This window comes from Staurois parvus, unplaced genomic scaffold (assembly GCF_062004578.1).
Source record: "Staurois parvus isolate SC_StPar_1 unplaced genomic scaffold, SC_StPar_1.0 ptg003324l, whole genome shotgun sequence".
NCBI lineage: Eukaryota > Metazoa > Chordata > Amphibia > Anura > Ranidae > Staurois > Staurois parvus.
Window position 1 is genome coordinate 1 of NW_028321120.1, and position 51,542 is coordinate 51,542.

The following is a 51,542-nucleotide window of genomic DNA, read 5'->3' on the forward strand; positions in this document are numbered from 1 at the left end:
CGGGAGGAACAGCGCCCCATTGGTGTCAGCGGGAGGAACAGCGCCCCATTGGTGTCAGCGGGAGGAACAGCGCCCCATTGGTGTCAGCGGGAGGAACAGCGCCCCATTGGTGTCAGCGGGAGGAACAGCGCCCCATTGTTGTTAGTGGTAGGAGCAGCGCCCATCATTGGTGTCAGTTGGATAAATAGTGCCCCATCGTTGGTGTCAGTGGGGAGGAATAGTGCCCCATAGTTGGTGTCAGTGGGGAGGAATAGTGCCCCATAGTTGGTGTCAGTGGGGAGGAATAGTGCCCCATAGTTGGTGTCAGTGGGGAGGAATAGTGCCCCATAGTTGGTGTCAGTGGGGAGGAATAGTGCCCCATAGTTGGTGTCAGTGGGGAGGAATAGTGCCCCATAGTTGGTGTCAGTGGGGAGGAATAGTGCCCCATAGTTGGTGTCAGTGGGGAGGAATAGTGCCCCATAGTTGGTGTCAGTGGGGAGGAATAGTGCCCCATAGTTGGTGTCAGTGGGGAGGAATAGTGCCCCATAGTTGGTGTCAGTGGGGAGGAATAGTGCCCCATAGTTGGTGTCAGTGGGGAGGAATAGTGCCCCATAGTTGGTGTCAGTGGGGAGGAATAGTGCCCCATAGTTGGTGTCAGTGGGGAGGAATAGTGCCCCATAGTTGGTGTCAGTGGGGAGGAATAGTGCCCCATAGTTGGTGTCAGTGGGGAGGAATAGTGCCCCATAGTTGGTGTCAGTGGGGAGGAATAGTGCCCCATAGTTGGTGTCAGTGGGGAGGAATAGTGCCCCATAGTTGGTGTCAGTGGGGAGGAATAGTGCCCCATCGTTGGAGTTAGTGGAAGGAATATTGCCCCATCATTGATATCAGTGGGAGGAGTAGTGCCCCATCATTGGTGTCAGTTGGATAAATAGTGCCCCATCGTTGGTGTCAGTGGGAGGAATAGAGCCCCATTGTTGGTGTCAGTGGGAGGAATAGAGCCCCATTGTTGGTGTCAGTGGGAGGAATAGAGCCCCATTGTTGGTGTCAGTGGGAGGAATAGAGCCCCATTGTTGGTGTCAGTGGGAGGAATAGAGCCCCATTGTTGGTGTCAGTGGGAGGAATAGAGCCCCATTGTTGGTGTCAGTGGGAGGAATAGAGCCCCATTGTTGGTGTCAGTGGGAGGAATAGAGCCCCATTGTTGGTGTCAGTGGGAGGAATAGAGCCCCATTGTTGGTGTCAGTGGGAGGAATAGAGCCCCATTGTTGGTGTCAGTGGGAGGAATAGAGCCCCATTGTTGGTGTCAGTGGGAGGAATAGAGCCCCATTGTTGGTGTCAGTGGGAGGAATAGAGCCCCATTGTTGGTGTCAGTGGGAGGAATAGAGCCCCATTGTTGGTGTCAGTGGGAGGAATAGAGCCCCATTGTTGGTGTCAGTGGGAGGAATAGAGCCCCATTGTTGGTGTCAGTGGGAGGAATAGAGCCCCATTGTTGGTATCAGTGGGAGGAATAGAGCCCCATTGTTGGTGTCAGTGGGAGGAATAGAGCCCCATTGTTGGTGTCAGTGGGAGGAATAGTGCCTCAGTGTTGGTGTCAGTTGCAGGAATAGTGCTCCATCACTGGTTTCAGTGAGAGGAATTATGTCCCATCATTAACGTCAGTGAGAAGAATATTGCCCCAAGGGCCAGAAAAAAAAAGCAAATTCCTTGAAAAAAAAAACCTCCATTCACATCGCTCATCTATAGTGACAGTGGGGTAAATGGTGCCCCATCTTTGGAGTTAGTGGGAGGAATAGTGCCCCATCGTTGGTGTCAGCGGGGAGGAATAGTGCCCCATCGTTGGTGTCAGCGGGGAGGAATAGTGCCCCATCGTTGGTGTCAGCGGGGAGGAATAGTGCCCCATCGTTGGTGTCAGCGAGGAGGAATAGTGCCCCATCGTTGGTGTCAGTGAGGAGGAATAGTGCCCCATCGTTGGTGTCAGTGAGGAGGAATAGTGCCCCATCGTTGGTGTCAGTGAGGAGGAATAGTGCCCCATCGTTGGTGTCAGTGAGGAGGAATAGTGCCCCATCGTTGGTGTCAGTGAGGAGGAATAGTGCCCCATCGTTGGTGTCAGTGAGGAGGAATAGTGCCCCATCGTTGGTGTCAGTGAGGAGGAATAGTGCCCCATCGTTGGTGTCAGTGAGGAGGAATAGTGCCCCATCGTTGGTGTCAGTGAGGAGGAATAGTGCCCCATCGTTGGTGTCAGTGAGGAGGAATAGTGCCCCATCGTTGGTGTCAGAGGGGGAGAATAGTGCCCCATCGTTGGTATCAGTTGGAGGAATAGTGCCCCATCATTGGTATGAGTGGGAGGAACAGTGCCCCATTCTTGTCAGCGGGAGGAACAGTGCCCCATTGGTGTCAGCGGGAGGAACAGCGCCCCATTGGTGTCAGCGGGAGGAACAGCGCCCCATTGGTGTCAGCGGGAGGAACAGCGCCCCATTGGTGTCAGCGGGAGGAACAGCGCCCCATTGTTGTCAGCGGGAGGAACAGCGCCCCATTGTTGTCAGCGGGAGGAACAGCGCCCCATTGTTGTCAGCGGGAGGAACAGCGCCCCATTGTTGTCAGCGGGAGGAACAGCGCCCATCGTTGGTGTCAGCGGGGAGGAATAGTGCCCCATAGTTGGTGTCAGTGGGGAGGAATAGTGCCCCATAGTTGGTGTCAGTGGGGAGGAATAGTGCCCCATAGTTGGTGTCAGTGGGGAGGAATAGTGCCCCATAGTTGGTGTCAGTGGGGAGGAATAGTGCCCCATAGTTGGTGTCAGTGGGGAGGAATAGTGCCCCATAGTTGGTGTCAGTGGGGAGGAATAGTGCCCCATAGTTGGTGTCAGTGGGGAGGAATAGTGCCCCATAGTTGGTGTCAGTGGGGAGGAATAGTGCCCCATAGTTGGTGTCAGTGGGGAGGAATAGTGCCCCATAGTTGGTGTCAGTGGGGAGGAATAGTGCCCCATAGTTGGTGTCAGTGGGGAGGAATAGTGCCCCATAGTTGGTGTCAGTGGGGAGGAATAGTGCCCCATAGTTGGTGTCAGTGGGGAGGAATAGTGCCCCATAGTTGGTGTCAGTGGGGAGGAATAGTGCCCCATAGTTGGTGTCAGTGGGGAGGAATAGTGCCCCATAGTTGGTGTCAGTGGGGAGGAATAGTGCCCCATTGTTGGTGTCAGTGGGAGGAATAGAGCCCCATTGTTGGTGTCAGTGGGAGGAATAGAGCCCCATTGTTGGTGTCAGTGGGAGGAATAGAGCCCCATTGTTGGTGTCAGTGGGAGGAATAGAGCCCCATTGTTGGTGTCAGTGGGAGGAATAGAGCCCCATTGTTGGTGTCAGTGGGAGGAATAGAGCCCCATTGTTGGTGTCAGTGGGAGGAATAGAGCCCCATTGTTGGTGTCAGTGGGAGGAATAGAGCCCCATCGTTGGTGTCAGTGAGTGTCAAAAAAAAAACCTCCATTCACATCGCTCATCTATAGTGACAGTGGGGTAAATGGTGCCCCATCTTTGGAGTTAGTGGGAGGAATAGTGCCCAATCGTTGGTGTCAGTGAGGAGGAATAGTGCCCCATCGTTGGTGTCAGTGAGGAGGAATAGTGCCCCATCGTTGGTGTCAGTGAGGAGGAATAGTGCCCCATCGTTGGTGTCAGTGAGGAGGAATAGTGCCCCATCGTTGGTGTCAGTGAGGAGGAATAGTGCCCCATCGTTGGTGTCAGTGAGGAGGAATAGTGCCCCATCGTTGGTGTCAGTGAGGAGGAATAGTGCCCCATCGTTGGTGTCAGTGAGGAGGAATAGTGCCCCATCGTTGGTGTCAGTGAGGAGGAATAGTGCCCCATCGTTGGTGTCAGTGAGGAGGAATAGTGCCCCATCGTTGGTGTCAGTGAGGAGGAATAGTGCCCCATCGTTGGTGTCAGTGAGGAGGAATAGTGCCCCATCGTTGGTGTCAGTGAGGAGGAATAGTGCCCCATCGTTGGTGTCAGTGAGGAGGAATAGTGCCCCATCGTTGGTGTCAGTGAGGAGGAATAGTGCCCCATCGTTGGTGTCAGTGAGGAGGAATAGTGCCCCATCGTTGGTGTCAGTGAGGAGGAATAGTGCCCCATCGTTGGTGTCAGTGAGGAGGAATAGTGCCCCATCGTTGGTGTCAGTGAGGAGGAATAGTGCCCCATCGTTGGTGTCAGTGAGGAGGAATAGTGCCCCATCGTTGGTGTCAGTGAGGAGGAATAAGTGCCCCATCGTTGGTGTCAGAGGGGGAGAATAGTGCCCCATCGTTGGTATCAGTTGGAGGAATAGTGCCCCATCATTGGTATGAGTGGGAGGAATAGTGCCCCATTCTTGTCAGCGGGAGGAACAGTGCCCCATTCTTGTCAGCGGGAGGAACAGCGCCCCATTGGTGTCAGCGGGAGGAACAGCGCCCCATTGGTGTCAGCGGGAGGAACAGCGCCCCATTGGTGTCAGCGGGAGGAACAGCGCCCCATTGGTGTCAGCGGGAGGAACAGCGCCCCATTGGTGTCAGTGGGAGGAACAGCGCCCCATTGGTGTCAGCGGGAGGAACAGCGCCCCATTGGTGTCAGCGGGAGGAACAGCGCCCCATTGGTGTCAGCGGGAGGAACAGCGCCCCATTGTTGTCAGCGGGAGGAACAGCGCCCCATTGTTGTTAGCGGTAGGAGCAGCGCCCATCGTTGGTGTCAGTGGGGAGGAATAGTGCCCCATAGTTGGTGTCAGTGGGGAGGAATAGTGCCCCATAGTTGGTGTCAGCGGGGAGGAATAGTGCCCCATCGTTGGTGTCAGCGGGGAGGAATAGAGCCCCATCGTTGGTGTCAGCGGGGAGGAATAGAGCCCCATCGTTGGTGTCAGCGGGGAGGAATAGAGCCCCATCGTTGGTGTCAGCGGGGAGGAATAGAGCCCCATCGTTGGTGTCAGCGGGGAGGAATAGAGCCCCATCGTTGGTGTCAGCGGGGAGGAATAGAGCCCCATCGTTGGTGTCAGCGGGGAGGAATAGAGCCCCATCGTTGGTGTCAGCGGGGAGGAATAGAGCCCCATCGTTGGTGTCAGCGGGGAGGAATAGAGCCCCATCGTTGGTGTCAGCGGGGAGGAATAGAGCCCCATCGTTGGTGTCAGCGGGGAGGAATAGAGCCCCATCGTTGGTGTCAGCGGGGAGGAACTGTGCCCCATCGTTGGTGTCAGCGGGGAGGAACAGTGCCCCATCGTTGGTGCCAGCGGGGAGGAACTGTGCCCCATCGTTGGTGCCAGCGGGGAGGAACTGTGCCCCATCGTTGGTGCCAGCGGGGAGGAACTGTGCCCCATCGTTGGTGCCAGCGGGGAGGAACTGTGCCCCATCGTTGGTGCCAGCGGGGAGGAACTGTGCCCCATCGTTGGTGCCAGCGGGGAGGAACTGTGCCCCATCGTTGGTGCCAGCGGGGAGGAACTGTGCCCCATCGTTGGTGCCAGCGGGGAGGAACTGTGCCCCATCGTTGGTGCCAGCGGGGAGGAACAGTGCCCCATCGTTGGTGCCAGCGGGGAGGAACAGTGCCCCATCGTTGGTGCCAGCGGGGAGGAACAGTGCCCCATCGTTGGTGCCAGCGGGGAGGAACAGTGCCCCATCGTTGGTGCCAGCGGGGAGGAACAGTGCCCCATCGTTGGTGTCAGCGGGAGGAACAGTGCCCCATCGTTGGTGTCAGCGGGAGGAACAGTGCCCCATTGTTGTCAGCGGGAGGAAAATTGCCCCATCGTTGGTGTCAGTGGGGAGGATTAGTGCCCCATCGTTGGTGTCAGTGGGGAGGATTAGTGCCCCATCGTTGGTGTCAGTGGGGAGGATTAGTGCCCCATCGTTTCCCCATCGTTGGTGTCAGTGGGGAGGAATAGTTTCTCATCTTTGGTGTCAGTGGGGAGGAATATTGCCCCATCGTTGGTGTCAGTCGAAGGAATAGTGCCCCTTCGTTGGTGTCAGTGGGGAGGAATAGTGCCCCATCTTTGGTGTCAGTGGGGAGGAATAGTGCCCCATCGTTGGTGCCAGTGGGGAGGAATAGTGCCCCATCGTTGGTGCCAGTGGGGAGGAATAGTGCCCCATCGTTGGTGCCAGTGGGGAGGAATAGTGCCCCATCGTTGGTGCCAGTGGGGAGGAATAGTGCCCCATCGTTTCCCCATCGTTGGTGTCAGTCGAAGGAATAGTGCCCCTTCGTTGGTGTCAGCGGGGAGGAACAGTGCCCCTTCGTTGGTGCCAGCGGGGAGGAACAGTGCCCCATCGTTGGTGCCAGCGGGGAGGAACAGTGCCCCATCGTTGGTGCCAGCGGGGAGGAACAGTGCCCCATCGTTGGTGCCAGCGGGGAGTGTATCTGCCCCCCCATGTTACCACAACTTCCCCCATCCCCCCCCAGTGATACCACAACTGCCCCCATCCCCCCAGTGTATCTGTCCTCCACCCCAGTGTTTCTGCCCCCCCATGTTACCACAACTTCCCCCATCCCCCCCCCCAGTGTTACCACAACTGCCCCCATCCCCCCAGTGTATCTGTCCTCCACCCCAGTATTTCTGCCCCCCCAGTGTTACTACAACTTCCCCCATCCCCCCCTCCAGTGTTTCTGCCCCCCCCCCCCCATGCCTGCACAGAATACATCTCATTTCTCTCCATGTATTCATTCTATAGTACTCCAGCATTGTGCAGAAACCCCCCCAATAATCCCCCCAGCAGCTGTGCCAGACCCCCCCCCCATATCAGCCATTCATAAAGGAAATGAATACAGAGCTATAATCCCCCAAATATCACTTCCCCGCCCCTCCCCCACTCTTCATAAAGAGATCCGTGTCATACAATCACTGAGGAATACTGAAAACAAATCTAAATATTAAAAGAAATGAAATAAGTAAAGGAAAGTCATGTTTAGATTTGGATGGAGTGGAGATGATTGGAGCCCCTGTCAGTGTTTATTGCTGTCTGTGCCCCCATTGTTGGGGAGATCCCCCCTCTCTGTTTGTCCTGTTTACCATCATCATCCAAAGTAAATGGGAAAGACGATCCCACATTTTGGGTTGTCCCCAGAAAAGTGATAGAGGGGAAATCTTCCGATGGGGACACTAGTTCTGGTGATCTGGGGGGTCCAGTTTGCATGGATTTCCTCTCACTTCCTGTTATGGACACATGGACGGTGCTGACCAATCAGAAGCCGCCTTGCCCGGACTGTCATCGCTGCAAGGAGAGAATAGATAGTTGTGGGGATTTCAAATCTGCAGACCTGTGAAGCGGCTTTCTCTCCTCTCCTTGCAGCGATGACAGTACGGGCGAGATGGCACAGGGGGGTGGAAATGTTTGATAAACGACGTGTCCAGGGACTAAATCGGGGCCCCAATCTACTTGTCCCTCATGACAATCTACTTGTTTTAAAAGCAAAAGAGACTTTATGGCGACTTAAACGTGTCATATTTTTAACATTGCGCTGTTTATCTCCTCCCCCTCCCCCCCCCCTCTCTCCAGCACTGCACCCGGGGACTAGCAAGGAGGAGAGAGACCTTGCAGTGTACTGAGCACCGATTGGCTGCTCGTCAGGAATGGGTGGGTCAGGGCTTATACTTTATCCCTTTGGCTGCCAGAGACGTTTTTGCCATTTTTGCACACATTTAAAAAATCATTTTAAGCCTGAAGATGGCATAACACCCAAATATATATTTCCTGAAAGCAGAGACCCTAGAGAATAAAATAGTGGTAGTTCCAATTTTTTATGTCCCATATTATCGCAAAATTTCAGTAAAAAATACAAGTATGTTAATTTTAGGGCACAAAAAAAGCAATAAATGACCCTATTTTCTGTAAAATCTAAAAGCCGAGGTTGCAGCGAATAAATAGATATCCAACTTGTCATCCTTAAATTTGTGCGCACTTGTGAAATGGCGAGGAGCTTCAGTACCCTGTATTTTCTATAGGTGACACTTTTAAAGCTCCTTTATAGGTCACCAGTTTAGTATTACGGAGGAGGTCTGGTGCTAGAATTATCGCTCTCATTCTGGCGTGCGCGGCGATATGTAACGTATCGCAATCGACGGTTTGATGCGTAGGCGTCCCAGCGTGTGCTTTTACGTTTTGTACGTTTTTGTATGTGTGGGGGTGCCGGCCTTTTTGGGGGGATGGCATGTGCTTGGGTGTAACTTTCATTGTTTATAATTGTAAAAAAAAAGTTTTTTTTTAATCACGGGGACAACTTCCCCTATGTGATGATTTTTGGTGACAGGTTCTCTTCGAGACATCCAAGGTCTAAAAGACTCTGGATGTCTCCCCTCTGTTCCTATGGGGATTGCTCTACAATCTCTCAACGGGGACCCGGAAGTGACATCATAACGTCACTTCCGAGTCAGCACAAGAAGGGGAGGGGACTCGTCCGCTCTTCTCCCTCCCCTCTACCCAACGGGGAGAGCACACGACGGGGGTGCGGAGAGGCTGGCACTGTGCAACGCAGTCAACAGCAGCGCTGCCACCTATTGCCTCACCTGACAGGTGAGCCCTGCTGCTTGCCCGCAGCAGACCTAAAGGTAGAATGAAACTACCTGCCCAGCGCCCGGAACTACATGTCCCGGGCGTCAGGAGATAGGAATCCAACATCCCTGTGGCATCTGATTGGTCAGCACCGTCCATGTGACATCAATAGTCCTCTAGCCTGAACTGTCATTGCTGCAAGGTGAGGAGAGAAATCGGCAGGGATTTCAGATGTCGGCGTCTTTGTCTCCTCTCCTACCGCTGAGAATATGGAGTATCTGCCACCATGGTATACATCCCCACATGCCCACTCTCCGCTGCGGGAAAACTCCCTTCACCGCTCCTGTCCAGTGGGGAAACCGCATTTGTTTTGGACAGAAATTGCATTCCTGTTCACATTGCATGCTGGTCTTTGTGGTGCAATTTGTGTTCATACATTTTGTATTGACGCACATCGCACCACAAAGTATCGGCAATCGGTATCGGCGAGTACTTGACCGAAAGTATCGGTACTGGCCGATCAGAAAATGGTATCGGTGCATCCCTGCTTTCTAACCTGCATGCTGGCTTCAAGTTGGTGTTTCAAAGTATGGATTCTAGAGACAGCCAGGCAAATAGCATTTTCAGAGTGTTCCATAATGATCTCCATATTGTTTCATGCATTCGTTTCCTTCAAAGTCTACCTGTCATGAGAAGTATGGGTCTGCTTTTGTGGCCATTGTTGGTCTTCTGAAAATGCTATGTGCCTGGTAGTTTGGCTTCAATGCCTGGAACAAGCATGCTGTGAATGTCAGAAAACTGTTAGAATTCCTCATCTCTGTACTTGTGAAGGATGATCCAAAGTATCATGGCGGGTACTACAATTCTCAGAAGAAAGGGTCACCTCGATATGTTCCTCAGGGTTTCCTTTGAAGCTGAAGTCTTTCCATCCCCATCAACATGCTGATGAGTTTTAAAAGGAAACTTTCTGTTTTCACTATATAGCTTGTTTAGACATCACTGGGTCTCTGTGCTTCCCTATGCAATGGCTGGTGAGAGGTGCTAGTGGGATGCTGGCCTTCTGAAATGATCACAGCACCCTGCCTCAGTACTCCTCTCATAGGTCCTCAGTTCTGATACAAGCAGTGGGCTGACTCTTAGGACGATTTGTGCAAAAATCAAAATGCTTTGATGGTTGGATGTCCGTCTCTCAGCAGTGGCACTCTCGGCAGGCTTGGTTGGCACACAAATCACTCCAGGTAATGCACACATGTGATGCCGAATCTTCATGATTGAAAGTGAAATCCAATGAATGAAAAGGGTGGACCAGGGACAGGAAGGCCGGGGAGGAAAGAATAGATGCTTGACGTCCTCCAGCAAGGAAATAAGGTGGGCTCTGACTTGTGATGCACACTGTGAGAAGCTCAGTGTGCAGTGAAATCATGCCATGTCAGTAGAGCAGAGAAGTCTGTACAACTGTGTAAGACTGAAGGGAAGCTGAAGTTCAGATCTTCAAGATTTATGTGCTCAGCTTTGATCTAGCTAGTGTCCATTAAACTCCAGAAGATCAGAAAAGAAGTCTTATCAGGTTACCTCGTATTTGTACTTTCAGTGAACCGCTTTCCTGCCGCCCTATAGAAGATATACTGCTACAGGGCGGCAGGGGTGCGCAAAATCACCTGTATATATACGTCATTTTGCATTTCTGAGCCGTGCACGCCCCTACCCGTGCAGCTATTCGCAGCCTTAGCTGTCAGTCACCGGGTCCCGGTGATTGAGGAGCATTACTGACAGAGGGAGAGAACTGTATGTAAACAATACAGTGCTCTCCCCTGTCAGCTACTGCACAATGCTTTGCATGGCTTACACAGCACACAGTTAACCCTTTGATCGCCCCACATGCTAACCCCTTCCTGACCAGTGCCATTAGTACAGTGTCAGCGCTTTTTATTAGCACTGATCAGTGTATTGGTGTCACTGGGGATGTCAGTGACATCAAGTCAGTTCCCCCCAGTGTCAGAATGCCCGCCGCAGTCATGCTATAAGTTGCTGATCGCCGCCATTACTATTAAAAATAAATCTTGCCCATTGGAGGACAGGCAGGCTGTGCTCCCACCACAGCCAGAATCTGCTTGCTTGTACATCCCGTATGGGCAAGCAGATACTTACTGACAGGAAGGCTCAATGAACTACCATGGTGCTGTGGACTGGCGTGATAGTTGGTTGAAAACCACAAACTGACAACTGGAAAGGCTGCTGGGACTTGTAGTTTTCCCATTCACAGAATACTGTGAATGAGTGACGCTGCCGGAGCCCCGCATAGCAGTTTTTATTTTACATTTTGACAGCTAGCAGGGGGGAGAAGATCCCCCATTAGCAGATACAACGGTGATGGGGGGGGGGGGTGCAGGGGCTGGTGTGATTGTAACCCTGAATATGGGTGTAACGTTACAAAAGGTGACTGTATCCTTTAAAGGATGAGTTCACCTTTTAAAAAACAATAATTATTGCACTTTTTTTTTTTTTGCAGGTAAAATAAATGTGCATTTCTTATTTCTGTCTGCAGGAGCCCGTAGACCATTGTGCCAGCGCCATGCGGGTCTCCTGCAGATCTGTTAGTATATCTTCTTACACGTAAAGGGATGTACGAGCCAACAGATATACTGACAGGAAAAATGAATGAACTACCGCGGCACTTCACAGCACAGTAGTAGTTTATTGAGGACTAATGCTGACAGCCGCTAAGGCTCTTGGGACTTGTAGTCTCTCATCCACAGGTGACTGTGTGGGCGGAGCCCTACACGGCCACGGTTTTAAAAATTTGACAGCGAGAGGGGAGAAGATCCCCCACAGGGCCCAGTCTGATCATAACAACATATTACATTTTACACCCTGAGTTTGGGTTTAACGTTACGAAAGGTGAACTTGTCCTTTGACGGCTGCCGACATTTTTACAGGATCTTGCTAGCTGAAAGATCCTGCATAAAAAGGATCCATACTGCATCTATGCTCATATGGCCTGATCCATATAGGTTTGTGGGAGGTGAAATGTACGGGCAGCTTTATGGGCTCTCACATTTTTAAAAAATATTTCTCTGCCCTGAATGAGTCATTTAAAATGACGCCCCATGGACTAGAATGCAGCATTTATGTGCTCGTCTACTGCTTATATATAATTATTACATTGAATGATGCAAGTGCCTACACTTTGACTTGATATTTGACTCTTAAAATCCCTGTACAGCAGAGTTCAGATTTGACCAGAGAGAAGCCGCAGCACAAGAAGTGAATCAGTTCTGCTGCAATACTCGTGTAAGGGGCATGCGGTTAGGAGGAGAGAGCAGAGTGACGGGTGTGAGCTCATCAGTCTACTGCTTCTTTCACTATCCATTCAGACTGAGGGAGGAGCAAGAACTGTAAGTTACTGCAGCAGATTAAAATCAGGTCTACTGCCCTGCTAGACAGAGCTGTGCAGTGTGACAGAGCTTTGAAATTCTCAGAACTGGACAGACAGAAATAAAGAATCTTTTGGCAGGTAAAATGTCTCTGTTCTATGTATTCCAGATTGTTTTTCAGCAGTTCATCTTCAGGTTGTACTTTTCTGCCTGGAGCCACTCTGGTTGAACAAAAACAATGTAGAAATGAAAGGATCTAAGCACCTTTCGGAGCATGTCACCCATATTTGGGGTGTAACACTTACCATGCTCCTATTCCCCAACCTCCCGCCACCAGCGCTCCTCTCCATGACAGTGGGCTTCTTCCCTCACCCGCTGTCACAATTTAAAAACAGTGTGGCCCTTCAGGGCTCCACCCACATGTCCACGTCATTCATTCAGTTTCCTTGAATGAACGGACTACAAGTATTGTCAGCCATTGTGGCTGACAGGTTGTAGTTCTCAATGAGCTGCGAGGACACTGATGAGCACTCTTGTAGTTCATTGATTCTTCCTGCAGTGTAGGAACTTTCTGACATATGGGAGTACGGGCAGACAGCTTATTGTGGGTCTGCAGGATCCGGGCATTGCACCCACAATCTGCTGATCACAGGTGCAATACTTTACAGAATGTAATGTACAAAAATAGTAAATGCACATTTTTGTTGGCTGCAAAAAAAAAAAACGTGCATTTTTAATTTTTTTTTTACAAAAGGTGAGCTTATCCTTTAACCACTTGGTAACCGTGATATAGCCAAATGACGGCTACAGCGCGGTTACCTAATTCTGGGAGGGTGTCTTATGACGTCCTCCCAGAATGTGCCCCCCGCGCACCATCAGGGGCACGCACCCGGCGATCTCCGTGATCGCTGTGTCCTACGGAGACAGCTGATCACATGATGAGGTAAAAGGCCAATCACAGCAGCCTTTTCCCACATGATCAGCTGCGTCCAATGACACAACAGTTCACTGTGTAAATACAGTTGTCTGTTATCGGCAGCATTTTCCTCACACTGTCACAGCGTGCAGAAAGTACTGCCGATAACTGGCAGCTGTCACAGAGGAGATCGGCAATGATCATCAGGGCACTGATGATCAGTGCCCTTCAGTACCACCCAGCAGGGCCCCCATCAGTACCGTCCATCAATGCCACCCATTCAGCTTCGGCAGTCAGGGCTGGTTGTCCGTGTCGCCCATCAGCGCCGCCTATCAGTGCCCATCATTGCTGCATATGTTGCTCTTCTTTTGTTTATAGTGCCAAAAATAAAACACCCAACTGCGATTAAATACCACAAAAAAAAATCTCTGTGTGTGAAAAATATTATAAAAATGTCATATGTGTACAATGTTGCATGACTGTGCAATTGTCATTCAATGTGAGACAGCGCTGAAAATTGGCCGGGGCACAAAGGGGGTATAAGTGCCCGGTAGATAGGTGGTTAAACTTGCAGGTTTCTGAGTGTAGACTTCAATCCTCCTTTAAATTGTAATGTAAAATAAATGCACCCTAAAGACAACGGAAATATGAGAGCTGCTCATAAGAAGTCAAGTGTTCAGAATTACAAATCAAACTGATTGTATTCCTGTCCATGGTAGAATATGTGGGCAGTGCTGGGGTTGATGCTCTTCCAAATAACTGATATGTTTATTTTTGTTGTCAAAGTGCAAACTGAATGACTGTAAAGAGAAAGTTCTCTGGAGCAATTGTCGTCCCCAAGAATCTGTCCAAGGGAACGTCTGACTTGCTGGTGCTGTTCACGCTGGACCACAACTAGGATGTGTTCAAGGTAAGTTTGTTGATGTGTTTGGATCGTGGCGTACCGGTGTCCTGACTGCAAGTGTTTTGGGTTTGTTCTGTGACTCAGTAGCAAGTGCAGTAACCACCCCAACAAAATGTTATTGAATGACAGATTCTTGGATTAGAATCAACTTCCATTTTACTCTTGGCTGAAAATAATCAGTGGCTGTAGGGCCAGTTATCGGTGGGGGGTGGGGAAATACCAGTGTCAGTGTTAAACCGCTGCAAAAGGATTGTGGTGCATAATTCCAATGGGTTACATTTAGGAAGGCTTAATTGGGAGAATCCTGTCATTAAGTGTTCTTGCATGGCAACCACTTACTGTTATCTCACATATATATTCCTATTATTATTGCCAAATTTACCACCCTAACTCCTCCCGCAGTTTTTACACTACATAGACAGTAATATACCGAAACGTGCGGATTGTTCCCGATTGGTGTGCTATTACTTTGTGGAACGTTTCGCCGAATGGTTCACGAAATATCAGCGTTTTTGTGGTGAAATTGGTCCCATAGGAATGAATGGCGGAATGTTGAAAACTAGAGTGGGAGCTGACAAAAGCTAGAGTGTGAGCTGAAAAATCAGGACATGATTTGTAAACTGCCATCACTCCCTCATTTTCAAGCCCACCTACACAAATCTTATATCAAAACGTTCAGCTATCCCTGCTGCCACTAAAAATGTCCACGGCTAGGCCATAGTCCTGATAGTCTTCACAATATGACCATTTGTTTGCAACTCACGCCGCCCATTGACATTCATTGAAACTGCACTCTAGCCACCTCAAATTTGAAGGGCAATTTCTAAACTGCGACTGTGCCTTCATTTTTAATATTTCAGAGACATACTATGCAACAAAATGTAGGGCTGGGTCTTGTGATTCTCACAATATAAAGCTCTTCAGATTTATCATTTTTAAACTACAATCTTTTGAAGAGGCCAACCGCCAGTGAAGTGAGCAAGTTGGAGCAGTTTTTTAACCGCTCTTCTCTGGCCTTGCTGTAGAGTGAGTTGCCATAGGAACCCACTCCACCCAGTTACACCGCCCACTCCAGTTATAGACTACTGGTGGAGGCAAGAACACTTCACACAATTTCCCCAGAAATTGTAGCTTTTCTAGTTATAAGCTGGTGTTCTGTCATACAATGGACTAGATATATGATATTCCTACTGTTATATTTGTGTTTTATCCTAGACCTTCGGTTATATTATTACACTGAGGATCTCAGGGGTGGAGAGGCTATTTATTAGGAAAAAGTGGATCAGGTGTTTCCTGGTAGGAGGAGCCTATCTCTCATGTGAAGCTGTCCTGGAAGATTCCTGGAAATAGTTAACAGGTAAATAACTGTGTTTTTTTCTCTTTGTGAATGAGCCCTAATTTGGTCTAAGCTGCAGATGAGTATGATCTATTATAGGGCAAGTGCTGATGTAATTGTTAGGCTACTTTCACACCAGCATTCCAATCAGGTCCACTTGTCAGTTTTTCAGGCAGACCTGGTTGGAAGGTCCATGGAGCCCTATGGACAGGCAGATGTAATTGGGCTTGTGTCTCTTTACATCCACCTACCGCCATCCAGGTCCAGAAAGCAAAAAAACAGAAAAGAAATGCGTAATTTTTCATTTTTGTTGACTGGATGGGAGGTACAGGAGAGCCCATTTACACCTGGCCACCCATAGAGCTGACGGGTCTGCCTGTGTCCACAGAAACTGTAAGGGCACGGATGTGACCGGTCACACACTGAAACATTATTACTCCTGCAGGTCACAAAAATAGTAATGCTAAGGCTCCTTTCACACAGAGGAAAGTCCACTGCGATCTGTGAGCAGATACCCTGCTGATCGGAGCCAAACGGTTTGAAAGGTGCCTTATTAGGGGTGTTTATTTTTTTTTACCTGCTGGAGTTTTAATGTGTTTCGGTGCAGTAGTTGCCACAAATCTGCAGCTTTTCTCCTGTGCTTTAAGGAAATGTTCTTCATTTGTTGTCATTTTATGCGTGTTAGTACTTGTTTATTTCTGGTTCTGTAAGCTCAGAAATGATGATTTTTACTACTGTGAGGATGCCCCAAACCTGCCAGCAGTAAGCCTTCTATACAAAAGTGAAAACAATGGAGTCCAATGGCATTGATATTTGTATGCATGTTTTGAGTAAGAAACAAATGTGAAAGTACCTAAAGTAAAAAAAAAAACACAATTGTGTTGGAACACAATTCCTATCCACAAGCCCACTCTTTGTAGGATCCATTCACACCATCGACATTTTGCATCACACCGTTTACTTGTTTTACTTCAAAGGATAAGCTGCTCTTTGTAAAAAAAAAAGAAAAGAAAGGAAAGTTTTTGAAGGTAAAAATGTTTTTTTTTTATTTATTTTTTTTGTGCAACCTGGGTGCAATATTAGGCTCCTGCAGAATGTCAGTGTTGCTATCACCACGTACTGGGAGGAGCAGTGAACTACCTAGAGCACTCAACAGTGCCGTGGTTGAGGACTATAAGCCGTCAGCTGCAAAAGCTGTTGGTACTTGTAGTTTTCCCGTTCACAAAATTCTGTGAATGGATGACACGGCTGGGTGGACGGAGCGCCGCAAGGCCGTGTTTATTTAAAATGGTGGGTGTGGGGAGAAGATCAGCAGCATGCTGACACAATGAGGATTGGGGGGGGCCTTGTTGCTGCTGCAAAAGTAACTTGTTACATGTTACACCTTGAATACGGGTATAACACGTAACGTTACAAAAGGTGAACTTGTCCTTTAATAAAATTTCACAAAATAACATTTCATTCAGTGCATTGGTGTGAACCGGACTCACAGGAAATGGGCAAATAGGCTCCTGAGCACCTTCTAGTAAATGTGATTTTTCTTTTTTTGTTATGACTTCATATTCACAGCATCTGGAACACCTGGGCCGGACCAGAAAATGACAGATGTAGTGCCATGAAGTACGACCAGGGCACAGGCTGTTGGCAGGGTCCCAACCGGTCCACATTGGTGAGTGTCACTAGGGATGACCGATGGGAATAACATGTTGGATTGCGGGGCATTGCCTGCTGTGACCAAAGTGCAGGGTATGGCTTCATTACAGGATAACGAGACACCTAGAAGGTCACATACACCATATATCTTATGCCTACTCTGCACAGCTATGTAACAGCATTGCAGTCACTTTATAAATACAGCTACATAGCAGTTTTGTAGTCTCCATAAAAGTGCATCTGTACACATACAGCCACGTGGAAGGATTGTACTCGGAATCTTTGGGAACGTGTGAGGAGGCGTGTTTCCCCCTGTATGTTGCACCGTAGCAATCGTGATGAGGTGTTTGATCAGACTAAGACATGCAAATGCCGTCATTTTTCTCCCTTCTGCAGGTGAAATTGTTCTGTGGTAAAGAAACAGTCATCATGTCCACGTCGGAGCCAAGTCGTTGTGAATACCTCATGGAATTCTACACTCCGGCCTCCTGTCAGCAGCCCGCTGGGATTCCCCAACCAGAGGAACATGAGGAGCTGTGACCTCATCAGTCCTATAGGTGCCGTACTGTTCTGAGTGGGAGTGTGAGCGGGGAAAAAGTGTTTTAGGCTCAATACCCACAATAAAATGGTATATGTTGGTTGTAGTGCAGTGCATTGCGGTCTGCTGTACAATGTAAGGGTGTGCCATTCATAATCCATACACCCCAATGTGCTGCACATAGAGCAGGTATATTAGAAAAAACGCATTGGTGGAAGGTCCTTCTTTTCATGTCGGTAAACGTCCCTGCTGTTTTGGTCCTGCGGCACTTGTATTTTTCTTGGTCTTGAATTAGTTGGCAAATACAGTATCTCCCAGAAGTGAGTACACCCCTCACATTTTTGTAAATATTTTATTCTATCTTTTCATGTGACAACACTGCAGAAATGACACTTTGCTACAATGTGACGTAGTCAGTGTACAGCTTGTATAACATGTAAATGTACTGTCCACTCAAAATAACTCAACACACAGCCATTAATGTCTAAATCGCTGGCAACAAAAGTGAGTCCACCCCTAAGTGACAAGGTCCAATTAGCCATTTTCACTCCCCAGTGTCATGTGACTCATTAGTGTTACAAGGTCTCAGGTGTGAAAGGGGAGCAGGTGTGTTACATTTGGTGTTATCGCTCCCACTCTCTCATACTGGTCACTGGAAGTTCAACATGGCACCTCATGGCAAAGAACTCTGAGGATCTGAAAAAAAGAATTGTTGCTCCACATAAAGATGGCCTAGGCTATAAGAAGATTACAAACATAAATCACGTGATAGTGCCACTTCAAATCTCATAAATGTACAAACGCATAAATATATAAGTCCAATATGAATAATTCAGTGATGCAACATACACATGCAATGTGCAATTGGTGCTCAATCGTGTAAGTGCCAACACACTTTTCCACTCCAGCTGCGTGTGTATGTGTATGTTGCATCACTGAATTATTCATATTGGACTTATATATTTCTGCGTTTGTACATTTATGAGATTTGAAGTGGCACTATCACGTGATTTATGTTTGTTATCTTTATTCCAATATTATTTGCTGGCACTTGTGTGGGGCACTAAGATGATTTGGTCACTTTAAGATGTGTCATATTTTTCACATTTCATATGTTTTCATTTTTTAATTTTTTTTCCATGTTTTCAATATCATTATTTCACATGTAGGTGTGTTTGGCATTTTTAGCCCATGTAGCAATATTTATAGTGATTCAGTTTATTAGCGCTGCACTATTGTTTAATATTTATTCTGCACTGGTTGGGTATCAGTTTGAGTGTAAGCAGCTGATAGGTAGGGTTTGGGGTCCATTACAGCGCAGGAGGAATTTTTTATCAAACAATTGTCTAGGCTATAAGAAGATTGCCAAGACCCTGAACCTGAGCTGCAGCACGGTGGCCAAGACCATACAGCGGTTTAACAGGACAGATTCCACTCCGAACAGGCCTCGCCATGGTCAACCAAAGAGGTTGAGTGCACGTGCTCAGCGTCATATCAAGATGTTGTCTTTGAGAAATAGATGTATGAGTGCTGCCAGCATTGCTGCAGAGGTTGAATGGGAAGGGGGTCAGCCAGTCAGTGCTCAGACCATACGCCACACACTGCATCAAATTGGTCTGCATGGCTGTCGTCCCAGAAGAAAGCCTCTTCTAAAGATGATGCACAAGAAAGTCTGCAAACAGTTTGCTGAAGACAAGCAGACTAAGGACATGGATTATTGGAACCACGTCCTGTGGTCTGATGACAACAAGATCAACTGATTTGGTTCAGGTGGTGTCAAGCGTGTGTGGAGGCAACCAGGTGAGGAGTACAAAGACAAGTGTGTCTTGCCTACAGTCAAGCATGGTGGTGGGAATGTCATGGTCTGGGGCTGCATGAGTGCTGCCGGTACTGGGGAGCTACAGTTCATTGAGGGAACCATGAATGCCAACATGTACTGTGATATACTGAAGCAGAGCATGATCCCTTCCCTTTGGAGTCTGGGCCGCAGGGCAGTATTCCAACATACCGACCCCAAACACCGCTCCAAGACGACCACTGCCTTGCTAAAGAAGCTGAGGGTAAAGGTGATGGACTGGCCAAGCATGTCTCCAGACCTAAACCCTATTGAGCATCTGTGGGGCATCCTCAAACGGAAGGTGGAGGAACGCAAGATCTCTAACATCCACCAGCTTTGTGATGTCGTCATGGAGGAGTGGAAGAGGACTCCAGTGGCAACCTGTGACGCTCTGGTGAACTCCATACCCAAGAGGGTTAAGGCAGTGCTTGATAATAATGGTGTCCACACAAAGTATTGACACTTTGGGCCCAATTTGGACCTTGTCATTTAGGGGTGGACTCACTTTTGTTGCCAGCGGTTTAGACATTAATGGCAGTGTGTTGAGTTATTCTGAAGGGACAGCAGATTTACATGTTATACAAGCTGTACACTCACTACGTCACATTGTAGAAAAGTGTCATTTCTTCAGTGTTGTCACATGAAAAGATAGAATCAAATATTTACAGAAATGTGAGGGGTGTACTCACTTCTGTGAGATACTGTATATATCCTTAACTTCCCCCTCTGTGGAGAACAGGGTGGCAGCAGGACTGTTTTACAGCTGCTGCAAAGCTTAGTGCGCTGTGTTCAGAGAATTCAGTGATAGTATTGTACCCAGTGTAGGCGCAGACTCTCCCACAATTACACACTCCGTGGTCATTTTTGTGGTTTTAATACGAACGCTAATAATAAGAGCTTTAGTAAAATTAATGCAAGGCTAAGACTAATTTTTTCTAAACAAAAGAAAAAAAGTATATGTACTGTGGCTGGTCGGCAACCTGTTATGAAGTTCTTTAAGATATGCTCAGTGAGGCAAAACAATACCTTTTTGGGTGCAGAAAAGCAAATGTAAAGGAAGGGTTCTTTTTAACTCCTTTGCCCTGAGGTTTATGTTCTTACTGTGAGACTGTCACTTGTGGCATATAAATTAGAAGCATTTTGTGGGTACAAGGACTGTGCCATATGTGTACAGTGTACTGTATACTGGGACTAGGCTCAGGTTCTTTTCATCCTGCTTTAAGCCATTTCCACTGCTAGGCACAACCTGACCGTGACAACCAATTGCAATGGTGTGCTACATGCACTGCTGGACTTATTTTCTGTTCAATCCCAGCTTTCCTCAGCTGGATCTGAAGATTGAAAAACGCTGGCATAATACAGCCACATGGAGTTGTAGGGAGCTAAGAGAGGATTGGATAAAATGTGTGTAAACATTATGCCCCCGACTTTTTTTTTTTTTTTTTTTTACTGCACCCCCAGACCAGACAAACTAAATCCGGCCCTGCCAGGAAAGAATGTGATTATTATTATTATTATTATACAGGATTTATATAGTGCCAACAGTTTGCTCAGCACTTTACAATATAACGGGAGACAATACAGCAACAATACAGTTCAATACAAGAGGGATAGGAGGGCCTTATCCTTGGAGCTTACAATCTAGGAGGGAGGGGCTAGTGGTACAAAAGGTAGTAACTTTGGGGGATGAACTGGTTGGAAGAGTAGAAGATTCCAGTATTAGTTGAGGGAAGGATAGGCTTCCCTGAAGAGATAGGTTTGCAGAGTAGGCGATAGTCTGATAAATTGGGGTAGAGAGTTCCAGAGGATGGGGAAGCTCTGGAGAAGTCCTGGAGACGAGCATGGGAGGAGGAGACAAGGGAGCTAGAGAGTAGGAGGTCTTGTGAGGAGCAGGGAGTACGGTTTGGGTGATATTTAGAGACAAGATTGGTGATGTCATTTGAGGCAGAGTTATAAATGGCTTTATACATTATTGTTAATGTTTTGAATTTTATCCGTTGGGCAACGTTAAGCCAGTGGAGGGATTGGCAGAGAGGGGTGACAGATACAGAACGTTAGTAAGGTGGATGAGTCTGGCAGCAGCATTCATGATAGACTGAAGAGGGGATAGCCTGTGATGAGGTAGGCCAATGAGGAGGGAGTTACAATAGTCAAGGCCAGATATAACAAGGGAGTGGATAAGTTGCTTAGTGGTTTCTGAGGTTAGGAACGGGCGTATCTTGGGGATGTTGTGGAGGTGAAGTCTACAAGATTTGGACAGTGACTGGACTTGGGGCTGAAAGGACAGATGGGAGTCTAGGATTACACCTAGTACCCTGGCATGAGGGGAGGGAATGATGCTTGTGTTATTGATCTTGGTGGAGCACAGGGGAGGCATGCAGGGTCTTTTAGATCCTGGATGTCTCAAAATAGAGAATCTGTCACCCAAAATCATCACATAGGGGACTTTTTGTCCCCTATGTGATTTAACAAAAAAAAAAAAAATTTATTTCTTAAAAATGTAAGTTACACCCTAGCATATAATGCCCCTCACCCCCACATATGTACGCACACACAAATGTAAAAGCATGCGCTGGGGCGCCTACACATCAAAACGTCAAGTGCGATACACATGTTCTATATCGCCGTGCACACCAGAATGAGAGCGATAATTCTAGTACCAGTCCTCCTATGTAACGCTAAACTGATGACCTATAAGGAGCTTTAAAAGCGTCACCTATAGAAAATATAGGGAACTGAAGTTTGGGACCTTTTTCACGCGTGCATTCAAATTTAAGGTTTGACATGTTGGATATCTGTTTACTCGATGCAATCTCATCTTTTATATTTTACAAGAAAATCTGATAATTTATTGCGTTTTGTGCCCTGAAATTAAATTAAGTGGATTTTTTACTGAAATTTTAAGTTTCATAGATCTTTGTGATAATATCATGTGACATATAAAATTGGAACTGCTGCCATTTTATTTTCTAGGGTCTCTGCTTTCACAAAATATATAATGTTTAAGAGTTTTGTGTAATCAGGCCTTAAATGATTTTTTAAATGTGCACAAAAAACGCAAAAATGGCTCTGGCAGTGAAAGTGATAAAGGATAAGTCCAACACTCCCATTTTCTGAGGAGCAGCCAATCAGTGCTCATTACACTGCAAGGTCTCTTCCCTCCCTGCTAGTCCCCGGGTACGGTGCCGGAGACAGGCAGGGAGGGGAGGAGGAGATATAGAGTGCAATGTTAAAAATATTAAACGTTTAATTCGCCATAAAGTCCCTTTTTTTTTTTTTTTTTTTTTAAAAGCCCCAGACAGTCCATAAAGCACCTCAGATTTAAATAGTGTTTTGGTTAAAATATATTTATTTTTTAGTCAGGACAAGTAGACCTGGAGACCGATTTAGTCCCTGAACAAGTAGTTTTTTCAAAAATTTCCACACCCGTTTCTGCCCAGGTACGGGCAGACAGCTTATTGTGAGCCTGCTGGAACCTGGCATTGCACCCACAATCTGATGATCACAGGTGCAATACTTTACAGAATGCAATGTAAAATAATAATAAATGCACATTTTTGGTGCTTGCAAAAAACACGTGCATTTATTATTTTTTTTTTTTTACAATAGGTGAACTTATCCTTTAAACTTGCAGGTTTCTGAGTGTAGACTTCGATCCTTCTTTAAATTGTAATGTAAAATAAATGCACCCAAATACATCCTAAAGACAATGGAAATATGAAAACTGTTCATAAGAAGTCAAGTGTTTGGAATTTTAAATCAAACTGATTGTATTCCTGTCCATGGTAGAATATGAGGGCAGTGCCAAGGTTGATGCTCTTCCAGATAACTAATATGTTTATTTTTGTTGTCAAAGTGAAAACGGAATGACTGTAAAGAGAAAGTTCTCTGGAGCAATTGTCGTCCCCAAGAATCTGTCCAAGGGAACGTCTGACTTGCTGGTGCTTTTCACGCTGGACCACAACTAGGATGTGTTCAAGGTAAGTTTGTTGATATGTTTGGATCGTGGTGTACCGGTGTCCTGACTGCAAGTGTTGTGGATTTATTCTGTGACTCAATAGCTAGTGCAGTAACCACCCCAACAAAATGTTATTGAATGACAGATTCTCTGATTATTATTATTATTATACAGGATTTATATAGTGCCAACAGTTTGCGCAGCGCTATACAAAATGAAGGTTGACATTACAGTTACAATACAATTTGTAACTGTAATGACAACAGTGCAAATTGTACTGATAATCAGAGAGTGAATTAGGAGCATTGTGGCATCATTTTGTTAATAAGGGGCGTATTCTGGAGATGTTGCGGAGGTTGAGGCGGCATGATTTGGACAGGGATTGGATGTGGGCCTGACAGGATATTTCAGAATTTGCACTGTAATGACAACAGTGCAAATTGTACTGATAATCAGAGAGTGAATTAGGAGCATTGTGGCATCATTTTGTTAATAAGGGGCGTATTCTGGAGATGTTGCGGAGGTTGAGGCGGCATGATTTGGACAGGGATTGGATGTGGGCCTGACAGGATATTTCAGAATCCAGGGTTACCCCTAGCACTTTGGCATTCAGGGATGGGTTGATAGTGGTGCTATTGATCCTGACTGAGAAATGGTTTTGGATAGGTTGAGTTTTAGGAAGTGGTGTGACATCCAGTCTGATTTGTCTCTGATATGTCTGTTAGTAAATCGTTAATACGTGAGGGAATTGAGGTGGTGAGCTGAGGAGTAGAGAGGTAGATTTGTGTGTCATCAGCATAGACATGGTATTGGAAACCATGGGAAGCTATCAGCTGACCCAAGGAAGAAGTGTAGATCGAGATTAGGAGAGGTCCAAGGACAGAACCTTGGGGGACCCCGACAGTGAGAGGAGTAGGAGAGGAGAAAGTATAGTTGTAAGTGACACTGAAGGTGCGGTGAGATAGGTAAGATTTGAACCAACAGAGAGTACAGTCACCAAGACCAAGTAAATAGAGTTTTTTTGAGGAGGAGGGGGTGGCCAACTGTGTCAAAGGCAGCACAGAGGTCCTAGAGCAAGAGTACGGAATAGTGACCATTGGTTTTCGCGGTTAGTAAGTCGTTTGTGAGTTTTAGGAGAGCAGTTTCTGTGGAGTGTTGTGGGTGAAATCCAGACTGAAGGGGAACGAGAAGGTTATTCTCAATAAGGTGGCAGCTCAGCTGGTTGTAGACTAGACATTCAAGGAGTTTGGAGGCAAAAGGGAGTAAGCAGATGGGTCTTAGGTTGCTAAGATTGCTGGGGTTCAGTGAGGCCTTTTTAAGTATGGGGGCGACTAGCACATGTTTTAGAGAGTTGGGGAAGATGCCAGTAGAAAGGGAGAGACTGACGATACGAGTTAAAGAGTGAAGAATAGAGCCAGAGGATGACCGAAGTATTTGCAAGGGAACAGGGTCCAGGGGGCAGGTGGTTAGGTAGGCTTTAGAAACGTTTACCAACCTCCTCTATAGTAGCTGGGTTAACCAAGGGAAGTATAGATTGTGCAGGTAGACAAGGAGTGTAGGGTGAGGGAGATATCTGTACAGTAGAGATCTCGTCACTAATTGTATCAATCTTATTTTTGAAGTGATTAGCGATCTCCTGGGCAGTGAGTGAGTTAGCGGCTGGAGGTAAAGGATGAAGTAGAGTTAAATGGAGAAAAGAGTTGATGGGGATTGCGTGAGAGGGTGTTAATGAGAGTGATAAAATAGGTCTGTTTGGCAGTGTGGAGACAGGAATTGTATTTTTGAAAGGCAGATTTATATTGATTGAAGTCTTGCTGGGGCTTAGTCGTATGCCATAAACGCTCAAGAGCATGGCTACATTTTTTGAGGCATCTGGTATTGTCTTTTTGCCAGGGCTGTAGCGGTTAGGGCCTAGGTCTGTGTGTAGTGAGGGGGGCCAATGTGTCCACAGTGGATGACAGTGAACTGTTGTAGACAGAAGTGGCCAGGTTGGGACAGGACAGGGCTGAGATTTTGTCATAGAGACAATCTGTTGCCGAAAAAAAGAAGAGAAGGGTTAAGATAACGAAGGTTTCTACCGGTAACTGGTAGTTGGAAGCCAAGGAGAGAGTGAGGCTAATAACGGAGTGATCAGAGATCGGAAAAAAGTTGGTGAGGTTGCAAAGAGTGCTGTCAGGAATGGACTTGCCAATAGTGGTGGGACTCACCTGCCTTGTGGGCTGCAGTACCAGGGCTGGCCAGCGGGTGCTCTCAACAACCAGAGGTTCACTTCGGCAATTAGCCATCACCTGGGGCTGATTGCAGGTGGTGTATTTAAGGGATGGCCAGACCTGCAGTCTGTGCCTTGGTGTGTGTTTTTCCATGGGCCCCTGTATCTTGTAACCTGCATTCCTGTTCCTGTTTCTGCCTGACTTGTTGCCGACCCTGCCTAATCCTGACTTCTGCTGACTTCTCCTGTTTGATCCCTGGCTTGTGACCCTGACCATTCTCTGCCTGACCCCCTGTACCTACCTGTCCGTTAGTTGCTGTACCCGGCTCGTGACCTGACTACTCTCCGCCTGCTCCTCCTGTACCTACCTGCCCGATAGTTATCGACACGGCCTGCCTGGCTACGTTGTGCTCTATATGTGTATGTACCTGTGTATCTATATCAGTTTAGGTTTGGGTTTGTTTTACCTTGTTGTATGAATTTGTGTTAGCTTGGTGTTTGGTGCACTGCGTTTATATTTGTATTGTTAGTCTTAATAAATTGTCTTATTTATACCATATCTGAAGCCTGCGTTTCCCTGTGTCAGTCCACACACTTCTGGTCACACCCGCATCCCTGACAAGTGCATAGGTAGGAGAATACAAGGTTGAGGCAGTTCCCATTAGAGTGAGTAGAAGCATGTGTCCATTGTTTTAGTCAATAGAAGTGGTTAGGCTCAGAAGTTTAGAGGTAGCAGGAGTTTTAAGATAAGCAGGGATGTTTAAGTCACCAAGAATGATTGTGGGAATTTGAGAAGAGAAAAAGTAAGGCAGCCAGGCAGAGAAGTCAACAAGGAAGCGTGATACCGGTTCAGAAGGCTGATAGATCACAGCAATTCTTAAAGAAATTGGAGAGAATAGACGTATACAGTGAACTTCAAATGAGGAGAGGGAGGTCCTGAAAAGTGCTTTGAAGGGATAGGAGGATTCCAACTCCACCTCCTTTCCATCCACTAGACCTGTAAGAGTGAGTCCAGAGGAGACCACCATGGGAAAGGGCAGCAGGAGAGGGAAAGTCAGATTCATGAAGCCAGGTTTCTGTAGTTGAAGGAAAACCGAGGGCTGGGCCCACAGATTCAGAGGGTACACGATGCCACAATTACGTTTACTGAAGAGTTATAGTGATCATGTAGTTGAGCATACGTAAACAGAATGATAACAGCGCATAACCATACAGTAAGAATAATACTGTCTAACACTAACCCCGTACTTGCGGACTTTTCCCCAATGTCCAGAAAGCAGCCTGGCTGCGCCTGAATGTTCCTGAGCAAGATATAACGTTGGGGTGCACCCTAAGTATTGCGCAATACTATTTGTAATCCAAAGGAAAGTGGAGTATGTCTCTTGTAACTTTCTGGTATATATAAAATGTCACTGACCACGTGTGGTGCGATGTGCTGCGGCAAAGCCGCACTTACGGTTCCCTGCCAGGCTCTTGGTGTTTTCTCCTGACCCACTCCGGAACCAGACCACACAGTCACTTGTTTCCTGGCCTCGTTGTGGATCTTCCTTAGGTGCCCTTGCCAGATTCCACTGTGAGCCGTAAATCCTCTTCCAGGCCCCACACAGATTCTCCAGACGTCCTCAGCATCCAAAAGCCAGACCCAGACTCCACTTCCTCCTCAGAGTTTGTGATGCAGTAAGTCATTTCTTAATTGCAGCCTCAAACCTGCATTTACAGTTCACTATGACCCTTCTGAGGGTCCTACTCGGCCCCTAAATTAGTATTCATGAAACTTTATAGGGTAAATAAGCATTTATCTTGTCTTAGCAAAAGTCACTACAAAATCGATTCTTGTACTTTGCTGCCATCTACTGACCAAAGAGCATATTACAGGCACAATATAGTTTAACATTAGATGTCAGTATTCATCCATGCGTCACACCCTTACATAGTTGCAAGTAGGTTAAAGGAGTTAGTGATTCAAAGGTCATGGACAGAAGTGAGTTTGTTACAGACAGAGCAGACATTCCAAAGGGCACAGGAAAAGGGGAGGCTGGTTCTAGAAAGAAGAGGAATAGTAACCAGATTGTGTGGATTGCGGCCGCAGTTCGAGGATAAGGTGTGTTGGTCAAATGAGAAAGATGGTGGCCCAGGATTTGGGAAATGTCTCCCAGATGTTAGGAGATGCAGAAGGGTGAGAGAGGTAATATGGGAGTGTGACTTATATGGAGGGACAGGTCCCAGTGTCCTGGAGGTTTTATTAGGATGTGAGTTCAGAATTAGCAGGAGTTGATGAGTACAGTAATAAGGTGAAGGTAGGAGTGAGGGTGATATATATGAGTTGTGGGGTGGAGAAGAGGGGTGTAGGAGAGAGAGTTTGAAGAGAGAGGATACAACTGTGAGAAGGAGGAGTAGGGAGTGCATGTTACAGAGTGGTGAGATGAAGAAGCAGACTGGGTAAGAGATGAAAGAGTGGAAGAGGAAACAGGTCACCTGTAGTCTGTTTAGTATTTGAAGTCGTCTGCTGTGGTTTTGCTGAAGTGCAGAGCCAAAGTGCAATGCTCAATACTTAATCCAAGATGATAGTTGCCAATGCTACCCATGGCTGTGCTGCCTCTGGCTGTGCCTCCCCTAAGGAAGGTCTAAATTTTTACTGAGTTGGGTGGGGGTATTGCCAATTAATCAATGAGGAATGCATAGGAGAGACACATGGCTAGCAGGGCAAATTTCTCACACCAAAGGAGGACAAAAAGACTGCAGGAGGGCAGAGTTGTAAAGATTAGGATCAACTCATAAATTTGGGTAAGACAATAAGAGCAAAATAAACACCACAGTAATATGGACAGAGTTAGAGCTCGTTCACACTTGACTTATCTCTAACTCTTGCCAAACGCTCCTATAGTGTTTGACAGGCATTTGGGAAGCGTTTTTGAGGCATTTACCAAGCATTAAAACCGCACCACAAACACCTATAATGAAGTTTAATGGTATTAATGCTCCACAAACGCCCAGGCGTTTGAGGAGCGTCACCATAGACTTGAATGGGAGGTTTCAACTCCTCCTGACTCAACATGAGGCGTCAGTTTTGCGGCGACGCAACGCTTCAGTGTGAACAGCACTGTGTGCTGCCATGTGCAGAATATTCATAGGTGTTTGAGAAACGTTAAAAACACTTCCCAAACGCCTGTCTGACGCCTGCTGACAAAGCTAGTGTGAACGTAGCCGTAAAGATTTGGGAAGCAGTAAGAATTACCAAGAACATTGATAGCCATGAATCGGCTTCAGTTAGAGGTGGATTTTAAAAGCAGTATAGATTACCATATAGCAGTGCAGGGTGAATTCGCATTCATACATGGCATGGGCGATAGTACAGATGGATATTGCTTGCAGACATTTACCATATAGCAGTGCAGGGTGAATTCGCATTCATACATGGCATGGGCGATAGTACAGATGGATATTGCTTGCAGACATTTACCATATAGCAGTGCAGGGTGAATTCGCATTCATACATGGCATGGGCGATAGTACAGATGGATATTGCTTGCAGACATTTACCATATAGCAGTGCAGGGTGAATTCGCATTCATACATGGCATGGGCGATGATACTTCTATTTTGCTCCTGACTAAAAATAAGCAGTGGCTGTAGGGCCAGTTATTGGGGAGGGTGGGGAAATAACAGGGATTGTCAGTGTTTCAGTGTTAAAACCCTGCAAAAGGATTGTGGTGCAGAATTCCAATGGGTTACATTTAAGAAGACTTAATTGGGAGAATCCTGTCATTTCCAGTTGCTTTATGATGTTGAGTGAGTGTGCCCTGATCTCCCAACCTACAGTCAGTTGGGCAGGTTAGAAGTCCCAGTTGTTAAGTCTTTACCTGCTCAAATATTACTTTATCCTGTGAATTGTTGAACACATTTAAGTGCTTTCCAATTCGTCCATCACTACTCCCTAGACCAGTGGTCTCCAAACTGCTGCTCGAGGGCCATATCCAGTCCTTTACTTGCCTTTATCTAGCCCTTTGGACTTCCAAATTATTATGCAAATGATATTTTTCTCATTTACCTAAATAATTGATGTAAATAACAGTCGGCATAATTCTCATGTTATCAACTATTAAGAGTACAATTCAAATTTGATTGAACAAACCTCCTAATGATAACAGGATTTTTTTGAAACCTAAAACACTTACAATGCGCTGTTCCAAATTATTCCGCACAGTAAGTTTCAAAACACTTTATAGGTTGTAAAGAACTGAAAATTGTAGTTTCTTGTGTTTGCAGCATATTTACTGAAATCAAAAGCTATTTCAATCAAACTTTTAACAACATTTTAACAGGTCACGTTACATTTTAACATGGGACCCTTTATTTGATAGCAGCTTTACAAGTCTTGCATCCATTGAACTTGTGAGTTTTTGGACAGTTTCTGCTTGAATTTGTTTGCAAGATGTCAGAATAGCCTCCCAGAGCTACTGTTTGGATGTAAACTGCCTCCCACCCTCATAGATCTTTTGCTTGAGGATGCTCCAAAGGTTCTCTTTTACAAAAAGCTTTATTGAAAAATAAGCAAAGATGAACAGACAATCGTAACAAAAATTCAATGACCAACATTTACATAGTACAATAAATGAAGGGAAGCTGGTGCAAGGCATGCATCAATAAAGGCAAAATCGGAAAAGTTTACATAGGTGCCCGGAGGGAGGGGATGGGGAGGGAGGTTGGGAGAGAACGGGCAACAGACCTTTGTGGGCAATGATAATGTAAACTCCAAAGGGAAGTATTGCTATATCAACATTATAATAAACAGGAAAGGCCCGAGAAAAGGCCGCATCAAAAAACAGCACATATTCATGACCTAGAATTTAAAAAGAAATCTAGATTGCATAAATAGCCTTACGAATGCAGCGTAGAGAACAGGAGGTACAATCCTTAAATTATGTTTAAGAGCAGAGTAAACAGAAGAGTAGAAAAAGACAAATAGTAGAGAGACATGGACAACACACACAGACACACAACAAAAAAAAAAGGGGGGAGAGGGAGGGGCCCCGGGGGGATCACAGCAGAATCCATCCTCATATCGATAGAAGGGACTGGTCGAATCTCGAGGGCTGGGCTACGTCCAGCCAGGGACGCCATATCTGCAGAAATTTTGTATCGGTATCCAATAATATGGCCGTCAGTTTTTCATTGACCATTATGAAGTTCATCCGGTTTTTGACAGCCTCAAAGCTAAGAACAGGAGTCTTCCAAGCCCTCGCAATCGTCAACTTAGTTGCCATAAATAAATGTGATGCCAGTTGCCGTTCAGAGCGGAGAAGGCCCTCTGGTGGTTTAAATAGAAGCGCTTCATATGGATTACGCTTAATGTCTGTATGAAGAATAGTGCGGAGGAGGGCATACACCCTAATCCACAACCTGCTTACCTTAGGACAAGTCCACCAGATATGTGCCATGGTACCTAATTGCTGACATCCCCGAAAACAAACCGGGGAATAGGTAGGAATAAAACTAGCTAGACGGGCAGGCGTATAATACCATCGGTATAGAATTTTGTAGGCATTCTCAAGAATAATAACATTCCTGGAACACTTAGATAATGTTTGGGTCATGAGCTGCCAGTCTTGTTGATCCAGGGTTCCCCCTAATTCCGACTGCCAACGCTGATGGTAGGAACGAACCGGAGGGGTTCTATATGACATAATGGAAGAATAAATCAGGGAGATCAGACCTGGAGCATGAGGTCTATGTCTACACTGGCTTTCAAAAGGGGATAAACGGTAAGGTCCTGGATGCGTACGTATTAGAGTATGAATAAAGTGACGAAGTTGAAGATAACCAAAATGTTCTCGGAGGGGAATGTTATAAGAAGAACGCAAAGTGTCAAAGGTAATTATTCTGGTGGGGGATAGGAGTGAATGAATATCATAAAAACCATGTGTCTGCCACCAGACAAACTGTCTAGGGTTATCCTTACCCGGAGGGAATAATGGGTTATGCAATAGACGTAGCAGAGGCAGATGAGGAGAGATAAGGCCAGCGGAGTATTTTATAGAATCCCAAAGACGAAGCGAAAGTGTCAGCGTTGGGCTAAGATTAGATGGACGCTGAGCATTAGGGAGCCAGGGCAAGGAGGGGAGCGGTATCGGGTGAGAGTCCATCATATCTACTACAGCCCACAGGGGGAAATGGTGAGAAGCATGAATATGAGCTAAAGGGGCAATGTTAGCCGCCAAATAATAGGACTGGAGATTTGGAACAGATAACCCGCCCGCATTCCGCCGCGCAAATAAAATGTGCTTGCTAATTCTAGGTCGAGAGGAGCCCCAAATAAAGGACAAAAGTTTTCGCTGATGTATACGCAATATATGCGAAGGTACTGAAACTGGCAGAACACGAAATAGGTGTAATAGTTTAGGAAGGTAGGTCATACGGATTGCATTAATTCTGCCAAACCATGATAACGGGAAATGGGACCAAGAGGACAAAAGCTCAGTCAACTCATGAAAAACAGTGGGAAAGTTAGCCTGATACAGTCCATCATATGTCGGGGTAAGCTTAATTCCTAGATATGGTAAGGCCGAAAGCCATTGGAAGGGGAACGTTTGCTTCAAAGTAGTCAGAAGTGATGGTGGGAGGGTAACTGACATAGCTCTTGATTTAGCTGGATTGACGTGTAAACCTGAGAGGGTGGCAAAAGAATCAAGAACTGCTAGTAAATTAGGCAAAGTAATCCCCGGATTCGAGATTGACAATAATATGTCATCCGCAAACAACGATAATTTATGTTGGGAGCCCGCCACATCGATTCCCTTAATATCAGGATGTACACGGATTGCTTCTGCCAACGGTTCCAGGGCTAAGATAAAAAGTAAAGGGGAAAGCGGGCAGCCCTGCCTAGTACCTCTAGCAACCGAGAACGTAGAAGACTCAAATCCGTAGTATCTAAGCTTCGCTTGAGGGGATGTATATAGTGAAGAGATCCATCGCAAGAAGGAAGGACCGAAGCCAAAACGATGGAGGACCGACAGGAGATACGGCCAGGATAAAGTGTCAAAAGCCTTGTTGATGTCCAAGGATAAGAGCATCATATCGATTTTACGAGTATGGGCCAAATGTTGCAATTGTAAAATACGTCTAATGGCATCTCCGGCCTGCCTATGGGGAACAAATCCCACCTGATCCTTTTTAATCAGACGAGAAAGGAAGGAATTCAATCGAGTAGCCAAAATCTTAGTAAGAATCTTCATATCGATATTGGTAAGAGAGATAGGCCTATAATTAGCCCAGGAAGAATGATCTCGGTCCGGTTTAGGGATCATAACTACATTAGCAGTTAAAGAGTCCGGGGAAAAATTTGAACCTCCCTTCACCGCATTAAACATAGCGGCAAGGTGGGGAGCGAGCACATCAGCCAATTTCTTATAATATAGTGCCGTGTATCCATCAGGACCTGGGCGTTTGCCTGTTTTCAGTTCCGCTATACATTGCAAAACTTCAGATACTTGGATATTGCGATCCATCAGATCCTTATGGGCCGGTGTTAAAGTAGGTAATGACAAACTAGATAAGAAGTCAGAAATAGACTGAGGGTCAGCCCGGGTGGGATCAGAGTAAAGTTTAGCTAGTCTGTGCCGGAACTCCTCTAAAACCGTTACTGGGTTGCTCGTAAGGGTATTGTGACGAGTACGTAAAGATATCGGTTTAGGGTGTTGCGCAAAAGAACGCAATCTACGGGCCAACATAGAGTCTGGTTTGTTAGCTTTGCAATACCACTTCTGGCGAGTCCAACGTAAGGAGCGCTCAGCCTCATCTGTTAAACACAGATCCAACTCCAAAGGTTCTCAATAGGATTGAGGTCAGGGGAGGATGGAGGCCACACCATGTCTTTCTCTCCTTTTATCCCCATAGCAGCCATTGATGCAGAGGTATTCTTTGCAGCATGAGATGGTGCATTGTCATGCATGAAGATGATTTTATTACGGAAAGCATAGTTCTTCCTTCTGTACCAGGGAAGAAAGTGGTCAGTCATAAACTCCACATACTTTGCAGAGGTCATTTTTACACCTTCGGGGACCCTAAAGGCGCCGACTAGCTCTGTTCCCATGATTCCGGCCCAAAACATGACTCCACCACCGCCTTGCTGACGTCGCAGCCTTGTTGGAACAGGGTGGCCGTCCACCAACCATCCACTACTCCATCCATTTGGACCATCCAGGGTTGCACGACACTCATCAGTGAACAGGACTGTTTGAAAATTAGTCTTCATGCATTTTTCTGCCCAATGCAGCTGTTTCTGCTTGTGAGCATTGGTTAGTGGTGGCCGAATAGAAGGTTTATGCACAGTTGCAAGACTCTGGAGGACTCTACACCTTGTTGTCCGTGGGACTCCAGAGGCACAAGCAGCTTCAAATATCTGTTTGCTGCTATGTAATGGTATTTTAGCAGCTGCTCTCTTGATCCGATGCATGGATCTGGCAGAAATCTTCCTCAATGTGCCTTTATCTGCACGAACCCGTCTGTGCTCTGAATCAGCCACAAATCTCTTAATAGTGCGATGATCACGCTTAAGTTTTCGTGAAATATCGAATGTTTTGATACCTTGTCCAAGGCATTGAACTATTTCACTCTTTTTGGCAGCAGAGAGATCCTTTTTCTTCCCCATATTGCTTGAAAACGGTGCTCTGCTTAATAATGTGGAACGCCCTCCTTCAGTAGTGTTTCCTTAAATTGGGCTCACCTGCTAATCTAATTATCACAGGTGTCCGAGATTGTGTTCAGTGATCAAAAGAGCCCTGACACACAATGCCATCCATGAGTTAAACTGAAAAACAAAATATTTAATCTTTGTGACACTTAAATAGAATTTGCATAATAATTTGGAACAGGGTGTATTCCTCCCTCTGACCAACAATGAGGTATTATTCCTCCCATCAGTGATGGACTATTCCTTTCACTGACACCAGCTATGTTTTTTGTGTTAAGTGTTAAGCTAAGTGTTTTTTTTTTTTGTTTTTTTTTTTTTAGATTCCTGGAAGTTTGCAGGAATGGTCAGTGATAAGCTGGTGGTTACTCGGCAGGGAAGAGACCCAGACAGACACAGGTGGATATACCGTATTTTTTGCTCCATAAGATGCACCTAGGTTTTAGAGGAGGAAAACAAGAAAAAAAATATTTTGACCCAATGGACTGCAGACATAATACAGGAGATGACCAGAGACTGCGGACATACTACAGGAGATGACCAGAGACTGCGGACATAGTACAGGAGATGACCAGAGACTGCGGACATACTACAGGAGATGACCAGAGACTGCGGACATAGTACAGGAGATGACCAGAGACTGCGGACAAACTACAGGAGATGACCGGAGACTGCAGACACAGTACAGGAGATGACCAGAGACTGCAGACACAGTACAGGAGATGACCAGAGACTGCGAACACAGTAGAGGGGATGAGCAGAGACTGCGGTCACAGTACAGGGGATGAGCAGAGACTGCGGTCACAGTACAGGGGATGAGCAGAGACTGCGGTCACAGTACAGGGGATGAGCAGAGACTGCGGTCACAGTACAGGGGATGAGCAGAGACTGCGGTCACAGTACAGGGGATGAGCAGAGACTGCGGTCACAGTACAGGGGATGAGCAGAGACTGCGGTCACAGTACAGGGGATGAGCAGAGACTGCGGTCACAGTACAGGGGATGAGCAGAGACTGCGGTCACAGTACAGGGGATGAGCAGAGACTGCGGTCACAGTACAGGGGATGAGCAGAGACTGCGGTCACAGTACAGGGGATGAGCAGAGACTGGTGACACAGTACAGGGGATGAGCAGAGACTGCGGACACAGTACAGGGGATGAGCAGAGACTGCGGACCTTTGGGGAGGGAGGGGTAGCAGGTACCCACTCCCACTTGCACTGAGTTGTCCTCCCTCCCCGTCTTCTGGGACACTGACAGGTCCCAGAAGACTGCTGGACCACTCACAGAGAGCAACACTTCTCATGCATGCGCAGTGGGCACCCGGCTGTCACAGCCTGGTGCCCACACTAAAGATGCCGGTGCTGGGAGAGAAGACTGTAGAGCTCTGGACCGAGGAACAGGTAAGGGCTCTGCTGCAGAGAAGAGCCGAGTGGCCGGCCAGGTATTCTGACACGGCGGCAGCAGGAATACCAGACCGGCTGCTCCATATTCGCTCCATAAGATGCACAGACATTTTTCTCCATTTTTTTTTTTTGGGGGGGTAATGCATCTTATGGAGCAAAAAATACGGTATATCAAATGTCTTTTTCCAGCCAATTGCTTTTCCGGGGGGTTTCACATTGTTTCTAATATATGGGTAAATTTAAGAGCTGTTTTGAAAGATGGATGGGTCCCTATTCAACTGTGCATTTCCTAGCCCCGTGGAAGACCACGCTTTTAGGATGGTCTAATATTTAATAAAATACAGCCTGTGAATTGCCCAGGGAGCAGCATTAACATTGTGGCTTGTAGTACATCCATAATTTTATACTAATAAGCTGTGTATTGGGTCTGTGCACAGGATGGGTCTCTCCATGGTGTTTGGGTGACAGGTTCTCTTTGATAAAATTCAACCTTCATTCTTCCTTGCAAAGTAAACGCATGAAGGTTAAATTAATCTGCACATTCAGGATAAAGCGACAGGTTCACCATAATGCCAACCTCCACAAATGCAAATACTTTCCTGGTTTTTGCTCCTCAGCCAATCTGTTCAGTTGGAAATGAAAGTAAAGCCCCGAAGGAGTGGTGTTTGTGAAGTCATGCTGGTGCTTGTTGAAGGGGGGGAATTGTTGGGAAAGGGTGAGGGATTACAGGAAACATTGATTTTCTCTTTTTTTAATCAACATACAGGATAAATTTAAAGTGATGTAAGGTTGTACTTTTTTTTAAGGCAAACCGCTCCAATCCTCTTCTTTTTTGTGTCATGTCCTCCTGCAGTCAATTCAATTTGTTCATTCTTCTTCTCTTTTCCAACAGATGGAGCGCAAGACTCCATGTCACTACCTGGGAACCATGAATGCTGTGCCCAGTGGGATGAAGCTCCATGACCTCAGAATCCCCATCCTCCTTCCCTCCTGATCACTGCAGTAAAAGTCGCCAACAGACTCATTCTATCCATCCATCCATCCATCCTGCATTGCTGCTCTGTGCACCTTCATGTACGTAGTCATGATTTCTGTGTGCAGTGTTTAATTTTATTAAATTTAGACCTTTCCCACTGGCTGCTGTAGTTTTTCTTATAGTTTGTGGTGAACAAACAAAATGCTATTCGTGTTAGCTACAATAGACTTGCTCAGTATCTAAACCAGCGGTCACTAAATGGCGGACCACAGTCCGAGAACGGCCCCAAAATGCTCCCTTCTGGACCGCCAGCCTGCAATGACAGATCTGCCGCTGAGCAGGGCGGTCCTCACAGCAACATGACATCACGTGTGTGCGCCCCGCCCCTTGCAGCTCACTGTCTCTCCGGCTCCCTCTCCCTGCCTGTACACAAGCATTCTTCAGCAAGGATCCTGACACAGCTCCTGTCTGCCCTTAAGGTAGGGTGTAGTCTTACAGGGGCACTCTGATGGGCACATTTAATGTTAGAGTCATGCTGATGGGCACATTTAATGTTAAGGTGCACTGTGATGGACACAACATAGAATGTGCCCATCAGAGTGCCCCTTACTATAAATGTGCCCATCAGAGTGCCCCTTAATATAAATGTACCCATCAGAGTGCCCCTTACTATAAATGTGCCCATCAGAGTGCCCCTTACTATAAATGTGCCCATCAGAGTGCCCCTTACTATAAATGTGCCCATCAGAGTGCCCCTTACTATAAATGTGCCCATCAGAGTGCCCCTTATTTTATGTTAAGGGTGCACTCTGACGGCCCCATGTTATGTTAAGGGGGCACTCTGACGGCCCCATGTTATGTTAAGGGGGCACTTTGACGGGCCCATGTTATGTTAAGGGGGCACTCTGACGGGCACATACTGTGGAAAGGGGCACTCTGATGGGGAATATGATTTAAAGGGGTACTCTGAGTGAAAGGGGGCACTCTGATGGGAATACCTGATGTAAGGTGGCACTGTGATGGGGACACCTGTTGTAAAGGGGGCACTCTGATGGGCACTGTCTTGGAAATTCGCTTTAACGAATTTCTCCTTACCGTGAGTACTCGCAGTTGGATGCGCAGAAATCCCCCATAAAGCTGTGCGAATCTCGCTTACCACGACTGCAGCCAAACTACACGATTCCTGCCCATCCAAATACTTTGGTTCTGTTGAATTTGTGGGTGATGGAGCTCCGTTACCCTGGAATGATCACACGACACTCTAAGGCTGGTTGCAACTCACATAAGGGGCTGATTTTAGGCTCAGCTCTCTGTTTTATTAAGAATACACACATGCCCCCCCACATGAATAAAGTCAATCCCTCCCACCGAACAATACAATGGGGATTGCTTATACAGAGGATGTACACTCCAATTGGAGCATAGCCTTTGCTATTATCTATCACTGGTCCTCCCCCATGAACCTTCTGAGGTCAGCAGACTTCCTCCCCTTCCCCCCTATGAGCCATCTGAGGTCATATTTCCTGTCCTACTAGCTTCTATTGGTATGTAAATTCTCTGCACAAGCACTCCCTAAAAATATCAGTCTGTACCTGGATGGGCCCGATACGATCTTTATTAAAACACATCCATCCCAGATACAGTTTCAAGTTAGTAATGGGTTGTAAGATATGCATAAGCCTACACGTGGAGTTCACACCGCTTGCGCATTGCGTTATGAAGCCCACGTGGTACCATGCTGCTGATATGTGGATACAGGCCCACGGTCTACTGACAGCAGCATTCGCATGGAATGCCGTGGTGGTATACACGCCGGTCTATAAGCGCAGATCTGCCATCTCATCCATTACCAAGCTGAGTACTGTAATACATACATTGTACATGCGCATGGCCCAATTGCAGCCTTCAGAGCTTTAATTAAGCCACACGAGAGACATATGAATAACACAAATACATGACACATTTAAAGTTCGACCAACAATACAAAATTTCCATGACATTCCCTCCTGTTTTATCATATTCTCCTCGTGTCCCTTCTTGATCTTCTTCAGCTTGATGGGTGTAGTCTCAAACTTCAAAGAGTTCCTGTAGTTGTCCCTGAGAATAAAGCTCCACGGGGTACCTGAAACAACAAGACCCGACGCAGACTCGACGCAAACAGGCTTGATTGAAGCGATGATCCTCAAGAGCGTTGGAACCTTCACTACAGGAAGGCTCTTGCAAAAACCACAAACAGACTTGTGGTATGAATAAAGCTTGTGATCCCACGGTGGTCTGGGGAGATCCAGCAACAGATTCTCAAATTGCCCCTGCAGACGGGGCCACACAAGGCTGGTCTCGACCCAGGCAGTTTTCCAAATCGCAGACACAAACCATGATGAGGCTTGAAGCTTGCTTGAAGGTCTTGGAGAATGTGGTCTTCAGAGAGATAAATTAGAGGGAAGCCAGGACGTAATCTGTAGAGAAGGTGGATGGTTGGTGAGGTCTTCCTCCGATCAGTGGTTGGAGTGGGATCCCAGGAGCGGGCATGGAGATGTGGTCGTCTGCCCGAGCTTGGTTTACACGGTCGATGAGGCAACAGGAACATCTCACCGCGGCATATAAAAGGCAGATGAAAAAGAGAAGCATCAGGATATACACTCCCACTTCCTTCAACCAAGATCCGATGGAGAACAGGAAATCTCCCAATCCTCCCAAACCCTTGAACGGATTCCAACCCTCACTAGCTATAGCTCTAGCTTTTCCCTGTAGTTCACTAACTTTGTCCATATGGGCCTGGACCTTGTCATCGGTGTCTTCTATCCAAGTACAACAATCCTCTCCGATGAACTCACAGAACCCCCCTTTGGCGGCTAAAAGATAATCAAGGGCCATCTTCTCCTGAAGCACTAAAATTCCCATCTGCCGTTGTTCTTGGGCAATTTCTCTGACAGCCTCTACGGTCTCGTTAAACATACTATCCACGATGACAGAAAAATTGTTCAGGCGCTTCATAAGTTCTATTCCCCATCCTGTCCATGAGGGGAACCAAGCCCATGCCTGGTCGCCCTCAGAGAACAGCTCCCTGCGAACTCTCCCTGCCATCCTTACCTTCTTGTGGACCATCAACTCTTCATGGTCCATCACTACATAGGATGCGGGGACTAGCTTTATGAGGGCACACGAACCTTTCGCGTTCTGGGGAAATGTTCTATAGGCTGCCGAACCACACAGAAAATAGTATGGACCTGTCAGAGCAGAACAGGAGGAGTTCCTCGTTCGGCCTCTGGTACTGAGCAACAGTTGCACAGACTGGGGGATTGCTCCCTCAGTCTGCACATCACATCCGTCCTTCCAACACACGTGGTCTGGTCGGTCAGTGTGGTTACTCAGAAAGGAAGTCTGGTTAGTCAGATTGACAGTTATACCTCCCTCGCAGGTGGTAATCCCAACAAACTTGTTACCTGTGCCAAAGCTGATGTTAAAGCACACCTGAGGGCTGCCTAGCTGCCCAGTTACCCATAATGGACTGGTGAGGGCCCTACAGGAGCTAGAGCTAATATTGGTGCTGAAACTGATGTTACCTGCTAAAAATGTGTCATTAAGTTCTACCGACAAATGTCTACGTGGGGGCTGACCAGGGGTCCCTTGCTTTTTCATGCCGACGCGGATGTCATATAGGGCATGAACAGCGGCCATTGCGGACATGTGATGACTGGGTGGGGGCTTAGAGCATACCCAACAGTTGGTTTTGTTGGCGGTTCTGGCTAAACGCAGGTGCATTTTAAATAAAAGGTTGGGGTATCTGCCATCTTTTCCTCCGTTCACACACATGTAAGACATACAAACAAAAAGAAAAAGGAAAATGACACCCCTCATTCTCTGGTGTAGCTGAGAAGCTTCTTGCAGTGGCTTGCGTGCACCCAGTTGTCTCGTCCCTCGAGCTTGAGTGAGGTAGGTGTCGTCAGCTGGACTTGGTATGGTCCGGTGAACCGTGGCTCGAGTCCGGTTCTTTGATGTTTCTTTAGGACGACCCAATCACCTGGCTCAATAGAAAGAACACCTGTTATTGTATTTGGATCGGGGAGCGATTCGCGAACCCGATGGTGTATCTTCTGCAGCTCCCGTTGCAGAGATTGCACATAACCTGTAAGCTGTGAATGCAAAGACAACAACTGTTGAGGAAAGTACAACCCTGTTTTGGGAGGTCCTCCAAACAACACCTCGTAGGGTGACAGCCCATGTGGTTGCCGAGGGGCATTCCGGATGGAATAGGGGGCAATGGGGAGACATTCAGGCCAAGGTTTTTGGGTATCGGAAGACGTTCAACCTTACCGCTACTCTCGGGGTGATATGGGGTGTGTCGCCGCTGACTCCAGTTCCACCAAAGAGATGCAGTCGTGTCCTTTGGAAGAGAGATTAGTAGTGGACAAAGAAGACATGTTAGCAGAAAAGGTGTTAGTATTGTTAGTCGTGTTGCAAAATTCAGCACTGTCATTGCTGTCCTCCCCCCCCTTCTCATCTTCCGACACAGGAAGAAGAGAAGCTGGGTTAAGAATAGTGCATCGTTTGATAGTGAGGTTAGTAGGGGTTAGGAGGGTTTTCCCCTGAGAGGGGTACCTTGCCTTGGATGTCCTGTTTTCGCAGGACCGTTCTTGCTGCACTGGTGTCGGTGAGGCAAGGGAGGGGATATTTTAATTCCTCTAGAAAAAGATGGATCTGGGCCGACACCGATTTGTCAACTTCCTATGAGAATTCATAGGAGTTACTTACCATGGTGGTCATAGGGGCGGAGGACTCATCAGGAATGAACTGCCACCGACCTTTAGGTAATTGGGGACAGCTCCTCCTCATGTGCCCCGTTTGGTGGCACTGGAAGCACCTGGGTGGGGGCCTATCCTTCCTGTGACCCAGATCCCTTGGTTTTTCGTGTGGGGTCTGGGACATAAGAACTTTGGCCTTGTCTTGTTTTCTTCTATCCATTTCCCTCTCTATTGCCGCAAGAGTGGAAAGGATAGCAGGGATAGACATCTCATTATATTCGGGTCGGGCCAGAACCAGCCTTTCCCGAATTTTAATATTGATGCCTTCCAAAAATTTGGCCCGCAACAGAATGTGCGTCGCGGTCACCTTTACCCCTTCAGTTGGAGCATCAGGTCCAACTTCCAGATCCGCATCCAGTGCCGTCTGCTTGAGACGGCACCAGAAGCAGGCGCTTTCCTCATTAGGACCCTGGGTGAGCTTCATCATGTCCGTAGTAGAGGTAGCACCATACATTTCTGGAAGCTTTGCCTTTAGCTGTGTACAGAACTCTTTGCCCCCTGAAGTCATCTCCTCATGCGTGGTTATAGAGCACCCTGCAATCACTGTACTGGCCACTTCCATGCCCACCTTTGCCCGTAGGATCTGTGCACAATCTGACCCGCTCATACCATAGCTGAACTGGTTTTGTCCAAACATTCGAGCAAATCCTCTCGGATTGACTCGATAGTCCGGGAGCTCAGCCAGAATAGTGCGGATCTCTGCCGGGGTGAAGGGGACATGCCAAACTACCCGTTCCCCTAAAGTCCGTTCCCCCCGTGCATTGGGAGGACCTTCAAATTGCTGCACCCTGACTGGATAGGCCTCGGTCCGGGAAGAGTGCAAGGGCTGACCCAGCATCATCGGTGGGCTTAGATTAACCACCTCGCTTACTGCACCTTCAGGTTTGAGGTCCCTCAGATCAGGGTATAGCTGGGGGGCAGGGGTCTGATCAGTGGTTCGTAGCGCTTTGATGCAATCCGCCCTGTTTTTTAACCGGGTGTCTATTCCCCTTGATTCACAGATAGTCTGCAAATCGGTTGTTGAGAAGGCTTCATAGTTGGAAACAGAAGGAGCTGGGGTGAAGCAGGGAGAAGGGAGAGGTAGAGGCAGAGGCTGAGGCATAGAGACAGAAGACACAGAAGGTATGTCAAGAGTGACGTCACTAACAGAAGAGACAGGTGCAGTTATACTTATCTCAGCCACTGTTGGTTGTTGGGGGACCCCAGCAGACCCTGATCCTGCCTGCCTTAGTAGAGTCAGCCCTGAAAGAGCTTCCTCCACCTCTGACACTGGATCCTCCTGTTTTATTCCCTCTGGAGGCCAGGTATACATCACCTGGTTCTTCCGGACAGACACCAGTTTATGTATGCCCTGCTTCCCTAATCGGATTGACCTGTGAAGCCATAGCTGTGCGATCTCTAGTTCTGACGCCTGCATCCGTGGTCCAAATTCAGAGATGAATTTTTCCCACCTCCATGCGTCAAATGTACCTTCCCGGGGAATTTCCCATCTGGTACCCTTCGACCATTTATTCCACCTTTTGAGGGGTTCTGTAGACTTCCCCCCCAAACTCACCTTCATCAGTTGTGCAGCTGTCCTTACCCTGAAGAGGGCTGCTTCCCCCTCTCTCTTCATGGACTGACTACTGCCCATCGTGACTAGTCACTGGTATATATCCCGCGTCCGGGTACCTGTTTACCCCCTGGAGCACTCGGTGGGATCCTACCGAGAGGCCTGATTCCACCACTTTCCCAGCACAGCGTAATTTATGTGATACTTATCGATCACCCGAAGCGCATCAAGTGGCGGTCAGACTGAGAGCACACCTCCCACTCCCACAGCGCAATTTGTGTGATCCTGACCACCCGAAGTGTTTGTGGTAACCAGGACTTCCCTGGACCGCCCACTCGCACAGCGTAATTTATGTGGTTCTCATCACCCACTGTGTTTGGCAGGCCACACCGCACAATGATGAAAGTGGCTTTTCTCTCCCTGCACACAGTAGCTAACACAAGTCAAAACAAAAAGAGGGGTTCTTGGATGTTACTTAGGGGTCACTGGTTGGGCAGAAACCTGCTAACTGACCTTTAGGAAATTTGTGTAAAAAGAAAAAAACTTTCCTAATACACACAGAAAAACCCTTTTTCAACCTGAAAAACTGTTAAAAAGGACAAAGTGGATCCTTATGAAAAACACGGGACGTTTCATAGTAAAACAATTACACAGAGGTAAACCGAAAAACTGCGCCAAAAGTAACCTTGTTGCTGACTCAAAAATCACTCCTATCAGCACCGCTAAACGATCCACGTTATACACGCAATCTTTACTGCAACCACCTAGAACCGTTTACACAAAAAGTCTGCTGGACGTGAAACACGTGACACAGCAGCTTAAAACAAACCCGCTTTACAATAAGGAACTACTTTTAACAGGAAAAACACAAGAAAAACATAATCACTATACAAGAAATCTATGTGCAAAAACCCAGACTACACCGCGCTCATTAAATGTGGAACACGTGAAGGGAAAATTCGCTTAATACACTTTAAATTGGCTGGCAATACGCAAATTTAAAGCTAAAAGCAAACAAATGAAACTGTAAAAAATTTGGATTAAAAACACAATATGGGTCAAATGCATATAGGAAACTTCATGCACATTGCATAGAGATTACTGCACATTTGGTAGCCAACGAAATGGCCACCAAACAAAAGGAGTCCATGTGGTTTAGTCAAGAAAATGACCCCCCACAGAGGAGCACATGGCAGATACTAGAATGACCCCCCACAGGGAAGCACATGGTAACGCTAGAATGGCCCCCCACAGGGAAGCACACGGCAGCCTCTAGCCTCAAAATTGCCTCTTACATAAAACAGACGTTTGGACAGAACATACACTGGACAATTACACAACAATATGAAGCACACATACAACACAATTTGGGCACAATCACAGAACGGACATAAAACACCAACATATCACACTAACATGCACATGTAACAGAAAGGACCCCCTGCTGCATGCTTGCTGGGAGCAGTAATACCACAAAACATTGTACAGATCACATACACACAGAGATCTTACAACAGTTAACAATTAACCTAAGCCTTTCAGCACTGTAATAATTACCTCACGTGGAGGGGGGTAAAGCAATCACCACAGTACCTACAGCCCACAAATACTTACCTAACACTATGCAACAACTTTTACCCACTAAAACATATACCCGTTTAATTTTTGGTTGGAAGATTTTTAAACTTGACCAAATCCAGCCAACCAAAACCCACCCCTCTGCTGCTCTCCGCAGAGACAAACCCTCGTCTTTCACCCACAAAATCAAGAGTTTAGGACAAAAAACGAGGTCCTTGTTAAGCGGTATTTCTTGTTAGCTAACAGAGAGCGAAATCAGCCACACGAACACGCAAAAAGCGATCCTCTTAATGGCAGAGAGACCTGAAATGTGCCGGCATACTTTTTGCTAGTTCATGATGGCCATTCCCCCCTCGTTCTAGGTTAGCTACGCAAGAATACGCGTTAGTATCCACCAGGCTCGCCAAACTGTCTTGGAAATTCGCTTTAACGAATTTCTCCTTACCGTGAGTACTCGCAGTTGGATGCGCAGAAATCCCCCATAAAGCTGTGCGAATCTCGCTTACCACGACTGCAGCCAAACTACACGATTCCTGCCCATCCAAATACTTTGGTTCTGTTGAATTTGTGGGTGATGGAGCTCCGTTACCCTGGAATGATCACACGACACTCTAAGGCTGGTTGCAACTCACATAAGGGGCTGATTTTAGGCTCAGCTCTCTGTTTTATTAAGAATACACACATGCCCCCCCACATGAATAAAGTCAATCCCTCCCACCGAACAATACAATGGGGATTGCTTATACAGAGGATGTACACTCCAATTGGAGCATAGCCTTTGCTATTATCTATCACTGGTCCTCCCCCATGAACCTTCTGAGGTCAGCAGACTTCCTCCCCTTCCCCCCTATGAGCCATCTGAGGTCATATTTCCTGTCCTACTAGCTTCTATTGGTATGTAAATTCTCTGCACAAGCACTCCCTAAAAATATCAGTCTGTACCTGGATGGGCCCGATACGATCTTTATTAAAACACATCCATCCCAGATACAGTTTCAAGTTAGTAATGGGTTGTAAGATATGCATAAGCCTACACGTGGAGTTCACACCGCTTGCGCATTGCGTTATGAAGCCCACGTGGTACCATGCTGCTGATATGTGGATACAGGCCCACGGTCTACTGACAGCAGCATTCGCATGGAATGCCGTGGTGGTATACACGCCGGTCTATAAGCGCAGATCTGCCATCTCATCCATTACCAAGCTGAGTACTGTAATACATACATTGTACATGCGCATGGCCCAATTGCAGCCTTCAGAGCTTTAATTAAGCCACACGAGAGACATATGAATAACACAAATACATGACACATTTAAAGTTCGACCAACAATACAAAATTTCCATGACAGCACACCTGATGTGATGGGAATACATGATGTAAAGTTGCACTCTGATGGCGACACTTAGTGTAAGGGGGTGCACTGATGGGCACACTCTATTTGGACCTCGGCCAGAAGAAAATTTTAGTAACCGGACTTCTTGAATTTTAATTCAATACCCCTGATCTAAAAAACTGTTATTGATCATCCTAAATTGGTGTAGTGACTCCTCCTGGCTAGAAAAGGAAAAACCTCCAGCACAGAGGTGGGCTGATATTACCCCAGGGTGGATCCATGGCCGCAGTGGAGAGTTACAGTGATGAAGGGCACCTAGCACTTTAGTATTTTATAGTATTCTGCTCTGGCTCATAAGAGAGAGAGGATTAGGGATTGAGATACCTCCAGCAACATGGGTTCAAAACGTCATCACACTCTCTGAGGGCAGACTCCAATCTTCCTCCAACAGGACTTCTTTTCCTGGCTCTCCAGCTTGGGTACTGTATGCTCCTTGACCTGGCAAGGCAGCTTGAGGATTTTCCTTGTGGTTTACCAAGACTGACATAAATATCTATAATCTAGTATTGCTGCAGCTCCCTTTTTTATTGCCCAAAGCGTCAGTGATTCCTAGTAGCAGCAGCCAGGAACACCAACACTGAGTTTAGGGGAGAGCCAAGTAAAAGACTATTGATCAACCTGGCAGAACTAAATTTACTAGTCACCTCTGTTTATGGCAGGGTGGCTACACTGGGCAAGTTGAAATGAGCAGATCGGTTATCAGGAAAAAACACATAAATACATTTTAAAAAAAAAGGTGAAATTATTCTTTAACTCTGTTTTGCAGATAAAAAAAATGTGCATTTATTATTTATTTTTTTACTTGGAGCCTAGAAAGCATTGCACCCACAATTAGCAGATACAGGTGCCATGCAGGACTCCTGTAGACCTGTCAGTGTATCTGTGTGCTCCTACCTCATACAGGCAAGATGATACACACTGACAGACAGGAAGAGACAAAGAACTACCACAGTGCTCAACAGCTCCGTGGTAGTTCATTGAGAACTACAAGCCAACAGCCGCAAAGGCTATCCTGACTTGTAGTTTTCCATTCACTGAAATCTGTAAATGAATGATGCGACCGAGCAGGAGGAGCCCCACATGGTTGCATTTAAAAAAAAAAAAAAAAATAGTAACCGCTATCAGGGGAAAGATCTGCTCGCTGTGACTAGATGCAGCAGAGCGGGCCCCGGGAACATGTTGCATGTTCCCAAAGATTAACTTATCCTTTAACTTTGAGTTAAACCTGCATGCCAGAGATGGAGGCAGCTGATGTGATGTGCAACTCGCCATCCTTACTGGAGCTGTTGTATTCTCAGCCTTACTTTTGGCATTTTTATGTGGCTGACCAGTAAAGAGGGGGGGGGGGGGTAGGATGAAACCCAAGCTTTCCCATGCAATTATTTTGCAGGTAAAACAAATGTGCATTCATTCATTTATTTATTTGTTTTGGTGCATGTAAAACATTGCACCCCGTGATCAGCAGATCGCTGGTGCAATGACAGGCTCCTGCAGGTTGCCATTGTATCTGTCTGCTCGTTCCTCATATGGACAGGCAGTTACACGATGACAGGAAGACTCAATGAACTGCCTAGAGCACTCACTAGCACCCTGGTAGTTCAAGAACTGCAAGCCGTCAGACGCAAAGACTGTTGATACTTGTAGTTCATTAATTTACATTCTGACCACACGGCTGCATTCTTTTCAAATTGTGACAGCTAGCGCTGAGAGAAGATCCCTGGCCCGCTGTCACAGGTGGGGGGGGGGGGGGATTGGTGACCCTAAAGTGTGTGGAACTTGTAACAAACCTTTAAGTTGCATGAAACCTTTCCTGCCAATATGTCTGGACCTGATTGGCATATTGCCTCTTTATTGTATGCTCTGTATAAGAAGTGCCAATATACTGGATGTGCTATACTCAGATTTGGGCAAGAAGAGGAGATTACTGTATAAATCTGCTTTATGGGTCAATCCACCTAAAATGGATATTTTAATTATGGGTGGTGATTAGTAAATGGAGACCCCTCATATCTTAGGAATTCACAGTCTTCTCCATAAAATTCTTGGCTATGATAATGCACTAAAAGTGCCTCACAGTTTCTACCACTGTGCCGTGTGTTGCTGTTGGGCTTTGCTGACTGGACCCCCACCCATATCTTTGGGTTCCTTAAAGTGATATTAAAGGCAGATTAAGAAAAATAAATGTGTCATACTTACCTGCTCTGTGCATTGGTTTTGCACACAACATAAATATTAAATATTGGATGAAGCGCTCTGCTATAATAGTACTATACACAAAACCAAAATATTGTACAAATATATATAAAACAAAAAAAGAAAGTGACTAGTGCTTAATAAATATTATATGTGTAAACACAATAAAAATATATAATTCATATAAAACCAGTCTGCCCCCAAGTGGCTAAAAACTGGTTAAACATGTGCACACACGACTTAAATAGGGGGGACCAAGTGCTTACTTACATATATAATGTCTTAATAAATATAATAAAAAATCACAGTGAATAATCTCAAAAAGTGCCAAGTGTTAAAATGCAATCAATATACATCTAATATCATCATGTGCAAAATCATGCTATCATTCTTCTGTGAAAATTAAGATATAAATAGGTGCTTCTTCATCAAAATTGTGCTCAGACCAAGGTGTCACTCCAGTGCATCAATCCTAAATATCCAGAGTGCCTCCTCACCTCCAACATTCGACCCCTAGAGGTCACAGATCATTTATTTAAATGATGTTCTAGACCGACACCAGGATATATCTTGTCCCCACGACTCAAAATCTTATTATATAAGATGACTCAGCCATATATCCATGGACCATGGAAGATTAAGCAAAAAGAGAGATCTCCATTGCGCAATATGTAACGATTATTAAATATAAAGACCAGACGAATAACTCACATGCTCCTAGTAGTTAACAAGCGGTTCCCCCATATCCTATGGGAGTAATAGGAAATCACGTTTGGCAAAAACCGGAAGTGCGTCACCGGAAACACGTCACCGAGCTCCACCCGGAAATGACGGAATATGAGGGCACTCGAGCAGGCTCACTCCTGAGCTGCTGCTGTGTGTGACCATTTACACACACACAGCATGGCTTGGCTCCATTCCTGGAATGAGGGGGGGCTCAGGGAAGTGGGGGCTGCTGTACACAAGTCTGTTTTTAACTTCATGTATTCAAGATAAAAAACGTTGAGCCTTTACAACCACTTTAACCACTTGCCCTCCAGAGGATCCCCCCACTCCTGACCAGGCCCTGTTTTGCGATATGGCGCTGTGTTAATTTAACTGACAATTGTGCAGTCATGCAACGCTGCACCCAAATGAAATTTGTCCTTTTCCCACAAATAGAGCTTTCTTTCTGTGGTATTTGATCGCTTGTGCGTTTTTTATTTTTTGAAAAAAAACCAATATTTTTAACGTTTTGCTTTTAAACACGTCTCCTCTTCTTCCTTCTCCTTTTCTTCTTCCTGCTTTTTCTTCTTTTTCTTTTCTTCCTCTTTCTTCTTCTTTTTCTTTTCCTCCTTCTTTTTTTCCTCTTTCTTCTTCTTTTTCTTTTTTTTTTCTTTCGTCTTTTCCTCTTCTTTCTTCTTTTCCTCTTCTTTCTTCTTTTCCTCTTCTTTTCTTTTTTCTTTTCCTCTTCTTTTCATCTTCTTTTCCTCTTCTTTCTTCTTTTCCTCTTTGCTTCTTTCTTCTTTTCCTCTGCTTTCTTCTTTTCTTTCTTCTTTTCATCTTCTACTTTTCTTGATTCTTTTCCTCTTCTTCTTTTCCTCTTCTTTTCTTTCTTCTTTTCCTCTTCTTTTTTTTCTTCTTTTCCTCTTCTTTTTTGTCTTCTTTCCTCTTCTTTTCTGTCTTCTTTTCCTCTTCTTTTCTGTCTTCTTTTCCTCCTTCTTTTCCTCTTCTTTTCCTCTTCTTTCTTCTTTTCCTCTTCTTTTCTGTCTTCTTTTACTCCTTCTTTTCCTCTTCTTTTCTTCTTCTTTTCCTCTTCTTTTTTGTCTTCTTTTCCTCCTTCTTTTCCTCTTCTTTTCCTCTTCTTTCTTCTTCTTTTCCTCTTCTTTTTTGTCTTCTTTTCCTCTTCTTTTCTTCTTCTTTTCCTCTTCTTTCTTCTTTTCCTCTTCTTTTCTTCTTATTTTCCTCTTCTTTCTTCTTTTCCTCTTCTTTTCTTTCTTCTTTTCTTCTGCTTTCTTCTTTTCCGTTGCTTTCTTCTATTCCTTCTCTTTCTTCTTTTCCTCTTCTTTTCTTCTTTCTTTTCTTCTTCTTTTTCTCTTCTTTTCTTTCTTCTTTTCCTTTTCTTTTCTTCTTTTCCTCTTCTTTTCTTTCTTCTTTTCCTCTTCTTTTCTTTCTTCTTTTCATCTTCTTTTCCAATTATTTTTCTCTTCTTTCTTCTTTTTCTTCTCTTTCTTCTTTTCCTTCTCTATTCCTTCTCTTTCTTCTTTTCCTCTTCTTTTCCTATTGTTTTCTTTATTTTCCTTTTCTTTCTTCTTTTCTTTTTTCTTTCTTCTATTCCTTCTCATTCTTCTTTTCCTCTTTTCTTCTTCTTCTTTTCCTCTTCTTTCTTCTTTTCCTCTTTTTTTCTTGCTGCTTTTCCTCTTCTTTCTTCTTCTTTGCCTCTTCTTTCTTCTTTTTCTCCTTCTTTTCTTTCTTTTCCTCTTCTTACTTCTTCTTTTCCTCTTCTTTCTTCTTTTCTTTCTTCCTTCTTCTTTTCTTTCTTCCTTCTTCTTTTCCTTCTCTTTCTTCTTTTCCTCTTCTTTTCTTGCTTCTTTTCCTCTTCTTTTCCTCTTTTCTTCTTCTTTTCCTCTTTTCTGCTTCTTTTCCTCTTCTTTCTTCTTTTATTTCTTCTTTCTTCTTTTCTTTCTCTTTCTTCTTTTCTTTCTTCTATTCCTTCTCTTTCTTCTTTTCCTCTTCTTTTCTTTCTTCTTTTCCTCATCTTTTCCTTTTCTTTTCTTTCTTCTTTTCCTTTTCTTTTCTTTCTTCTTTTCCTTCTTTTTTCCTCTTCTTTCTTCTTTTCTTTTTTCTTTCTTCTTTTCCTTCTCTTTATTCTTTTCTTTCTTCTATTCCTTCTCTTTATTCTTTTCTTTCTTCTATTCCTTCTCTTTATTCTTTTCGTCTTCTTTTTTTCTTTTCCTCTTCTTTTCCCCTTCTTCTTTTCCTCTTCTTTTCTTTCTTCTTTTCCTCTTCTTTTCTTTCTTCTTTTTCTCTTCTTTTCTTTCTTCTTTTCCTCTTCTTTTCTTTCTTCTTTTCCTCTTTTTTTTTCTTCTTTTCCTCTTCATTTCTTTCTTCTATTCCTTCTCTTTCTTCTTTTCCCTTTCTTCTTTTCTTCATTTCTTTCTTCTTTTCCTCTTCATTTCTTTCTTCTTTTCCTCTTCTTTCTTCTTTTCCCTTTCTTCTATTCCTTCTTTTCCTCTTCTTTTCTTCTTTTCCTCTTCTTTTCTTCTTTTCCTTTTCTTTTTTCTTCATTTCCTCTTCTTTTCTTTCTTCTTTTCCTCTTCTTTTCTTGCTTCTTTTCTTGCTTCTTTTCCTCTTCTTTTCTTGCTTCTTTTCCCCTTCTTTTCTTTCTTTTCCTCTTCTTTCTTCTTTTCTTTCTTCCTTCTTCTTTTCCTCTTCTTTTCCTCTTCTTTTCCTCTTCTTTTCCTCTTCTTTTCCTCTTCTTTCTTCTTCTTTTCCTCTTCTTTTCTTCTTCTTTCTTCTTCTTTTTTCTTCTTCTTTTCCTCTTCGTTTCTTTCTTCTTTTCCTCTTCTTTTCTTTCTTCTTTTCCTCTTCTTTCTTCTTTTCTTTCTTTCTTCCTTCTTCTTTTCCTTCTCTTTCTTCTTTTCCTCTTCTTTTCCTCTTTCTTCTTTTCTTTCTTCTTTTCTTTCTCTTATTTTCTTTCTTCTATTCCTTCTCTTTCTTCTTTTCCTCTTCTTTTCTTTCTTCTTTTCCTCTTCTTTCTTCTTTTCTTTCTTCTTTTCCTCTTTCTATTCCTTCTCTTTCTTC

The 51,542-nt window shown here is 45.8% G+C and overlaps 1 long non-coding RNA gene across 4 annotated transcripts; it reads left to right on the forward strand.

Moving 5' to 3' along the window:
• Positions 1-7,003: 7,003 nt before the first annotated feature.
• On the forward strand, positions 7,004-36,399 carry LOC149428313 (uncharacterized). 4 transcript variants are annotated; one of them, XR_016310776.1, is made up of 7 exons: positions 7,004-9,687; positions 13,526-13,649; positions 14,859-15,000; positions 16,549-16,648; positions 17,029-17,189; positions 22,864-22,987; positions 36,156-36,399. It is a non-coding gene; the product is annotated as an uncharacterized LOC149428313 (long non-coding RNA). The 4 variants fall into 4 exon arrangements; XR_016310778.1 differs by lacking the exon at positions 7,004-9,687 and adding an exon at positions 34,184-34,259 and having other exon boundaries at positions 12,576-13,649; XR_016310775.1 differs by lacking the exon at positions 7,004-9,687 and having other exon boundaries at positions 12,579-13,649.
• The last annotated feature ends 15,143 nt before the right edge of the window (positions 36,400-51,542 follow it).